The sequence below is a fragment of the Ostrinia furnacalis genome, unplaced genomic scaffold (assembly GCF_004193835.3).
Source record: "Ostrinia furnacalis isolate ACB-3 unplaced genomic scaffold, ASM419383v2 OfSCF7604, whole genome shotgun sequence".
Taxonomy (NCBI): domain Eukaryota; kingdom Metazoa; phylum Arthropoda; class Insecta; order Lepidoptera; family Crambidae; genus Ostrinia; species Ostrinia furnacalis.
Window position 1 is genome coordinate 17,318 of NW_021137843.1, and position 72,089 is coordinate 89,406.

Genomic DNA, 72,089 nt, shown 5'->3' on the forward strand with positions numbered 1-72,089 from the left:
GTAGTTTATTGCATTAAGTTGGTTCATACAATTAGTTATACGCCTGTATTCACAAACGATGCTTGCTTAAGTGAAGTAGCAAATCGAACCCACAGCCTTGAATAGACCTCTGTGATTGATTCGTGTGTCACCCTGTGCGTACACGCGCACTGTGAGATCTCATAGTAATGTTTGTGAATACGGGCGATAGATACTTAGCTGGTGTCAACCACCTCACCAGGTTGAGTTCTAAGAATCTTTTTAAAAACCAAATGCGCAAATATGTAGGTAAAAGTAGGCGCACACCGTTGAATTTTCGTCGGCCGATAGTTTAGTCGGGCAGTTGATCAGTATGGGCATGTATGGGAGTGCGCACACTACGCCGATTCGATTTGGCCGATTCTTCATACAAATTAAAAGCGGGCACAACTATCGGCCAACTAAAAATCAACGGTGTGCGCCTACACTAAAGCATCGACTACAGACATTGTCTAGGTAATTAAATTAGACACAGACCTCCCTAGCAGTTGCGATTCAGCATGCAATACGCATAAAGCCCAACGACAACAATCCCACTGAATGACAATGCACTTGTATATACAAACAGTAGATTACCGTTGTGTATACCTATTATGTACATACTCATGGTCTATACATTTTTGATGTAAAAGCAACTCTATTACAAATACGTAAGATTCACAGTGACATACTGTGTCGTCTGTACCTAGAGTCATTACTAGCGCCACTGACTGGTAAATAGGAACGGTATAATAAGTACCTACTATAGTACCTAAGTATTTTTCTATACATTTCCATACCCATTATGGACAAAGCAGTTTTCTTTATTGCATTATGCAGATTTCTTACCCGTGTCTATTTTCTGAATAATAGAAAAGAAAGAAAATGTATTTCAAGAAATAACATTGTTTAATTTTGATTTTACCTCATATTTCTAACAACGCTAAAAAAAATATCGTAGATAATCATCATTATCATTTCAGCTACAGTCATTTCTACTGCTGAACAATACAATATCTTTTGCTTTTTTCTAACAATGATCTCCTTAATATGTTTGGAAAAAGCCGCTCGCGCAAATGGAAAGCCGCAGGCCGAAACTAAAAGTTCATATTTATTAGACCAAATAAAATTCGCGCTCTATACTTAAATTCGCACTAATAAATAATAGCAGTTAATGCATTAACCAGCCAATCGGCCATAACTTGCGCAACATTCATTAATTTAGTACACAAACTATCACTTATTCAAACCATCTATTCCGAGCCGGTACCCTTGAGCTAAAAACGTACCTCGATATACTATTTAGTGTTTGCTTGGTGTATTTGCGGATGCATAACTTGGAAGTCGATGACTTGTACTGTTTTGTCTACAGTAACTTTATACGTAACAGTTGTAGTGTTTAGTGATCTTTATTTGTCTGGCTCTACAGAATGATTTTGCTATACATTAATTCTTGATGATCTGCCGTCGGACTGTTGTTATTTTGTGCTATTTTGTGGTGAACCTACTCATAACAAGCATACTACGAAGGGTTAACGGGACTTTAAATAATTTGGAAATACAAAAGTGACTTGTACTTCTCTCTTTCTTTAGTCATTCCTTTGCTGCTGAAGATCGTGAATCTTCCTCTCTTACTGGTAAAGTAGCAAGAGAGAGGGTATTGAAAAAAGTTTGTTTGAAGTTTTTTCGAACTTAATCAAGAAATCATTGGCACAGCATGTATTGTCCAGAAGTAGACGTGGCTGAAATTATAATGATGATTTTTTCAGTTCACTCTACGACTAATGTGGCGTTATTAAAAATAATAGTAAGTAAAACCTTTATATTGCAGATTGTCAACAAAATTTTCTTTCTCGATGTACATTTTCTTTCTTTTCACGAACATTTAAAGCAAAAGAAGATAAAATATACCTACAACCAGAGAGAGACCATATTTTGTATAAAACCTCCATAAATTACTCTTATTATGTAACGTACTGCAGTCGATCGGGAACCGTTCGCGAAATTGTTTTCTAAAATTAAAACTAGAGTCGTTGATAAGCAGTTGATCACATCGAATCAATTCCTAATCACCATAAATCCTTCACGGTAAGGCAGCCGCATTAGACACTAGTTACGTCTCGCTAACTCATCAATCTATCTATCAGAAATAATTGCAAAACAGCCGTTCAGCGCTCCAACTATAATTTATGTGCAGACCTATCACCATCATCTCAGACTTGTCTTTGAACTGTCATTTACTCTTTACAGTCAAGTTGCGCAAACTAAAAGCGATTGAAAGAGATCGTGTAAATTACTCGTGAAATACTCGAGGTGAATTTTACTCACAATAATGAGCATGATTGCAATTTATCCCCAGTTAATGTCAGCGCAAATGTTAAAAGATAAAGGTTTAAGGTATACGGCATAAAATTCCGCACGAGCTAGGGCTGCTATTATTTAACACCTACACGTATCCGCGATTTCTTGCAGTTCGCTTATCTCGCGAGCTTTCGACTTGGCTGTAGTCCAAATTAAGCAGCCAATTTTCATTTAATGAAAGTCAAGCATAAACTATCTAATGTACTACCAAATACTTTAGGAATATTATTGAGTTCACATATTTTCAATTCGCTCTTAATTCCCTCTATTTTATCTTGTCTTCTTTGCTTTAGTGACTAAAGTTTAGTCTCTATATAATGTTGTGTTCGTTACATTTAATTGTCTTAATAATGGACTTACAATAAATATACGAGTAAAATACTGAAAGGTGTACCCTATTTTTAGCAAGTAGCACGTGCATCTTTTCGGCCCAGTTCGTACCTGTTGCAAATTCTTCGTACTCGTATCAAATTCGATTGCCTTAACGCGAGTCTCAAGTTCGAGGCCATTCGTCGTAAACGACTTCTGTACTTTTATGGAAGGCTATATCACCTACTGCTATTAGCCAGTCCGTAAAAGGAGGCAATCAATTATGCTATGACATTTAATGTTATAGGTCATCTGGTGCTTTTGTAGGAATTCTACACATTTGAAAGACGTTTCGAGGGAAATGAATAATGGAATTTACTGGCATGACTACTGTCACAAGATGCGCTAAAACGGGCTAAGGCCCTAGTATCGACACAATTAGTTATCTTACAGCCCAACGGTAAAAGAGTCGGACTGGCCGATTCGAGATCCGGGGAACATGGGTTCGAACCCGCTGCCTCTCGATTATTAGGGTGAACCTACTCGTATCGCAAGCATTTAACTCAACACGAGGGTTTAACACGACTATTAGTAATTTCATTGGTTCGTTCGTTCGTTTCAGCTGAAAAACGTCCACTGCTGGACAATGGCCTCCCCCAAAGATTTCCACAAAGACCGGTCCTGCGCCGCTTGCATCCAGGCGCCGCCCGCGACCTTCACCAGATCGTCGATTAGTAATTTGTGCAACATAATAACGAAAATTACTTTTTTTTAAATTTGCAGTGAAATTAAAATCTAATCTTGAAGAATGTGGTGTAAGCGACCAGCTCTTTCAACCGTTTGTAATACAAGAACTTTGACTGCCCTTTTCAAGAATGCTTCCCTCTCAGAAACAAACACTCGTATTCTCTGGAACCATCCGATGCCTATTGTGACGATTCGCAAAAAATTAACATCAGCAAGTAATATTAATAAATCGTTAGACAATGCCACCTGTAAATGGTCACGTAGCTCAAAATACTCGAATTTGCATAGCGGTAGGCCGCGATTAGATCATATTACCAGATGTTTGTGATTCATCAAGTACTAGCTTTTGCCCGTGGAGGAGGTAGAAAATATCGTAAAATAGATTGATTTGATTTAGCGTGTTTACAAATTGAGTAGCCGTTGCGTAAAAGCTCTCTCAAATCAAATCAAAATCGTTTGCCAAAAACAAAATCAAAAGCTCTCTCTCTCTCAACATGGTGTGCCTGTATCTTTATTTATCTGTAATCTATTTTGTATTAAGATACTGAATAAATTTATTTCAATTTCTTTTTATCAACAAGTCTGTGTCAAACTTCAGGAACCATCAAAATCATCAGTTTTGTTATTTTGTCAAGCATGATTTCTACCAATGCGGAAAGGGTGTTTAAACCAATCAGATTTTGGGAAGTCGGTTAATACAGTTTTGCACCGGTATCCGAACCAAGAAGAAATAGAGACAAATCTAATTAATTAAACCACTGGACCACGGCGTTTCGAGTATAAAAAAAACATCATGTAACAGTTAAATGATACCTATCGTTATGGATTCTTGGCCCACATTCGTAAATCAGAAGTTTGATTGAACTATAGTAGCTCAACAAGACGTAATAGACATAATCAGGTCGTGATTGGAAATGATATGCAGACGAGCTACTGGGTACAGTTACACATTATGTTTATAGGAGTGACTAGTGTTCTTTTTGTTTTGTTGCATAAACGCAACGTCAAGCCTTACTTTTGTAACAAAACTTCATAATGATGTGACATATCGGACTACTTAACGTACCTATACATTTTTGAGTTATATTTTAGTACATATTACGGATTTCTTAGGCTGGGTTGCGTCATCTTACTTTAACTTTAACAAGTATCAAAAATGTGTCAAACTCTATACAAAAACCAGAGGTTATCGTCATAGTTACCGTTAAAGTTAGGTGGTGCAACTCAGCCTTAGACTCATTGTATTTTTTATTTACAAATCAGGTGAAGTTTCCTACACCAGACTGGAATTAAAAACCGGCCAAGTGCGAGTCGGACTCGCGCACCGAGGGTTCCGTACAAACCTGCAAGGTTTACAAAGTTCGTTCATTACGACAATCGAGTCATAACTATGGTATTTTTATTGCAAAATGAAATTCATAACATTACAATGGGTAAAGTAACTACTTAAAAGGAGAATGCCCAAAAGTGGTATCGCTCGAAATCTAATTGTACATTGAGGGTACCACACCGTAAATTCCTTTCTTCATTTGTAATGATTTGCGAAAGTAGTAAGAAATTGTAAAACCTCCGGAATAAAATCCGATTTTAATAAAAAGTATTGTAACAATGAGCTGCAATCTATAACACCTATCACCGAGCAACGACACTACGTAGTTCGCACGGTTGTCAATAGATGGCGCTGTTCGTAGTTAGCTCGCAGTATCATTTTATTTTTTCCTGTCCTTAAGTACCTAGTCAGGGCTTGCAAAATGCAAAATGGTATAAATAACATTGGTATGCACGCAAGATTATTTTGTGTTTATATCTGATCCTTATCAAATAACGCTAGCTTTGGCGTAGCTAGGGTTTTTTTTTAGGCAGGGTAACTATCTACAAATATAAAACAAGTATTCTAAGGTAAAACCTGTAGCTATGCCAATGGACGAATTGATGATTGATGAATTCATTTCACTTAAACCAAAATTACGTCAAAGTCCGGAGTTTTATAAAAAAAAAATATGCGGTATGATTATTTTTTATTTATTTATTTTTCCTATATTTGCATTATAGGTAGGTACCTACCTCAGCGTTTTGAATTTTTCCGTTGATTTAGAATTTCTCGCAGTTTAGAGGCAATTAAATTTAAGAAGTGTTTGATATGAATTTCAACTTTAATATCTCTACGCGTTCATGTGAAAAAGGGTAGGTAGCCATGTCATGTAAGCAAAAATAATATTTTAAATTTTATATAACTTCAAATTTATCATTTTCGCAATTTTTCCTTTATCTGTACTATATAACGTTGCTTCGTGCCGAATTTCAAGATTCTGAGTTCACAGGAAGTACCTTGTAGGTTTTGATTCCCTAGCGTGTGACGGAAATTCGTCTAAGGTGTCGGTATAAACTGCTGTATCTTTTGATCGCGTTAACTTAGAAGTTTGATTTTTTTACTTCTTAAAGGGACAATAGATCTAGGTATTTGGTATAAATTTCAATTTGATACCTTTATTCGTTCGTGAGAAATAAGGTAGTAAGTTTCATTTTATTAAAATATTTTTATTATATTATATAACTAAAAAAATGTAATTTTCGCAATTTTTCCTATATTTGCATTATATGACAATGCTTTATGCCAAATTTCAAGATTCTGAGTTTACGGGAAGTATCCTGTAGGTTTTGATTCCTTTGCGAGTGTCGAAAATTTGTTGAAAATATCGACATAATCGGCTGTATCTTTTGATTGGCTTGGCTTAGAAGTTTGATATTTTCACAGCTTAAAGGGACAATAGACCTGAGTATTTCATGTGAATTTCAGCTTGATACGTTCACGCGTTCTTGAGATAAAGGGTCTTGACAGACGGACGGACGGACAACAAAGTGATCCTATAAGGGTTCCGTTTTTTCCTTTTGAGGTACGGAACCCTAAAAATCAGTAATTTGGCATTCTGGTTGCAAAACCAGGTTTGAAATCTCTCTAGGTTGTCTGGTAGAGATCGCTTCATAGCGATAAGACCGCCAAAAATTGTGCCGTCAGTTGTATTTCTTTTCTTTTTTTTGTTTTGATTCGTGGACTATTGTTGTCCTAGTTGTTGTATTGTTGTTGTTGGACTAGTGTTAAATATCTATGTTTGACATAGGTGACCTACTACAGAATACAGCTTGATATGTGCCAGTTTTCATTTATTCTTCGCACGAATGAATATTAATAGGTAAATGAAAAACAAAGACAATTTATTGAGTTTCAATCGTTTCCACGAGTTCAACGATTCAATACTAGGTCAAGAAAAGTGCGCAGGCACATCAGAATAACATATTTGTTGCAAAACCGTACCTATCTATACTACTTCTATACTAATATTATAAATACGAAAGTAACTCTGTATGTCTGTCTCGCTTTCACGCTTAAATCACTGAACCTTTTTTTTATGAAATTTAGTATAGAGATAGTTTGAGTCCCGGGAAAGGACATAGGATAGTTTTTATCCCGGTTTTGGAAACAGGGACGCGCGCGATAATGATTTTCTGTGACAGACAAAATTCCACGCGGGCGAAGCCGCGGGCGGAAAGCTAGTTACCAATCCATAGGTAAGGTGCCATGTGTACCTTGATGTGCCGTCGCCAGTACAATTATTATTAAACATCGGAATCTATTGTAAAGACAATAATAAACATTTTGATATTACAATAGTAAAAGTAACAACTGACCCGGTATTGAACTTAGGGTAGTAAGTATGTAAGGTGTATTCTATTCTAGCATTAAATTAATAAATAATGTTAGAGTTAACGAACTTATGACGTCATAAATTCCTATGGCTATACACAATCAATGGTTTTTGCATTTTGATAGTCATGTCAAAAATATGTAAATTGATTGGTGGTATCAACTATACCCAATCCTGAATAAGTTTTGCATTTATTAATTACACTCTACTTGTACTTGTAAATACTACCACAGAGTACTTACTGCACATATTTTTTTTTCATCTTGAGTCTAGATTCTAGACAACTACACAAACTTGTGTAGTAGTTTCACAGTGTGAACAGTGATTCAATCTCTACTTACAAAGAGTTCTAGTACGAAAAAAATATGATTCATATTAAAATTTCCCCGAATTCACCGATCATCCGAAAAAAAACGGCTGAAATTCCTCACATTCACATCTAAATCATAACAAAAGTAGCACTGAAACAATCACTAACACCAATCGACCAAAACAATTCAACAATTAACTGTTTTAACAATGTCAATGACCCTATATAAACATTTGACGATCGCACTGACGTTTGCGAATATGCGCGCGCGCGACCGCCGCCGGCCGGTAGCGAGAGGACACTGCGCAGCAACTCTGTGTTGCCAGGCTTAGACTAGTTCTTCCTGGGATTATTAAACTTTAGAGCTGCTACTGATTTTCTTATGATATTTTTCATGTATTTAAATTAAATTCACTTACTTTTAGAGAGGACTTTAGCTACATTAATCAACTTTAGAACTGCTACTGATTTTTTGGGGTTTTTTTTTGGAGAGGGTATTTACGTTGGTGCCTAGCCTGTGTAAAAACTCTACTTAAAGAAATTGTAAAAGTTATGGGTCATCCCAGACTTTTTCTCATGTAAAATACTATTTTAAAATTGTGGTTGCAGAAAAGTATATAGGGTACCTACATAAACTGGAATAGTTTTTTGCACAATGATAGCAATATTTAATTTTGTGTGCAATTTCTTAACCACATACGAATAATCACCAGAATCGTCTATTAAAAAAGTGGTAAAATGTTGAATTATGGAATATCTAATCTAATCGAATGTCATGTCACTGTAATAGAAAAAATCAGACCCATTTTTAGTAATTATCTTCACAATTATCTTCAAATTATATAGCGCATGTTACCCCAAATTCAGGGAGAATTTACCCACGTGTGGAATATTGCGCCCGCGCCTGCAGGATTTGGTTTTATTGGGCCGCGTGCGAGGATACTAATTATTTCGCATGTCGCAGAGGTGCATGAACTTTGCCCGGGTTCGGAACCCGGCTGGGACGCATTTCGTCTTTTTTTATGTTACTAATAATAACAAATCCCATTATTTACGTCTTGGGTTCAAAAAACATATTATTATGCAAGTACTAATATTGTGGGTATACTCACCTACAACTGCATCATCTGAACATAATTATGTCAAAATTAGTATACCTTAATGAAACGCCTCATAAAAAATTGCCGCTCTGAATTATTATGGACTATGCATTACATTTATTGCAGTTCCAGTCTAGAAGAACAATAATTTGAGGTGAACCTTAATACACCAAAGAATAAGATTTTTTCAGGGGAGAGACAACAATAGGTTTGTTTATTTAAGTACCCTTTACGCTTTTTAAACTCTAAGTATCTACGCTCAGCACATTTTATCATCATAATATTATTTTACTCTTCACGAACCTCTCTAATTTACCACAAGCAAATGGAGGATTTATCCTACACTCCTCACCTGACTAGCCGGTAAGAGACCTGGTAAGAAGGAGTCTGGACTGGGCTGAAAGACGTAGCGTGGGCAGGCCTCCTACTAGGTTGACCGATGATCTGGTAAAGGTCGCGGGAAGAACCTGGATGCGCAGGCAGCGCAGGACCGTTCATTGTGGAAAACCTTGGGGGAGGCCTTTATCCAGCAGTGGACTTCATTTGGCTGAAACGAACGAACTCTTTTTAGACTATAACCTCATATTTTTACTCTTCACGAACCTTTTTAATTTACCGCAAGAAATTGGAGGATTTGACCTACACTCCCCACACTGGCCAGAAGGATTGGGGAGTTCTGATGCATATTATTCCAGTCGCCTTTTACGACATCGACTGGAAGATTATGAGCAGTCTTATTCTGCTCTGCAAACGCATAGCAATCATACTTTAGTATCATTTCATAATACCGACGGTTTGAAGCATAATACAGTCGTAAACTCTTAGTAACATTATCTCAAGTCTTTTAGTATTTAGTAAGTAATTAATTATACAGCTTTATAGTCGCGGTTAATGTCCAATATGTATTCATAGCCTGTTCGTTAGCCCCCGAGGTGTCCTGTTCAGTATAATACAGTATACAATATATTTAGACTCTTATGGACATTAGCATAAGGCACTATTTCATCAACTACACTGTCTGTAGACTGTTCAACTGATATATTTTTCAGTATCATCGGCTGAAACACATAAGGCAATTTAATCGGATATTTTCTGGCTAGTTTCATAGAAATTAGTCAGTTAATACTCAATCAACTCAACAGATGTAAAAGACAAAAATCTTCTAATCTAAACCTCTATGCATCAAGGTCAACCTTTCTGATATTTATGTACTTATTTAAGTATGCATCCATAGTCACAGTACGTCATAGGATCAGCTCAGGAAAATGTAAGCTCAAGAAAAACTAATTACCTACATATTGTATCCAAAATTCTGAAATAGCAGGTACAGCTAGTCCAAATAAATAGTTTAGCTTACCTATACCTACTCGTACGCTATGATAACATAAAGCACCCGTTTACATTAAAATAGCAATAAAAACAAGCAATTGCTTCGCAAACCAATCCGTCTATTTGCACTAAAATGCAACAAACCGACTACAAAACCGTCATAGTGATGACTATTTTGTATTATTATGAAATACTGCCAACATAACCACACAAACGGCCGCTATAAAATACAGGTAGCGCATAAAAACCAAACAATAAATTTAACTGCGAAGTAAAAAACATAGAGGCGTATAAATTTTACTTTCGCCGGAATGTTGGCGACTATTCTGTGTAATGACCGACTTGGTAGCGACCTTTTTGCGACACGACTTGCTATGAGATATAGCAAATACTGCCACAGAGATGCGACAAATTTATCAAATAAAAAAAAACGAAATAACTGTTTAATGTGTGGCAGGTGACTGACCACATCTGACAAAAACTGATAGAAGAGTTATCTAATAGACCACGTATCTGAAAATGTAGTATAGGATGTTCCCTGCTCAATTGAATGAACTGATGACCTTAAGATAATAGTGGCAGCCTAGTAGATAGACGGAAAAAGTTGCCAAAAAGATTGTGGCGTTTGACGTAAGCGACCATCAGTGCAGTGCCTGGAATGATTCGATGTAGAGTCAAATAGGTAAAGAATATATTTATCAAGTGACAATGAAGTTTATTTTACATTTTAACTAGAATATTCAGTGAATCATGCTTGAAATGATTTTTACACTAATCGCAGTTCACAAAATAAGGTGCACATTGGGCGACAATCACGGTGACTAGACGACTATTCTTGTCAATTTCATATATTAGCTTGTCGTCGCGGAGCCACGACGACTATAGGCGAGAATATACGTCTAATGTGCGCAGTAGCTTAAGTCGCATCTCTACGGCGCTGGCTCGCGTATCCCGGCGGTCACGATTGCGCGCTATAAAAGGGAACGTCCAGATAACTTTATTCCGCATAATGCCATCCCTTTGAAAAGGAAAGCCTGGCAACATTTTTGAGATTGCCCCTTTAAAGGCCCACTTTTTATTTGGAGAGGCTCAAAGGATGCCGCGTATGCTCCTATTTGGGCATTGATCAGGACAAAAAGATCCACAGAGTTCTGGGTACGGATTCAAAAGGAGGGGAGGTCTGACCATTTAAGAGAGGGCACGTCAACAAACATGATTGTCATTACTTTTGTAGTTTAATAACTTGGAATAATGATTATTGATAGTCATAGATTTTTAATAAGCCACTACGTGACTGTAGTGTTCTTTGAGATATCATAGTTATTTACTCTAAAGTTACCATTATAGATCCTGTTGGGCACCACAAAAGTAGAGCAAAAGAAGGTAGGTGAGATAAACAGAAATGTTTTTTACCGGACCAGTAGTTCCTGAGATTAGTGCGTTTAAAAAACAAACAAAAAGCACTCCAGCCTTATTGGCGATGCAAAGACTATCCGCTCGCTTCTAGTGGCGAAATTTAGAAGCTGTCTAAGAACGACACTGTGTTTGTTTATTTGTTGAGGTTATGTTTAGATTATTCAGATGGATCACGATTATATACGGAAACCTGTTGCTAATAAAAGCAGAAATACGAAATATTGTTGCGTTCCTCAATGTAGTACTTACGGAGATACGGGAATAAGTTTTCAAGACAAAATTAAAGTATAGATTAGAATCGATTCATTTCATATCACTTTGCATTACACACCATGTTTTGTCACTATTTGTAAGCCAGAGGTATTATTTCCAAGTCAGATCTAAAACTGGCTTTGATACGTGGGCGACCGTACCTAGACTGGTGTAATTAAACACGGTTCAGATATCACAGAGATGGCGCCACCAGTCATATCTAGTCATCAGAACCCATAAATAGACTGATCAACATGCTAAAAGATTTCTTCACTGCAGGTATACACTTCTTATACAACTCATAGAAGTACATAGGTACTGATGTTACGAGTAGGTAAATGTACTATTATTACTACTAGTAATTTGTTCCTTGTTTGGGGCAGAAAAGTTGTCGAGTGGCAACCACGGACCGGACGACGTAGCGTGGGCAGGCCTCCTACTAGTTGGACCGACGATCTGGCGAAGGTCGCTGAAGAACGGGATGCGGGCAGGACGTTATGGAAAACCTTGGGGGAGACCTTTGTCCAGCAGTGGACGTCATTTGGCTGAAACGAACGAACGATTTTGTTCTTAGTGAGAAACGAAAGGGGTCATAATTTACCGAAGCACCAAATGTGATCGATAGATCCATTATAAACGAAAAAATAGTGACCAACCAACTATCTCTGAATGAAATAAAGCAAAAAGTCGATCTATTTACTACTACTGTCTAGCTCTACTTGCTTCTATCGACCGATTCGATAGTAAATCAATGTAGAAAAATACACTCATTGATATATCTTTCAAAATATTTCAATGAGTCACTACGAATAAGAATAATATTCACCCCATAATAAACTGACCGCTTTGGTATGTGAAGGTATGGAATGTGTGATTCATTGTAAAATGTTTTAAATCAATAAATAATTCCTATGAGAATATTATAAGCATAATAATTTTTATTGATCGAAGTGCACTCTACACATGAAAGAAGATTTCAACTTAGATTAAAATTTAATAGGGTGATGATAGTTATACGAAAAATACCAAATTTCAGTTTCATTTATATATGTTACAGGAAATGTATGAAATCCGTCATTGTATACAATTCCTAGGAATTGTGTATACCTAAGTCCTAAAATCACCCGGAAATGTGTGATGTAAATTATATTAGACACATTTCCTAGGAAAATTACACATTTCCTAAACAGCAATCGGAAATGTAATTAAGATATTTTTTTTTACACAAAATTATTTTTATTACGCCACTTTTTGTTCTCCAAAACTGAAATGGCGCTACCGCGCCGCGGCAGCTGTGTATGTGTAAGGTCGCAAGTCTAACCTAACCTAACCGAGACTTTGTTATCCAGCTACAGGAGTACTAAAACCTTCATGTCAATAATAGTTTAATAAAAGAGATGTTAAAATTAGGGATTTCCAATACTTCAGCGTAATATGCGTGATGCCGAAAGAAAGGTATAATAGTGCGAAAACAACTGTCAGGCTAAACAATAATAATTGTGAGTTAAAAGTACCTATCGGCCAATGTGGTTGGGCTAAATGAAATTTTAGGCGTACAGAGGGACACCCGATCACGCGACCGCGCTTGTGCCGCTTAGTTTTATACATTTCCTAATACAATATTGGAATTCTATAAAATTCCTAGGAAAAGTATACATTTCCTAGGATATGTGCGTATTAAAAAATCTCTGAAGCAATATTTTATACATTTCCTAAATAGCTTCGGAATTGTATACATTTCCTAGGAATAGTATACAATTCCTAGAATTCATACATTTCCTGTAACATATACATGCATATTTTACTTCAGACTATGTCTATTGTCATGTTATTTCATAGAAAAGATGACCTCATAGTTTGTCTGCGACATACATCTGCATTCTTTTGAAGGCCAAACAGACGCCTACCTGTTATGCTAATGTGTTACATATTCATTATGCCATAACGCCGACCGTCTATGTTTACCTGTTTCCACATAAATTATTAATTTGAAAAACCTTAAAGGTATGCAAAAAGTTCAATTGAGAGAATAAAATATTATGTTTTATCTCACGTCGTCGTAAGAACGTGTGTTTTTTCGTGTCATCATTTATTTTTAACTGATTTATAAAAAGAAGGAGGTTCTCAATCCGACTGTTCTTTTTTTTGGGTAAACATGTGAGGTACGTATACCTACGTATAATCTACAAATACATAAATGTTGAGAACAACCAGACCAATACAAAAAGAAAAATTTGTATTATGTGAAGATCGAGCCCACGACTTCTGGCGCAGTAAATTAAATACGCGAACCACTAAGCCATAACTTCATAAGGGCGCCAATTATACTTCGTACCTCTTCCGAAGATGATTACCAATTTACATGCAGCAGTACGTAGTATGGTGCCGTCCTTATCACACTCTTTAAAGCTACAAAAAGAAAAAAACTTCTATCTCGCTCGCTCCCTCCCGGGCTCGGTGCGGCGTGGTGCGGCCGAGCTACGGTACTGGACGCCATTACGTGATTTTGTGTCGTCCGAGTCGCACGAGTTCGTTCGTAATATTCATAATGGGTGGAAAGAAACGATCGCGAGACGAGGACTACGACGTTATAAAAAAGAAAATTAGGAAATTAGAGAAGCAATTAAAACGGAAATCACGCCATCGGAGAATATCTTCAAGTTCAGAAAGCAGCGATGAAATACCCAGTTCACTCCATTCTGACAACGGCTTAGAAATAAATTGCGGTAAGTAACAGTGCATACTACATACTTATATGTATATCGTTACGCGCCAGTGCACAGCGACAGGCTGGCGCCGGCATGTCGCTCAGGTCTATGTATATGACTATGCGCGCTTCCTATTTATTTACTGCTAAATGCTTTAAATAAATTGTAGTTAAGCCGGCTTATTTTTTCTTCATCATCTATTATGCTACTACGCAACTTTACAAGTTTTATAAGTGAATGTGTACTTCATGTAAATCATGCTGAGTACCTACTTATTTATATTATTTTTTTCTGCGTTACTCCCTGTAAATCGGGTCGAGTTTTGTACTTTTACTCCACGTATATCGTGTTGAGGAATTATATAGCTCCGCGTATATCGCGTATGAGCGCTTATATGTATCCTATATGGATTTACATTTTAACACGTTTAATATGCTATTGGCTATTTTATCCTATACGGATAAATGTTTTATTGAAACGTAACCGTTTTTCCAGATGAAACACAAGTTGAAAATGATTCTCAACCAGAATGTTCTGCTATCATTGATGAATGTCCGGAACTACATGAAGATATTCTAAATATACTAGGCCCTGATACGACCACAGAGAAGCCTTTTGGTGATAATTTACACAAAGATGTTGCTTCGAGATGGCAACATATTTTATTAAATGGCTTATCAAAGGAAAATAGATCTGATTTATTAAAAACATATCTACCTCCGGAAAATTGTCCGAACATGAGGGCTCCTAAATTAAATTTAGAAATTAAGGCAGCCTTAACAGAAATAAATAACAAAAAGGATGCTTATAGCCAAACTAAACAAAATCAGTTAGCCAGTTGTTTGTCAGCCCTGGGCAAAGCTTTAAATTTGACTTTATTTAAAAGTAAGGAAGATACCACTTCACAGGAAATAATTAAGTCACTAAGTGATGCTGGCCGTCTACTGTGTGACTATCACTTCAAGGAATCTCAATCTAGACGATACGCTGTTATCAATTCATTGAACAAGGATACAAGAGACACTATTAAAAATACCAAAATAGACGATTTTTTATTCGGCTCCGATCTTGCCGATCATTTGAAATCTTCCAAGGCGATTTCAAAGTCTGGAATGGAACTCAGGCCGACAACCACAGATAATCGACCAAAGCCCAAGCCAGGTACTTCTGGTCAAGCATCTGCAGTGCGTCGTGGAACTTTAAACGCGAGGGGGGCGCCGCAAGCACCAGCCGCCGAGCCGCGAGCGAACCCCGTACCACAGAGGCGACCGGCAGCTCCGTTACGCGACCGACGCAACTACAGCACGAGGCCCACGCAGCGTCATCGGGGGAGGAGGACCTGACTTCGCATCCAGAGGTACCTATTCCTGTTGCTGGCCGTTTACAATATTTTTACCAACAATGGACTGACATCACAAACGATCCTACCATTTTATCATGGGTTAAGGGTTATAAAATTCCATTTATAGATAATCCGGTGCAATATGAGATACCCAAGAATAAGTGTTGTTCCGGAATGGAAGCTGAAATAATTGATGAATGTGTTTCGAATTTATTACAATCCCAATTTATTTCACCTTGCAATTCATGTGAAGGTCAATATATTTCACCAATTTTCACAGTTCCAAAACCGAATGGTAAACATAGGTTTATATTAAATCTAAAGGGTTTAAATAAACACATAGACGTTCAGCACTTCAAAATGGAAGATTANGCGACCGACGCAACTACAGCACGAGGCCCACGCAGCGTCATCGGGGGAGGAGGACCTGACTTCGCATCCAGAGGTACCTATTCCTGTTGCTGGCCGTTTACAATATTTTTACCAACAATGGACTGACATCACAAACGATCCTACCATTTTATCATGGGTTAAGGGTTATAAAATTCCATTTATAGATAATCCGGTGCAATATGAGATACCCAAGAATAAGTGTTGTTCCGAAATGGAAGCTGAAATAATTGATGAATGTATTTCGAATTTATTACAATCCCAATTTATTTCACCTTGCAATTCATGTGAAGGTATATATTTCACCTATATACCTTCATAGGTAATATATTTCACCAATTTTCACAGTTCCAAAACCGAATGGTAAACATAGGTTTATATTAAATCTAAAGGGTTTAAATAAACACATAGACGATCAGCACTTCAAAATGGAAGATTACCGTACGGTTTTGAAACTCATTGAACACAATGATTACATGGCCACAATAGATATTCAAGACGCATACTTTTTAGTTAATATAGATATTGAGGATCGCAAAAAATTAAGATTCCAATGGCGTTCAAATATTTATGAATTTAACGTCCTTCCCTTTGGTCTATGTACTGCACCATTCGTTTTCACGAAACTATTGAAACCAATATTATGTAATCTACGTTCAGCTGGCTATGTATCTGTAAATTATCTAGATGACTTTTGCTGTATCGGTTCATCATTTGAACAATGTGTTAATAACGTAAACGCCACCATATCACTTTTAGAATCCCTAGGATTCTTAATAAACTCGGACAAAAGTCAAACTATACCTAGTAGGTCATGCAAATTTTTGGGATTTATTTTCGATACTTGTGATATGACATTATCTCTAACCGGCGATAAAAAATTGCGTATAAAACAAAAAGCAAATATGTTCATCAAAACAAATAAATGCACAATTAGACAATTTGCTGAATTTATTGGACTTTTAACTTCAGCCTGCCCAGCAGTTCGCTATGGGTGGGTTTATACAAAATTATTTGAAAGGGAAAAATATTTAGCACTGGGTGACTCTGATAACTATAATAAAAGAATGCATATTAAGAGGTATTTACAACACGATTTTCTGTGGTGGAAGTCCAATATTGAAAAAAGTTTCAACCCTATTCAAAAAGACAATTACGATGTAGTCATTTATAGTGATGCATCTAGCACTGGGTGGGGTGCAGCCTGTAATGGTGAAACGGCTGGCGGTAACTGGAATATATCCGAGTTAAAAAATCATATCAATTATCTGGAACTGCAAGCAGCTTTTTATGCTTTAAAAACATTTGCTACACATTTACATGATTGTAACATACTTCTCCGAGTAGACAATAGTACAGCCTTAGCTTACATCAACCGAATGGGTGGTGTAAGATTCACACACCTCAATGATTTATCTCGAAAAATTTGGCAGTGGTGTGAACACCGCAAATTACTTATACATGCATCTTATATAAGATCAGCCGCTAACATTGAAGCGGACCGGGCATCTAGGCAATTGAATATTGACACCGAATGGGAACTTGCCGATTATGCATTCAAACAAATAGTTAACTCATTAGGTAGTCCGGAGTTTGACCTTTTTGCAAGTGTACAAAATCATAAGTGTGAAAGATATTCTTCATGGAAACTTGACCCGCAGTCCGAGATAATTGATGCATTTACTTTTAGTTGGCATAATTTAAATTTTTACGCATTTCCCCCCTTTTGCTTGGTAACTAAAGTTCTCCAAAAAATTAAATCAGATAAAGCTGAAGGCATTATCGTTGTACCTTTTTGGCCATCACAGCCGTGGTACCCAATGTATCAAAAAATGGTGATTTCTCGTGAGATTATATTTCAGCCAAACAAGTCATTGCTCCACTCTCCTTTCAGGGAAGCTCATCCACTCCACTCGGACCTTTCCCTGGTGGCGTCGAAATTATCCGGCAGACATTGATGAGACGAGGTGCTCCATCAACTTCATTAAATTTACTAATGGCTTCTTTCGCTGAAAACACTCTAAATCAATACAATTCATCTCTTAAAAAATGGTGGTATTTTTGTCAGGATAATCATTATAATTATTGTGAAGCTAGCGTGTCACAGGTGATTCAATTTTTTACGGAAAGTTTTGAGACGGGCGCTAGTTATAGCACACTAAATACGATGAGATCAGCTTTGTCATTATTACTCGATCCATCAGTAACATCAAACATTATGATTACTAGACTTTTGAAGGGTGTTTTTCGCCTAAAACCACCCACACCTAAGTATGATGTTACATGGGACCCAATCATTGTACTTAATTATTTAAGTGATTTTTATCCTTATGATAATATTTGTCTTCGTGATTTGTCAGCAAAAACTGTTACTTTACTTGCTATAGCATCTGCTCAGCGAATGCAAACATTAAGCCTTATTAAAATAACAAATATTGTAATTGAAAGCGATTGTGTAATAATTAAAATAACTGATTTAATAAAAACATCCCGACCTGGAGCCTATCAACCACTTATTAGGCTGCCCTTCATTATAGAAAATCCAAAAATTTGTCCGGCTTTAGCTTTAACGTCTTATATGAATAAAACTTTAAATATTCGAAACTGTGAATCAGGGAGTTTGTTCATCAGCTTCAGAAAACCTCACAATAAGGTGGGACCACAAACACTTGCTCACTGGGTAAAGAGTACCTTGCAAAAAAGCGGCATAGATACAAATATATTTGGCGCTCATAGCACGCGGCACGCAGCCACATCGGCCGCGCGCCGCGCTGGAGTCAGCCTGCAAGTGGTTCGTAGGGCTGCAGGCTGGAGTGATTCTTCCAATGTATTCCTTAAATATTACAACCGAGATGTGAATGTATGCGCTACCAATAATGAATTTGCTAATTCTGTTTTCAATCATACCTAATTATAGCCAAATTATGAAGTTTCACAGAAAAATACTTTTTGTTGTCTGTTGATTTTTCCTTTGTGAAAATGAGATAATATAATAAGTATTGGGCAAAGTTAGTTTTTCTTTCATCATTAAAACCCATATTTGCCTAATCAAATTTTTTGAAACTTTAAACATCTGCATGTAAATTGGTAATCATCTTCGGAAGAGGTACGAAGTATAATTAAGAATTAAACGAACTTACCTTGTGAAGTTCGATTCTTATTATACGAGTACCACGAACGAAGATGATTACCTACTCCCACCCAACCCAGGCTTTCGCCTTAACCCTACTGATAATCACAAAAAATTTGATTCCAGTCAACTCTAAAATTAATGGCGTCCAGTACCGTAGCTCGGCCGCACCGAGCGCGCCCGGGAGGGAGCGAGCGAGATAGAAGTTTTTTCTTTTAGTAGCTTTAAAGAGTGTGATAAGGACGGCACCATACTACGTACTGCTGCATGTAAATTGGTAATCATCTTCGTTCGTGGTACTCGTATAATAAGAATCGAACTTCACAAGGTAAGTTCGTTTAATTCTTAATTACACTCCGGGCTCCAATTCCAATTGACTCCTTTTTTTAAAAGTTCGTGTAGTGGGTGTAAAATAATACTCAATTTCGGAATAAATTTACCGTAATAATTTAAAAGGCCCAGGAAACTTCTTAATTGAGTGGTATCACCAGGTACAGGTACGTTACTAATTGCCTCCACCNGTTCAAACAAATAGTTAACTCATTAGGTATTCCGGAGACCTTTTTGCAAGTGTACAAAATCATGAGTGTGAAAGATATTCTTCATGGAAACTTGACCCGCAGTCCGAGATAATTGATGCATTTACTTTTAGTTGGCGTAATTTAAATTTTTACGCATTTCCCCCCTTTTGCTTTTTAATTTTTTGGAGAACTTTAGTTACCAATAACTAAAGTTCTCCAAAAAATTAAATCAGATAAAGCTGAAGGCATTATCGTTGTACCTTTTTGGCCATCACAGCCGTGGTACCCAATGTATCAAAAAATGGTGATTTCTCGTGAGATTATATTTCAGCCAAACAAGTCATTGCTCCACTCTCCTTTCAGGGAAGCTCATCCACTCCACTCGGACCTTTCCCTGGTGGCGTCGAAATTATCCGGCAGACATTGATGAGACGAGGTGCTCCATCAACTTCATTAAATTTACTAATGGCTTCTTTAGCTGAAAACACTCTAAATCAATACAATTCATCTCTTAAAAAATGGTGGTATTTTTGTCAGGATAATCATTATAATTATTGTGAAGCTAGCGTGTCACAGGTGATTCAATTTTTCACGGAAAGTTTTGAGATGGGCGCTAGTTACAGCACACTAAATACGATGAGATCAGCTTTGTCATTATTACTCGATCCATCAGTAACATCAAACATTATGATTACTAGACTTTTGAAGGGTGTTTTTCGCCTAAAACCACCCACACCTAAGTATGATGTTACATGGGACCCAATCATTGTACTTAATTATTTAAGTGATTTTTATCCTTATGATAATATTTGTCTTCGTGATTTGTCAGCAAAAACTGTTACTTTACTTGCTATAGCATCTGCTCAGCGAATGCAAACATTAAGCCTTATTAAAATAACAAATATTGTAATTGAAAGCGATTGTGTAATAATTAAAATAACTGATTTAATAAAAACATCCCGACCTGGAGCCTATCAACCACTTATTAGGCTGCCCTTCATTATAGAAAATCCAAAAATTTGTCCGGCTTTAGCTTTAACGTCTTATATGAATAAAACTTTAAATATTCGAAACTGTGAATCAGGGAGTTTGTTCATCAGCTTCAGAAAACCTCACAATAAGGTGGGACCACAAACACTTGCTCACTGGGTAAAGAGTACCTTGCAAAAAAGCGGCATAGATACAAATATATTTGGCGCTCATAGCACGCGGCACGCAGCCACATCGGCCGCGCGCCGCGCTGGAGTCAGCCTGCAAGTGGTTCGTAGGGCTGCAGGCTGGAGTGATTCTTCCAATGTATTCCTTAAATATTACAACCGAGATGTGAATGTATGCGCTACCAATAATGAATTTGCTAATTCTGTGTTCAATCATACCTAATTATAGCCAAATTATGAAGTTTCACAGAAAAATACTTTTTGTTGTCTGTTGATTTTTCCTTTGTGAAAATGAGATAATATAATAAGTATTGGGCAAAGTTAGTTTTTCTTTCATCATTAAAACCCATATTTGCCTAATCAAATTTTTTGAAACTCTAAACATCTGCATGTAAATTGGTAATCATCTTCGGAAGAGGTACGAAGTATAATTAAGAATTAAACGAACTTACCTTGTGAAGTTCGATTCTTATTATACGAGTACCACGAACGAAGATGATTACCTACTCCCACCCAACCCAGGCTTTCGCCTTAACCCTACTGATAATCACAAAAAATTTGATTCCAGTCAACTCTAAAATTAATGGCGTCCAGTACCGTAGCTCGACCGCACCGAGCCCGGGAGGGAGCGAGCGAGATAGAAGTTTTTTTCTTTTAGTAGCTTTAAAGAGTGTGATAAGGACGGCACCATACTACGTACTGCTGCATGTAAATTGGTAATCATCTTCGTTCGTGGTACTCGTATAATAAGAATCGAACTTCACAAGGTAAGTTCGTTTAATTCTTAATAATTAAAAACATACAAAAGAAATTAAAAATCAATAGCGTGAATAACAAAACGATACAGAAAATGTGAACGTAGTAAACAAAATACAAGTAGCAACAACTCCCGAAATCGCTCAGTCATCGCACTGTTTGTTTTACATTATTTTCAATACTCAATAAAGCACATGCAGTGTCGACATCAAAGGGTTAATCGAGGTCTGATCACAATGAACAGCAGGTCTACTCCGAAACAGCGTTTACGTGCTTTCGGCTCTATCTGTTCTCGTCGCTCATACCGGCTTCTCGTTTGTGTAAGAGGGATAAAAACATTCGAAATTTTGTAAAACGATTTTGGGGTCCGCAGATCCGCAGATCCGCAGGACAATTTATCAGCCAACCGGCCATGCGTGCAGCCCTCCCAATTGAAACAATAGCCCTTTCAGTAGCTGTCCGGAACTGCTGTTGCGCTGCGACGCCGCGACGTACGCAAGGGTGTATAACGTTGGGAGATTGGTGGAAAACAATGTGGATTCAAATTCATCACAATACCTACATGGAAGATCCGTCGGATGTCAGCAACTTTAGTTTGTTTACGGATCTCCTCATTCCTGATTCGATCTTGTAAAGAAACACCGAGAACGCTCTCCATACGCTCTGCAACTTTGAGCTTCTTTAAAGGTTCATAAAGGTCTGTCTATTACGTGCAAGCGATAAGGATGGGTAGCTTGGGGTCATTAGACAAAATTCTACGTGTTTGCAGTCCAGGCTTTAGCAAGAAGGCGCTGGACGCAGGCTGTTACTAACCGGTTAATCTGGAAATCATTGGAGGCGCATTGGATATTCAGCAGTGTACTGTGGCTGAAATGATGATGATAACATGGACGTAATAACATTCAAACAAATATTTTTGCAATGATCTGTATTCCGAGCATTTTTATGCAATCAAAGTAACTAAGTAATGTACCTATGTACAGACGACAACAAAAACATAAGCGTCTCACGTAGTGGTAATAGGTGCGGTTTTTCAACAATCTGATGTGCTGTCGACTGTACATCTCACAGCAGACCAATAAAGCCGACAATTCGACGTTAGTGAACTAACGGCAAAACATGCCAAACAAACGAAAACTCTGCCACGTGTGTTTAGACGATACGATTTTAGGTGAAATATAGGCTATAATAAACTATTTCTCTATCGACAAGAAAACTGAAGCCATTGCGCAAAATATCACGGGGATTTATATCAACCTACCACTACTAAGGTTGAGGGCACAAGTACGCGCGGCAGGTCGCCCATGCGCTCGACTGATCAGATCAAAACCGCACTCAATGGTCCACTCCACGAGTGCACAAGAAAGGCTGCAGTGCGGGAGGAATGGCGACGGATTGTGAGACTTGCTACTGGACCTGGTGTGACAACAACGACCACTCTGGCAAGAGTATAGCGACGAAGAAGTGACCACTATTATGGGCTCTAGCTAGACATTCTAGATTTAACATCGACAATTTACTTACATTCAACATTGCCACTAACTTAATCATCTCAGCTTCAGTCTTAACACGTGTACAGAATACCAAATTTTTGCCCTCCATAGCAAGTGGACAGATTCGCAACTGGACAGATTCTCAACTGGACAGATTCGCAGGTGGACGGATTAGCAACTGGACAGAGTACAGTCGTGAACAATGAAATATAGTTAATACATTGAAAGAATTTATTTAAACAAAATAAAACTAAACGAATTTAAGTAAAAAAAAAATAACTTGAATATCGGGACAAAGGATGATGGGCAAAAATGTATGGAAAGTGGTACCCGCTCCAATAGCCATAATCAATATATATTTTAAAAGGCCTTTAGATGTAGGAAAATGTCTGCTATGGGGCCAGTTCTAATTCACGTTTTGAAAGCAGTAATTCCACTAAGTATTATATTGAAAGTATAACACAATCATCCATGTATACGAGTATGTATTATGACTACAATCTATTAATATAACTAAAAGAAGCATTGAAAAGGAAAGGATTATACCTACGATGAACTACCCTAACTATTAGCCCTTTATTCGCTTTCATCATCATCATCATGATCATTTTAGCCATAGGACGTCCATTTGAATATAGGCCTCCCCCAATGATTTCCACAATGGCCGGTTGGTGGCGGCCTGCATCCAGCGCCTTCCCGCTACCTTTATGAGGTCGTCGGTCCATCTTGTAGGTGGACTTATTGGGTCTTGTGGGTTTATTCGCTTTAGCAACCCATAATAAAACCCTTAAGAAGAAATAAAACTTTAACCCCTTTATTAATAAAAGTTACACCCTAGTTGAACNCTTTAAAATCTCCACAGATACGAATATCCCCATTCTCCTTAATAACTGGTACTATAGGCGTCCCGTAGTCTGAGTGATCCACTCGGTAGATGGTTCCCTCGGCCTCGAGTCGCTCGAGCTCGCGCTCAACGCGCGCGCGCAGCGCGATGGGCACCGGTCGCGCTCGTACGTAAACCGGTTCTTTATCAGTCAATTGCAATTGGAGTAACTTCTTACATTTCCCTAATTTGTCAGTAAACACTTCTGGAAATTCTGCTGCGAGCTTACTCACACATGGATCTTCAATGATTTCATTGAAATTTAACTGTTTAATATTTAAAGCTTTGATCCAATCCCTGCCTAAGAGCGGACGCCCTCCGTTTTTTATTACATAACAATGTAAATTACTAGCGACTACTTCGCCCAGCTTAAGAGCGTTTACGCGAAGCGCGGCGTTTCAAGGGGCATCATTGGAAATGATTCGCGCGCGGCGTTTTCTAATAGTTTTCAAATGTTTATAGCAAAACAATAACAATGAATTAAATATAGTTTCAAAGTAAATATTTTAAAGAAGATGTTGTTTTATTATATGAAGCAATTTTTATGTTGAATAAAGGAAGAATATTGGTGAAAAAATCACTTCGATTTTTGGGTATTTCACGTTCTTTTAATTTGTGATTTCTTATTGTAAAATGCTTAAATCTAAAAATTTTCTCAGATAACTATTTGCCCAAGGATCTATGCTATAGGATATAAATGTTTTTTAAATCGTTTTCACAGTATTTTTATAAAAATTTCAGCTTGTAAACTGACGCTAAAGTGGAAATTTACAAAACCTGTGTGGACTTATCTTGATAGAATTCTTAAATACTAAACTAATCGCAATATTTTCTCAATTAACTATTTAGACGACGAAATTGCCTAACTATTTATGCCTATAACATATTTGTAGTATTACTGGTTAATGATTGTAACGAGTTGAAAAAGTACTGTTTTTGCGCCAAACGGCGTAAACGCTCTTAATTCTCACTGATGAGGATCGCGACCACAGATAGTGTTCCTCCACAGACTGCGGTCATAAGCTGTGTGGACCGCACGATGCAAACTCCCGCCCACCGTCTTCCTCACCGCGTCCGACCATCTCGTCGGTGCCCTGCCCCTAGCACGTCCCCCTTCATACTGTATGATACTTAGGTTACACAAAAAGTATCTTTATCTTCGAACGCAACCAGATCTGAGGCTGGTGGCCATAGTAAATGTTGTTCGTCTTGGTAAGACCTTTCAAATGACACTACAAACATAACTATTGGAGCCGGGTACCATTCTGCAAAAAAGTATGTATATCTTCGTACACAACCAGATCTGAGGCTGGTGGTCATAGTAAAAGTTGTTCATCTTGGTAAGACCTTTCAAACGATACTAGACACATATCTATTGGAGCCGGGTACCATTTTGCCCATTGTCCTTTATTTCTGAGATAACGATCTAAGGCGCTCTAAGCACGTCATAACTGAAATTTTGTCATTAACGCAATCCGATAATATATTTTGTATAGTTCCAAAATACTGGACTGTCCTGTCGATGACATTGACAGTGGGGCGCCACCGTCAATACCGGATCGCTGGTTCAGATTTTTGCCATGTTGGAAACCATATAGTTGAACGATGGTAGCGCCCCCCTGTCATTGAGTTTGGTGGGACAGTTCAGCGTGGGTCATCTATATCTGCATTAATCAGAATTTGCTTTGACCGACGTTTTGTTTCTTCATAGTAATAAGAACTTCTACTTATTTTAGTATCAACGAATGTTACCCTAGCCTAAAGGGAATAAAATTAAGGGATGAAAGTTTGTGTGGAAATTCGTCACTTTTGAAGCTAGAACGATGAAACTTTTTTCTATTTTTTTCGATACCAAGTCAGGGTCTGATAATGGGATCCTAGGGAAATCTCGGCAAACCCTAAAACTTAATGGGCACATATTACGTTTTTCCTATATTTTTTTTTCTTAAATTATTCAAGCATCTGAAATTCATCATTTCATGTTGAGCTGATGATGGAAGGTAAAACGTTTACGAGTTGGAGGATAATTCTTTTACTATTACAGGTACGAATAGACCGACATTTGTAATTTTTCAGGTTATTAAGGTTGGCTGATGATGGCAGGTCATGTTAGGTTGTCAATTTACTAACCTGTAATTTGTATGGGAAGATGTTTTTTACACCTAACATGGGATAAATATAGCGTGGCGCAGCACGGTGTAGGTGGGGAAATTCGTATGCCTGATTGTTCTTACTCTAAAGGTTCGACCAAACCAACGCGCCATCGCCATCGCCATCGCGGGCTGAACGCGTTGGTTTGATCGAACCTTTACTTAACCTTTACCTAAGCATGCGAATATTGATTTTTACCACTACAAATTTATTAAATTAAAATATTTGCTTACACGATTTATTGTTAACTTAACTAAATAAGGTTTTTCGTGACAAATATTTTAAGTTGTTATGTTATTAACCGATTGTTTTCGTTTTCTTTAAATACAAAGCTTATTTGTGAAATAATTAGACTAAATTATTAAAAGTGCCTACCTATCCAAAGTCATTATTCCACGCGGACGAAGTCGCGGGCACAGCTAGTATTACATAAACGACTGTACAGGAGGTTGTCGTTATGTTATGGACTGTACATGTCCTGTCCAGTTGCTAATCCGTCCACCTGAGAATCTGTCCAGTTGAGAATCTGTCCAGTTGCGAATCTGTCCACTTGCTATGGAGGGAATTTTTGTACGTTCCTAAGTCTTGGCGACAATTTGTTTCAAAGTTTAAACGATCGTCTGCATCTACATTCTATGCCATAAAATCGTTCCATGTAAATCCCCTTTAGGTATACAACGCGTACACAATTAATTATTACTTACATGGAGCGGGAAGTAATATAGCGTTTTCGCGTTATCGGAACAAAACAAATAATCGGGGTTGAGCACACAACTTTGGACACAGAACGATGTATGGGACTTGTTTTGGGGCGATTAGAAAATAAGTTACACAGTTTCTTAATCATTCGTGCTGTAAACATAGTATTAAGGTATGTTGTACTATGGTTTGACTTATGGAAACACTGCAATCAGATTTAATTTGATAAATTGTAATGCTTATAGATAGATCCATTAATATCATACAGTTGATGATTTTTAATCTAAATTACTTCTGATTTCACGTATCTTTAATTTATCTCAGTTTCATAATTATGAGGTTCACTGCTGGACAAAAGCCTCCCCCCAAGGAATTGGAACTGAAACTGGAAGCCACGATAGCCGAACGGTGAAGGGGTCGGACTAGCCGACTCGTGATCCGGGGAACGCGGGTTCGGTCCCCGCCACCGCTCAACTATTGTGGTGAGCTCACTCGTGATACAAGCATATTTACAGTCTAATTTTTTAGAAATCAGCAGAAATGTCATCAAAAATGGCCAACTGACATAAAAATATTTTTAGTCTGTGAACTAGTGATGCGACAAAACCTCTCGTTAATCGCGAAGTGAAATTATTGTAGTACTTGCGTATCATCGCCGGGTGATCGTCAAAATACTAAAAATATGCAACAAAGTCGCAACATTGAATGTGAACTGATTATGAAAGTTTCGAGAACAGGAAACAAACTGTATGCACAGATGTTATCAAAAAACACACTGGACAGTAAAACAATCAATGATATCCGTAAAGTTATTAAACTTCAAATAGTTGCAAAATTCTTTTATTTTATTTAATTATGTAGGAAAATAAGCAATGGAACAATACGTACCTAAGCATAATTGCATAAAAAAGTTAAATAATTTCGTTTAAATAAAACCGACTAAAAATTAAACTGACTCCGAAAAAGTATACACTAAAAGTCGAAAAATAATTTTACGTTATCTCCAATATTGTCGAAGTTATCGCTGGAAAACTAAACAAAGTATCGTAAATTTTTTATTTAAAATTAATCAGTAATCGGAATAAGTGAATACTTAAAATAATATCGATTAAATTTACAGATTATTGTCTATGACTCACAGGTTACAGCACTGATGTGGCAGAGACAAGTCATAGACAATATGGAGATAACACATGATTTTAAACGTCAAGTCAATTTGACAAGTCTCACAAATTTTCATCTTCCACGTATTTTGCTAAAATATTTGTTTCAAAGATTGATTTCAAACTTGTTTAAACGTGAAAATAAAGTTGGTTTCATGGGCTTGTTAAATAATGTGTATGATATTATGAACACCTAAGTGATTATGGTGTAATTGTGTATGAAAGTGTTTGTTTACATCTCTGCTGGATTCTAAAAAATCAAGGTATAGCTTAGTACGAGGGGCTAACGGGACTATTAGTAGTTTGTGTAATAACAATTACCTACTAATAATAATCTTTATTTAGCATCCAGGTGCTTCCCGCAACCAGATCATCGGTCCACCTAGTAGTAGTCACGTAATATATTTCAAATAGGTTCAAAAATAGTAGACCTTTGAAATGCCTAACCATGAAATAACCTTCATAATGGAGCTTTCTAAGCTCCAAGTTTGTGTTTTTTAAAACCTGGTCCCCATTTGCAGCACTACAAAAACCTTAACGCATACATTCTTCAAACAAACTGCGAAGTAAAACAAAGCAAATAGCAGTGATTCCTGCCTTCTGTGTGATTAATATCCACGACAATCGTCTCGGACACGTGACGGACGCGCACCGGAGGGACTACAGGGCTTTCACACACGAGTTGTAGAAGATAAGCTATAAAATTAATGCTTTTTACTCTCTATGTCAGTTCACAAAGATAATGTTTTGCTTTTTCGTCTGTTTTACAACTCAACATGTAATTTTGTATGCTGTCATCTTGTTCTGAATTAAGCACAACTTAAAAGGAAGAGCCTGAAAGGATAGTTGACTGATAACTACTACTGTTAATTAACATGCTTTTTATGAGCTCCCAAAACACCTATAAATATATTATGGTAATAAAGCCACTAACTATTACATTTTATAATGACAAAGAAACTTAACAAAATCTACATTGGACCGAACATTAATTGAGCATTTATTAGGGCTAGAATGAAGTTTTCCTGATATTTTTGTGTAAGTAAGCAGTAAATAAACCATTATTTTCAGTGTATATTACTTTGTATTGATTTCTATTTAAATTAATAATTTTGTAATAAGCAATTAACAACTCTTTTTCGTCAACTCGATTGACCATTTATTTTTATAGTGACACAACTGAAAAAACTAAATCTAAATTTGATCGTAAACTAATTAAGTATTTAGGGCTCTATTCTGCTTGCCTTAGAATTGATTTATTGGTACTCAATCATTTTAAAAAGTTTATTTATATACAAACTAGTTGGCAACCTTGTGATGTTTCAGTATGAATAAAGCATAAGGCAGGTCGAGCGCCCCACCGGCCCTCGCTTCAGTTTTCTCACTGTGTATTGCATAGGCAGGACTCTGAAAACTTTCTTCTGTTCGCTTGCCTAATTTGTACATACAGTTGTAACAAATCTAACTAATAGAGAAAAACTTCACCCCTTGTAAAGAGTTTTACAGTTACAATCTACCTCGTAAAGAACTAATTTAAAAAATATTGTTTACTCCAGACATTGTTTGGTTAAACGCGCTATTTCCAGGAACTACTGGTCCGATTTGAAAAATGATTTTTGTATTAGATACACCACTTATTGAGGAAGACTTTAGGCAATATAAAATGCACAGCCAATGGGGGCGGAGCAGTAAAGAAAAATGTTGCAAAAACGGGAAATATTATTCAAACTATTTTTTTTTTTTTTTTTATCCACAACGAGGAAGCTCTTGGCCTGTATCTCACCTGATGGTAAGTGATGATCAGGCCGAAGGTGGAAGCGAGCTTCACCCGGAATCCTCAACCACGGAGGAACTGGCTATCTTACCTCTAACTGCCGGAACACAACAATGCTGTTAACATTGTTGTTATGGCGACAGACTTAGGTAAGATGGTGGTAGCTAGCCAGGCGGACTTAGAACAAGCCCTACCACCAACCAAACCGAACAGAAAAATCTGCCCCCACTGGGAATCGAACCCGGGACCTCTGCGTCTGAAGCAGGTGGTCTTACCACTAGACCACAGAGGCGGTTACGCGGTTACGGTTATTTTCACGCGTACGAAGTCGCTAATTAAACAGCTACTCGTAGTTAAAACATTTTACGTCCTGCTTTACCTCCGCATGATAATATGCCATTTACACCCTTTTGAGCTGCGAAACCATTTCCATCGGAGGTACGCGATTAATTTGCATTTACACGAATATGCTCGTAGCCACTTACCACGATCTCATTGTTCACTACATCATGGCGCATTAAAGTTATGTTGAATTAATTATGCGTCCGCATTAAGGATCCAATTAGTGTGTGATGTTGGGGGATTCGGAATGTAGATTTGGGAGGGATTCTGTAACATAAAGTAAATTTTGTAACGCGTTAGGTAATACCATGTCACAGTTGGCGGGTTACTCAATTTTTATACGATACGAAAAATTGAGTGCATGGACAATGGACATGCGCTAATGATAGTTCTCTTTGTGTCATTTTGCTGTAGGAAAATCATTAAAAGTAGGTCACTAATTTAATTCCTCGACTGTAAAAGCTTTGCTTATTTTAAGACTAGATGGGATTATAGAAATTTCAAGGATATTCATAATTTTTTTACTTATTTATTGAATTTTCTTAAGGTTCAGCCAAACCAACGCGATCACACGCGATCAGCCGGCGTGCAGCGATGGCGATCAGACTTAAATGCATTAATTTGGCCGAACCTTTAGAATCAGTTTACTAACTTAAAATCACTCTTATTCCCTAATAAATAAAATGTAGGCATAATAACGTAGTCACCTACGCATTACCACCCTTAGAGCTACAATCGTCTTCACACTCTGCTAATTAAATTCGCCAATGATTCAAATTATAAGCTTCTGTTTTCAAAGACGAACAACACATTCCAAACCCAACTCCTTCGATTTACCCGGCAAAATTCCAGGTCCCTGATCCACTGGCTCACTCAAATAGTTTCACGAGGGTGGACGACCTTAAAGTAGTAGGTTTTCCAAGTATTTAAGTTATTTAGGGACGTCCGTTGTAAATCTTAATCGGTGGGAAGTTTGGACCAATGACTCGTAAATACTGTCCGCAAATAAATCACGAGTAGGGATGTGGGTGTTCGTATCGATAAATCGAGAGAGGTGGACCGACGACCTCATAAAGGTAGCGGGAAGGCGCTGGATGCAGGCCGCCACCAACCGGCCACTGTGGAAATCATTGGGGGATGATGAAATCGAAAAATCAAATCCAGTTTGTACTCGTAGATATTCCAATCTGTAGTTGTTTACATATTCCAATATGTAAAAAAATCTTTTCGAAACAAAAACAAATAACAAAACGCCATAAAATAAATTCCCTGCCCAAGCCAATTGCTAAACTTAGCTTTAAAGTTTTTGTTTTTATTTGTGTTGGTCCCATACATTTTTATTCTTATTTGAGTACCAGAATCAACCCCTTTTGTGGCGTATAAGATTTTAAGGCGCACTAGATATAAAAAGTTTAAAATTTTATAAAAAAAACTCGTACGATGGCTTGAAGTGCTGATATTTTTCGATAATCTTAAAATACACATTCTTCTGAATGAATACTTAGTTACTCTCAGAATTTTATAATTTGATCAAATTTTTTTAGCTTTTCCCATCTAAAGGAATAGCATTTTTATTAGTACATATCGACAATAACTTCCCATGCCTTGCAATGTTCGACTAGTGGCTATATTTTATTGGAACTTAAAATGGCTTTAAAAGCATTTTAGTTGTTGCCCTTAGCCATAATAAATTTTTAATTTCTTTAACCTTTAAATACCTATCTACACTTCAATCAAAGTAGCTTTTGCCCACGGCTTTGTCCGCGTGAAATTTAGCTTGTCACATATCGTTATAAATTAAAGGCTTTATGTCAATCTGATGTTTACTTTAACCTATAATACTGTAAAGTTTCATCAAAATCCGTTCAGTAGTTTTTGCGTGAAAGAGTAACAAACATACATACAACTTTTGCATTTGTGATATTAGTAGGAAGTAAGATTTTGCAGTTTTTTGGCGTCTCTACAGGGTATTAGGTAAATGGGTATATGAGCCGACGCGTCTTTCCGTTCTATACATGGCCAGAACGCACCCATAGGAAACTGCTCGTGTATATTTTGGAGTGTCTCTTTGTAAGTCGGTCACTACAAACTATACACGAATTTTGCGTACTGATCGTGTATAGTTTGTATCGTGGATGGATTCCGTCTTCGCTCCAAACTATACTACACCACTTACAGTTGACTAGAGTGTGTTTAGTTTATTTCATTTAATAAAATATGGAATTATATTTAAAATTATTACATTTATTAGATATTATGCTCGTGCTTTGTCCTCGAGATTAGAAATAAGAACTACCTATGTAGATCACGTAAGGTGATGCTATTTTTAAATTCATTAATTATTATATAAAATATTATTATTTTACTGAATCTACATATTATTATAATAAATCTAGATTTATAACACTAATGTAAGTGGTTTCTGAAATTAAATTGATTAGGTAGATTTCAAATTAAATACCAATTATTTATTAGTGAGAGTGAATGAAGAAAGTTAAACGTGCATTATTAAGTAAAATTGTCGACCGTTCGGTGTAGTGGTTCGAAACTGATAACTGTTCCGGAGGTAGCGGGNGAATGGAAAGACGCTGAGCCGACACTAGCCCATGTTAACATGCACATATAAATGGTATGGTGAAGTCAGAAATTTGATATCATTTTTATTTTTTTTAATTTCATCCAAAATAAATTTTATAAAATCCGATTTGTATGAAATAATCAAAATGAAGATATCAAACTGACTTCACCATACCATTTATATGCCCATGTTATCATGGGCTAGTGTCGGTTCATATACGTATTTACCTAACACCCTGTATATTCTGTCATGTCTCTTGTCAAACACATTACCAAAATACACTCTTTTATACATTCTCAGGCTTTCCACGTTCTAATTTAAGTTAAGCAAAATGATTTTCATCTGCAAAACATAAGCACAATGGAAACTCAAGGGATCGTGTACGGTACGAGTGAAGTTTCTAACTTTTCAATTAATTAAAGCAACAAGAACGACATGACTCGGGCTTTTGGCACAGCCCGAGGAAAGCAGACAGGCAAAGTGACTAACGCCCGTATTCACAAACGATGCTTGCTTGAATGAAGCAGAAAATCGAATGCACAATTAACCGCCTCTGTGGTCTAGTGGTAAGACCACCTGCTTCAGACGCAGAGGTCCCGGGTTCGATTCCCAGTGGGGGCAGATTTTTCTGTTCAGTTTGGTTGGTGGTAGGGCTTGTTCTAAGTCCGTCTGGCTAGCTACCACCTTACCTAAGTCTATCGCCATAACAACAATGTTAACAGCATTGTTGTTGTGATTGTTGTGTTCCGGCAGTTAGAGGTAAGATAACAGAGAAAGGTGGTTGAGGATTCCGGGTGAAGCTCGCTTTCACCTTCGGCCTGATCGTCACTTACCATCAGGTGAGATACAGGCCACGAGCTTCCTCGTTGTGGATAAAAAAAAAACAACCTTGAATAGCGCTCTGTGATTGGTTCATGTGGCACCCTGTACGTCCACGCGCATTGTGATAAATAGTTAATGTTTGTGAATACGGGCATAAAATAGTGATGGCTTAGGCTGGGTTGCACTTGCACCATCTTACTTTAACTTTGACAATAGTCAAAAATCTGTCAAACTCCATACAAAAACCACCGGCGGTCGATAAAGTTACGGTAAAAGTTAAGTGGTGCAGTAGCCTTAAAGTATATTAGTATACGAGGGGTGTTCAGAAAGTATTGAGAATGGGATAATATTTCTAGCCATCACAAAAATCTGAAAAAAAATTGGGCAGGTAGTTTTATTATTCACTAGAAACTGGTAAAAAATTAATTTAAGTTCACCATTGCGTTTAAGAATTGGACATTCATCTGACCACGACCAGTTTGATGATTTTTTTGACTCTTCAAATAGGCCTAAAAAGGATACTGCCTCGACATTTCATCAAATATAAGGTCCCTGAACTACTTTTTAAATCGGAAAAAGAGCTATTAACGTAGCTGATCATATTCTCTAGATCAGACATCTAGAGAATATGATGGGTTTTTGAGCATTTTGAAACACAATTTTCTGACAAAGGCTGTGAACGGGTGCGTTGGCCACAGAAAACAATGTCTTTCTGACTGGTTGGCCACAGAAAACAATGGTTTCCGACTGCGCTCAGGTGAATGTAATTCTTAAACATAATGGTGAACTTAAATGAATTTTTCACCAGTTTCTAGTGAAGAATTAAGCTACCTGCCTAATTTTTTTCCGATTTTTGTGATGGCTAGACATATCCGATTCTCATTACTTTTTGAAGACCCCTCGTACTTACGAGCAAAAGTATGGAATCACCCCGTTGTGTTTTGTTCCCAGCAAACTTAAGAACTAATAAATTACTATGATACATTATAATGTATACTATAGTATCAATTTAAAGTTTTTAATATTACACGCCTTTAAATGGTATGGTGTGGGTTGAAGCAGAAATAAATTAAATGAAGTGTTTATTTAAATTATCTTATCACAAAGTTTTTTGAGATACGCATAAAATAAAATATTTTTAAGTCTCTGTTAATATTTTTATTGGGGGCATCAAACATACAGACTTTCTGTTTTATTTGGGCTATGTGTTTGTTAAACAAGTCGAGTCGAGATGAATATTGTTCTTGTATTGTGCCCTCGCGTTGTCTCGAGTTTGCATTTGACGGAAAATTGAATGGGACCTTGTAACTAAGAACTGATATACTTAATATAATATTATATAATATTTTAACCTTTACAAGTATACGGATATATTATAGAACTCATAAAAACTCATAAAACTCATTTGTTTCTGTAAATAGGCTTAAAAAAGCACTTTTACACGTCCCAGTATTAACCCTACCACTGCTTCAGGACAATAAATGAGCCTAAAGGCACTGGGTCTCTATCAGAAGGAACTCTAGGGGTGGCATCTCCATAGGCGTGGATTAACGGGCAAGGAGATAATATCTTGGATGGTCGACAATCACTTTTCCTACAATTTAACGTTCCACCAAACTCAACACGCTCTCCTAGATAACCTCGCAGCCGCCTGCTCACACTTGACATGACACAACTGAATGACAGTTATCTTTTTCTGCGCATCAGTCGGGTGTTACGTTTAGGAATCACAAACCTTCCGCNAAAGATAGGAAGTTGATCATTTTTTTCAAAAATCTGCAATTAATAGGGAATCTGTCAAAAAAAGAAATCTGAGAAAAGTCGACCCAAAAAAAAAGATAAAAAAATTTAAAGCCTACTGGGTCATACAATTTGAAAAAATCACAAAATTAACGATAACTTCTAAACTATGAAAAATCGTAGAACATACATGGGGGTGAAATCGATAGGTCTAGTCCTCACCTATCACCTGCCTTCGGCTTGACACCTTACAAGAAACACCCTGTATATAGGTAAATAAATCGGAAAGTGTTAATAAACTGCAGAGTAAACAAAACAAAGAGTTCCTCAACATTATTTATGACGAGTCATGGGTATAGTAATAGTCTCACAGTACTATGATCCATTTTAATTATTTAACATCTTATTTAAGTAACACGACTGTTAAGTACTTAGCACCATAGTAGTTTTGTATTGCTATACTTATTAGGTAGTAAGATAGACATTCTCTGCGGTTGAGGATTCCGGATAAAGCTGTGACGCGCCCCAGGACGCATCGACAGCCCTAGCACCGAGCGCGGAGATTTTGACAACCCTACGGCTGCGCGGCCGCACGCCGCACGGACCGAGCTAATATAAGAGACGGCGGCGACCGCGGGCGCCTAGCATTCGCTCGGGAGCCATTGCAACAACCAGACGTTCGCGCGCGCGTCTATTGTTCCCTCGGTTGCATTGCACAGAGTCCCTAGCGAATTGCTACCCTCACTGTTCCCACTAACTTGGCTTGACTCGATGCCTCGTTTGCCTCCGCGGAGCCATAAAGCTTCGTGTTGCTGTTGAAACGTTCTATCGTTGATAGCTGCCTATTCACGTCCTTACCGAGTGGTGCATGTGATGCTCATCCCGAACCTGCGGTAGCAATCCTGCTGCCACCCTTCCTGAACTTCACACCCCCTCGCCCCGTAGGTCCAACGCCTTTCCCCTGTGGTCGCGCTNTTAATTATTAAAATGCCCATAGGCGCTTTCTAATTAATTAAAATAAAGTTACTTGTGGTTAAAGCCTGATCATTGGCCACAATTGAAGTGTTAGCTGTACGCTACTTAATTAAGACTAATTACTGAATCACTACCATTGATTAAACTGCTGTTCTTATAATTAATAAAAATAGCTATATCTTGATATCTCTGCCTTATTAATTCATCCTGTCCGACTCACTTCCTACAAATACAATGCTTGTTTTATAATTAATATTAAGTGTGACATAACTGTCGTAGTTACCCGAGTGAATTCTTTCGTATAATTGATAATTATTATTAAGGGTAAGTAATTAAAGGCAAGTATAATTAGCTGTTATATTAGCCATAATGTAAGTGGGAAAGTTAATAGTAGGGAATTTAGTGCAATGATTTGTATGGAGACCCCCTCCACTTTGGTATAGAAGGCTCATTTTTGCAACAGTGTTTCTTTGGGTGCTCCTGAGTAGATTTCCGTCGGTAGACATCGGGAGCCCCCCCTGTGGTAGCAGGGGGAGGGGGGGAAAGTTTCCTTCCGCCGCGCTTCACTTTAAGGCCCATATCTTCAAAACTATGGGTATTAGGGCAAGTGTGGTATCATTTTCGGATAATTAAAGGATGGCGAATTCATTTCTAGAACAAACTTTATGCCTTTTCATACAAAAAAAAATAAATATTGAGTAAAATTCACAAAAATCAAAAAGTATTTTTTTAAATAAACGTGCGTCGTTTACTTTTAAACCACTGGAGATAATCTAATAAAAAACATATGACCTGAAAGCTACATTTATCAGGATTATAAAAATATAGCATTGTATGGTACTTTTTATCCATGAATTCATACTATTTGGTTCATAAGCAAGCAAGAATTATTATTTTAGAATTTATTTAGAGTTGCTGGCACATCAATCTACCATGATTTGTATTTTTTCGTCAATTGATTTTGAACTCTATGTGTGAGACATAAGGTTGAAAATAATTTAAATACATTTTAATATTGAAAATATCATAAGAAGAAAGCACTAAATAAAGAACTTTAATTTGTCTAAACGTCTTAATGATTATTATTATTTTAATTAACACTTTTATTTGTACATACTATTGTACCAGTGATTTAACGGAAAGGTAAGTGTGAGGAAANTAATAGATCACCTAAATAAATATGGCGAGGATTGAAATCAACACCCTGTATAAAAAGTACTTTGTGCTCTTTGTCAAGAACCACATCAAGAACCCTGTCGTGGCTAAACGCAATCCGCGAGAGCCATAAAGAAGAAAAAAAAAAAAAAAACTAGCGTATTAATTTAAAGCTGAAGAATTTGTATGGTTGAACGCACTAATCTCAGGAATTACTGGTCCGATTTGAAAAAATATTTTTATGTTGGATAGCCCATTTACCGAGGAAGGCTTTGAGAAACATACCGCCTAAGCATACCGCACGCTTTAAGAAACATTTTGACGTTTTCTTAAAGCGTGCGGTATGAGTGCTCCTATTTATTGACCATAACATTTTTATCTCAGGTTTAACAAATTTTTAAACTTCATCGCAATGTTTTAACATATTTTAAGTAAAACTTCCTCGATTTTTGTTAAGATTGAAGCAAGGATCACTCAATCCACATGCACATCATCACCCTACAGCCAATAGGGGCGGAGCAATAAAGAAAAATGTTGCAAAAACGGGAAATACATTCAAACTATTTTCACTCGTAGGGGTACAGTACAGCTAGTTTTTTATAAAGAAAAAAACTGTTCCGGGCTACTAGGTCGCGGTTACGATCCTACAATACAAAACATTTTATTTTGTATGCATGAACAAATCTGTTTGTATTGATCCGGGGAGGGTTTCCTAGTGTACTCAATGATAGAAATAGGTTATCCAGTTGACAGCACACTGAAAAACATGTTTTATTGAAAAATATCTCCCTTATCAACTACAAAAGATCCAGGATTTTAAACTTTCTCCCATGGACCGTTTTTTACAAGATCCCGTTTAAATCGTCGAACATCCCATTTGCAGTTTCCCGCAAAAAACCGATTCGTTTGAATGTGGAATTCGAATTTCAAACACACACATTATGGATGGGTTGCAATTGCAACATCTTACTTTAATTTTGACAAACGTCAAAAATCTGTCAAAATCAATAAAAAAAAAACACCGGTTAGCCTTACCGTCAAAGTTAGGTGCCATCCATTTTAGCCTAAGTATTTGTGAGTTCACACGACTGGTACTATTCGACATTGCTGCACATAATGTCATGTATCTCCAATAATGTGTAAATGTTCATATATTGGCTAACACACGTGGATATGTGGTTTATGCGAAAATAAGTATAGGTTAGAGCCACATTTCCTCTTCGATATTGCACAATACCTGCATTGTCACCTGTCACTGATGATGATAATTATGAGCATACCCGTATTCACAAACATTACTATGAGGTCTCACAGTGTGCGTGAACGCACAGGGTGACATACGAACCATCAACAATCTTACACCCGTATTCACAAACGATGCTTGCTTATGTGAAGCAGCAAATCGAACGCACAGCGATGAATAGAGCTCTGTGATTGGTTCGTGTGTCACCATGTGCGTCCACGCGCACTGTGAGACATCATAGTAATGTTTGTAAATACGGGCGACAGAGCTCTATTCAGCGCTGTGCGTTCGATTTGCTTCTTCACTCAAGCAAGCATCGTTTGTGAATACAGGCGATAGTGCACATCAAGCTTTCCTACAGCAATCCAGTTTTGCTCTGCATTACTGGACACCGCTAAACGGATGGCCGTGGAGACAAACCCTAGTATAATAACTAAGCTGTGTAATTTCCTTTTAGAGGCTTAATTACTACAAAAACGCAGTTTATTAAACTCGACTTTCTAGAATGTGAAAATTATTTAATGCCCGGTATGGAATGAGATCTAATCGACTAATAGTACTGGCTGGCTACTGCAATTATATCTCAACGTTCATAGTCAGTGGTAACTAGTAAAATGGAAATGAATGAAGTTTATTTTATACATTTCTTTACGACTAGCGTAAAATACCTACCTAGTAGGTACTGAGTTACACTACCGTACTTTAACAGTAATTATAATCATAAGCGGTGTTATTGTATGGCATTTACCGGACTTTTAACGTTTGTAAGTAAGATGGTGCAACCCTGCCTAAAGTTTTTCTTTTTATTTTAATTTTAATCAATGGCATCAACAATTTTGCGCGGGAAACTAGAGAAAATCTGTGACCTTGCTTCGTAAAAAATAATCGGTATCGGTAATCTTAGAAAACGACATCTATTGTGCAGAGAAATGAACTAAAATTATATTGACAGTAACGACATCTATATTTTTGTGTGAGAAAGTCTATTAATGCTTTGGTTTCATACTACTGCTACACAATACAGGTAAACCGACAGTCATTGGACAAAACAACCCTTGAATTTTCTTAAAATGAATATTCCTTCAAATACAATGAATATTCCTTCAAAAAACGCCCTTTTATCTCCATCAGTCGGAATATCTCAGTTGTTGAAATAGAAATGCTATTTTTAATTCAGTAAATAACTGTCCAATAACTTTCTTAAGTGTCCAATGACTGGCAGTTTACCCCATTTAAAATTCTCTTTGTATTTTGTGCTCCTGACCGTTAACTATGTTTTACAATAATAATAAAATTTAAACCGAAATTGACACGAGTAACTTATAATAACACTTCGATATTATTATAAGCTATTGAATTTGATACATTGTTCGTTGCTTACACCATTTTCAATAGGTATGGCCTGAAAACGCGAGGCTCAATAATATTATTTTTGGGAGCAAAAGACAAAACCTTAGAAGCATATTTTGATTTATTTATTTATTTTCCATATAAATACACACAGTAAACATAAATATTTTCTGCCAAACTGTGACACAGTTTGTCGGCAGCAGTTCTCACAATACTGTTATTACATAGCCTCTAAATAACATTATATGTATAGGTACAGACGACGGCACGCCAAGTAAAACACTTAAGGTAAACGGCTACTAGTTCGTGATAGTACGTAAGTTCGTAAGTTTTTTTTCTAGCTCAAATAATAAGCAAATGGAATATTATTTATAAAAATTCTTTATTACTACAAAAACTCTATTATTTAAGCTATCTAAAAAACCAAGTACCAACATTGTGGCGCCAAAAATGAGAGCAATACGAAGCTTCAAACTCTCAGAGAGCCAAAAACAGCCGTGCGGCGTGAAAATGTTGCTCTCACCGTAAGATTAGCGCTCCAACTTCTTAAGCTTATAAAAAGGCGAAGAAACATGGGATAGATAATAGTTAAATGACACAATTTGACAATAATCCATGAATTTTACTTGGGGAATTTGGAATAATCAGTATCACGAAACAAGGAACCGTAATTATTGTTACTTTTTCCCAAGTTCGTGATATATAAATGTATAGTGTTAGGTACTTGTATGACACATAACATCAAAGAAATCGACATATTTTTTAGTTTTTAACACTTACCTTCCTAAGTAATAAATTAATTAATTTTTATTATGAGTCATTGGCGTATATGCGGTTATTTTCAGGGGGGGGGGACTACCCTCACTTGAAGCAGCTCCAGAGGTGGGGGGTTAGTCGGACTAACTTAGTCCCCCCACATTTTTTAAATTTAGACTTAAATAAATAAATAAATAAATTATTTTTAAAAAAATGAAGATATCAAATTTCTGACTTCACCATATCATTTATGTGCCCACGTTAACATGGGCTAGTGTCGGCTCATATACCCATTTACCTAACACCCTGTATATCGTTAGAAATAAAAAATCTAAATTTAATGGGTAAGAAAGGGAGGGGGGGGGGGGCGAAGGCCCCCTACATTTCTGATGGTTATATAAATATTTTCACATATTGTTAGAATAATAAATCAAAACTTTATACGAAGGTACGTACCTACCTAGCTAGACAGACTCACATTATTTCTCATGAATGTTTCAGGTGAGTAATGTAATATCGTCAATTTCACAGAATTCTTTTATTCTAAATTTATAATATCGTTTTTAAATTTATTAAACCCTTAATCATTATTAAAATATCCTAACTCGATGCGTAAAACTTTATCCCGAAATAGGGGACATGAGTTCACGAACTTGGAAACAGAGCAAAATTTTATCACGAAACAGGATCCAAACAAGAGGTCCGCAGAACAATTAATATTAAAAAAAGTTCAAACTATATAACTATAATTTATGTATTAAGTTACTGTCAAAAGACCAAAGTTTAGCAAACAAAAGCTTTCATACTGATACCATGCTTGGTTATTTTTAAATAAAATGTTAAAGTCGTAAGAGCCTTAATATACCGAAGTAGGGGGCACTTACCTTAGGTTTAATTGCACCACCCCACCCCAATCGCGACCACAACAACCGGTGCCTTCTATATCAAACAAGTTATAAGTGTTTATTCCATTTAAAACATTGAATACATTGTGTCCGAAATAAGTACAATAAGTAATAAATAAGCATGCAAAATACAATAAATCAGAATCTACACCATGTAAAAGAAATGTTTCTTATTAAACTTATTTTCTTTTAGGTTAACTTATTTTCTTTTTTGTGGTTGTCCTATGTTCTTCTGATTATTTTCGTTGCGGTCTAATGACAGTTTAACTTTCCTCCGGGACAAACTTGACCTTCACTGGTTGGGTTTTTATTGGCGGTCAAGCTGTAGATCCTGGCTACACAGGAGTTGCAGCGGTGGGAACGAGAGATGGGAATAGTCCTGTGACACTTCTATATTTTTTTCTTTCACCATTTCAGCTTTTGTCTGTATCACAAAAGATAGGTAGAAGCCCAAATAATAAATTCGGTCGATTTAATTTGAAAGAACGTTTCTGCTGGCTGATACAGCTTTGTTCGGCATCTTTTTGATGCCTTGACATGTATTTAAAACCATTTGTATGTATTTTCTTACAAGATTTTTTGTCGAGAGAATTTTCCACACTGGATACGTTCTGCGGTCTGCGGTCAGGGTCAAAGTGAATGAACGAACGTATGAACAACATTGTCTCTAAATACATATTTATTGATGCGATCAACCGACCAAAGAACGCAAACCGCAGACCGTTGCCCTGAACTACAATGTTGTTCACATAATAATATGATATACATATTTTTCGTTTCAGCCAAATGACGTCCACTGCTGGACAAAGGCCTCCCCCAAGGTTTTTCACAATGAACGGTCCTGCGCTGCCCTACATATACATACATAATAATATGAGAGATGCAGGTTATGGCATGAGAGAGCTGATCTTCCCTGCCCTTTTGTCCCTATGTCTGAGAGTCCTCCACCTGGACATGAGCTCCCCTGGCTTACCTGGAAGTCTTTAAATAGACTTCGGACGCAGGTTGGCCGTAGTAAGGACAATCTGGTCAGATGGGGATTCTTGGATGGCTCAAACTTGGAGTGCAAGTGTGGTTTTGTTCCCCAGTCGTCCAGTCGACGAAGCACATGATGTTGTGCTCTGCGTGCCCTAACAACTGCACGCAGGAAGATTTAATGAAGGCTACTGACAACGCCATTCTTGTGGCGGAGTTTTGGACTGACGCTGTGTAGGTTTGTTGTCGACACGACAAGAAGAAGAAGAATATGATGCGGACTGCGTTTACTTCGACCGCAGATCAATAAGGCAAATTCTAAAGGAATAGCCCATATTTTAATATGGTAGGTTCCAGCGGGAGATTATGTTTTGTAATGTAATTTTATTTCAATATTTCTGCAGATCTATTTGACTCTTTACGAATATTATGACTTTCTCGCACAAAATGACGCCATAATATCTTTTTCACGTAATTTGGCGCGAAAAAGAATCAAATGTCAAATTGTAAAATCGATTAAAATCTCTCTAAAGTCAATCGATTGACCGTGTTCCGGCGTAATGCGGAAAGTCAATGCCATGATCACATCTACGCCATTACGAGAAAGTGCAATAACCTTAGCCACAACCTTAGCGGAGAACTTTAGTGTCTTAACCCATTTAGCCCTACCGTACCCTATGTGGTACGGTATCTTTTTGAAAATATTTCGAAGTACCAAACTGTTGTTAATTTGTAAAAAATATGATTGTGATGGTAAGCTGAAAGTGATTATTTTACATAAAAATATTTTAAAATATGTTTTAACAAGTGGTTTCGGAAATATTTATGAAATTCCTCGACAGAAAACCAAAAAAATATTTACAGTGTATTTAAGAAGGTATAATTTGTTATTACTCATGGTAAATTATGTTATTTATCAATTTTATTTTAAAAATAGACTACAATAGATATCATGACTACAAAAAAAATATTATTCAGATTATTTTTATACGGTTTATTCCAGTCTAATAGGTGTACCGTATAAGGTACAGTAGGTCTATGCATGAGCAAATCATGCGAAAAAATATAATTAATATTTATTATTTTTATTGGTTTTAGACTATTGATGCTTCACTATATTGCCACAACTCATGAAAAATTTGTTAATTTTAACAAACATAAAGCAGTCTTGGTATTTTGCTACTGCTGTCTTATCAGATGACCGCTAATGATGATCAGATTGACGAAGATTTAGGCGATAAAGATAGTGTCAATGTAAATTATAACCCTCAGATTTTTCTTCGATGGATTTGCTAAATTTCCATCATCGTGTTGCTAAATGCGATTATGGATAGCACTAAACGTAACAAATCAGAAGAAGCCAGGTCTTTTTCAGCTATCCTCACTAACTTAGGAGAAGGTAGGAAAAAAGAACCAAATGTGGTTAGTATCACAGAAAACGTCTTACAAGATATGCCAAGTGTGATACTAGTGATCATGTGATTTTATTTTTATTTTATATCATACAAAAATAAATAAAAATCTTCTTTGAACAACGACTATGTTTTGCTTGCTTATAGACCTACTGTACCCTATATGGTACGGGCTCTCCACGGCCCCCTATTTATGGATTATTTTTTAAAATATTTTTTTCATGATTTTTAGGCTTCCCTTTGTAAATTTTTGCTGAAAAAACGATATTTATTTACAAAAATAATTATCGGTCTAAATGGGTTAAGTTAACTAGCTTTCCGCCCGCGGCTTCGCCCGCGTGGAATTTTGTCTGTCACAGAAAAACTTTATCGCGCACTGTGTTTCGAGAACCGGGATAAAACTATCTCTATGCCAAATTTCATCAAAATCGGTTCAGTGGTTTAGGCGTGAAAGCAAGACAGACAGACAGACAGAGTTACTTTCGCATTTATAATATTAGTAGATAGTATTAGCTAATAGCAAGGGGCGTAGTGTGAGTACATCAAACGCCTTCACTAGAGAGCGCGTTAAAAAAACGTATAAAAATTTTACTTCTTGAAAGTTTCCGCTAGGGGCGCTGTACAATCCGTCATACATTTTATATCATTTCTTTACTGTCTAGTGTCGACGGTGATGTTAACTTACACTCAACCCTCGGACCTATTTGATATCAAAGCCCTCTTATGTATTTTTAAAAAAAGTCCCCGGAAACTACTAACTTTTTTTAAAGAATGTTAGTAATTTGTTTACACAAATTACCTACTAATAATAATATTTTTATACTAAATCTCGCGGCCATATTATTATAAATTACCTACCTAGATATTTATCTGTTGGTATGAAATTTTAGTAATTAAAAGTACTTGACCGTAATTCGAGGCTTATAAATTGAGATAGGCATATCCGTTTCCCGTAGTCTTTACCAATTTTAGTACTCTTTTTACACTATAGAGGGCGTGTTTCCGGTCTCACTAGGCAGTGGCGCCACCTATCTAAAGTTTCGTTAGTTTTAACCGCGCCATTTTTACTCATTGGCGTTCTTGTTCCCGTAGCAGAAAGTTGTTCGCTAAAAAGCGTACAAACGTTTCTAAAAAATTGTGAGTTACCTAGTGCATTACCTACGGAAAAATAAAGTGTTAAAATTATAAGTGTTGGAACATCTAACAGGAAAAAATGTAAGTACCTACAAAGTAACATTTTTGCAAGGATTATTCGTTTTGAATGTTTATTGGTATATATTTCAAATTACTACGTACGAATATTCACCCTCATAGTGAATTATAAAATGTGTATTTAGAAGTGAATATTTAGTGTGTTATTTCTTAAGAAGTTAACCTTTTTCTTATAAAATAATTTACTACCCTCAAAGTGAAATAATTTTCTTACGTAAATTATTCTTATCTAATTACAAAATAGTGTTTAAAATTTTACGTTAAATGAACGAAATAATTATTAACAAATTATTTTAACGGATTTTCCGTTCGACTTTTTCAAAATACAACCTTATAGCAATTTTTCTGCCTGAATTCCTTGGATGGTTTGTAACATAAAGCAAATTTCAGAATGAGTGATGCAAAGTCTCCACTGGTTGAAGAGGAACCGAGGCCTGGGCCAAGTGGTGTGCGTCGGAAGCGGGCTCGCAGCAGTAGCACCGATACTACCAGCACCTCCAGTAGCTCCAGCTCGAGTTCTTCCTCATCGGGAAAACGTAAGCGATCTCGGCGACACCGCCATAAGAAAAATAAAACCCGTCATTCGAAATGGCGTCAGATAACAAAAGATATTAGTGAGTTGCGCAATTTGATTTCAAAGCCTCCTACTCAACATAATTGTGATTTAGATGATCAAGTGTCAATTTATTCGCGGGTCAGTGGGGATCTCTATGAGGATGAAGTGGGCAGTAATGAACTTAATACGATTGTTGATGGTCCGGAACCACACTTTATTTTCGATTTAGAAACTAAACTAAAGGAACCTTCTGTTCCCAAGGCCCCCGATAATTATGTTAAAATGTTAGCCGATGTTCAACGTTTCGGTAATTCAACTTGGTCTGAAGTTAGGTATGCGGACACACAAAAACTTTACAACCATACCCCGGGTTTCGTGGAACTCGAAACTAATGGTGAAATACGATCTTACGATTCCCTTACTCATTTGTCCAAAGCCGATAAGGCTTATGCCGCAATAACTTTTTGTGCCCTCAAACAAAAAGAATGTTTACAAGAGAATATTCGGAGCTTACTAACTTGGGCTAAATCCGATTCAGGTAATTTAAATAACCTAAATGCCAAAATCGAAGATTTATTTCTAAAAGGGGATTTTCATAAAATCTCAAGCGACCTGATACAATTAGTATGCGGCCATAGATCTGAGACTATAGAAATTAAAAGAGATGCGATTCTAAAACATGTTAAGGATCCTGTGGTTAAAGTATCTCTCAATAAGATCCCTCCTTCGAATACACACATTTTTGAGGCTGATGCCTTTGCGTCCGCATTAGAAAAAGCCGGGGGGGTACGTAAGGCCTTTTGGCCACTTAAATCTGATTCCTCACAAAGGGGAATTAATAAAAATCAACGCCATCCCTCGAGGGGAACAGGCGTCAAGAAATTTACGGGACCATCGAGTGGTCCTCAAATTCCTTGTTGTGTTTCTGGCACCTCTTGTCAATCACACAATACAGTACCAACCTCGAGGGTTGCGTACAACAATATGAATCAACACAACTGCCACAACACCATGGCTTACGAAAATGTAAGGGGTTCATTTCAATACCGAGGCTCGAGGTCTCGTGGTTCACAAAGAGGAGGAAGAGGACGAGCATCTTCTCATGCCTCTAGAGGTCAATTCAAACGTAATGATCAATGACTCGAGGTCATTCCAAGCCGGGCAATTAGTCCACTTTTACAAAAAATGGATGGAAATGGGCGCTTCCGAAATAATAATAAAATTAATACAAGGTTATCGCATACCGTTCATTTCGAAGCCTCCTCTGTCCATGCCAAATGCAAACAACTTGTTTCACACTCAAGTATCGGAAGAAATGACAATAATTGTCGAAAAAATGAAAGCTCAAGGCATTCTAAATCCAGTACATGTTGTGACACCCAGTTTCGTATCACACCTGTTTCTAATACCCAAACCAGACGGATCGCATCGTCCGATTTTCAATTTAAAGAAACTCAACGAATATGTAAAAGCAGAGCCATTTCGACTCATAAACATGTACCGGATTCCAGAGTTCCTCCAGCCAAGCGACTGGCTTTGCAAAATAGACCTGAGCCAAGCATATTTTCACCTGAAGGTCACGGAAACGCATCGGCGCTTTCTGAGGCTAATTTACAACGGTCAACTACTAGAAATGACCTGCCTACCGTTCGGCTTGAGTACGGCTCCAAAGACCTTCTCCATACTCACCAACTGGATAGCCCAGACGTTGCGTCAAAAGGGAGTACGAATATTAGTCTATCTAGACGACTTCCTTATCGCTCATCAAAGTCCTGTTATGCTTCAGAAACATGTAAAAATAACCCTAGCACTTCTAAAGACTCTCGGTTGGTGTGTCAACTTCGAGAAGTCAATAACAACTCCTCAAAAGAGCATAACTTACCTAGGCGTATTGTGGAGAACTTGGGACAACCTCAAGTCGTTGCCAATAGAAAAGATCATCACAATCATAGAAAAGGTTCGTCAAATTCTAAATCAGGGACATGTAGTACTGAGCGAAATACAAAGTCTCGTAGGACTTTTAAACTTTGCCAGCTTTGCAGTGCCACGAGGCCGACTTCATCATCGTCATCTCCTGAGATTCATGAATGCCTTAATAAAACAACCAAAGGTCAGATTTGCATTACCCCTAGAAGTCCAAACCGAGTTAAAGTGGTGGATTCAAAATTGCCACAACTCGTCATTACTACATTTCCCTCCCCCGTCGCATTTCCTCACGACGGACGCGTCGGATCTCGCGTGGGGTGCACAACTGGACAATGTACCCCTGACAGGCTCTTGGTTACCCGAGGAACAAAATCTCCATTGCAACATGAAAGAGATGTTGGCTATATTACACGTCATTCGGCTATATGCGCACAAGTTGAGTCACAGTTCTCTCTTAATACAATGCGACAACAGAACGGTAGTAGCTCACCTTCGAAAAGAGGGGGGGACGAAATCGTTACCACTGATGGACTTAACTCAAGAGTTATTGACATTACTGGACCAACACCAAATATTTTTTACTATCCACTACATTCCCGGGCGATACAACAACCATGCCGATCACCTATCGAGACACCGACGTCCACCAGAATGGCACCTGTTGCCAAAATGTCTAGAAAGAATATTCACAAAAATGGAGACCCCTGTGATAGACCTGTTTGCGTCGGAGAGAGCTCACGTAGTATGCAATTATGTATCACTAGACCAGACAGACCCCAAAGCACTGTGCTACGACGCGTTCAGCATGTTGTGGAATTATCCTCTAGCGTGGATATTCCCTCCGCCATTCCTAGTGCCCAAAGTTCTGGCACATCTGAACCAATCGACAGGTGTGTTCCTAATAGTTGTGCCTCGGTGGCAGAAGGTATTTTGGAGGGCAGACCTCAAAGCAAGAGCCCTTGCAGCTCCGGTTGTTCTGAAGAACCTGTCAATGAACCTAGTGGACACATCAACAGGCCTTCCTCCTCCGAATATAGAGGACCTGACACTCGAAGTCTGGAAATGTGGGGGTGGACCGACGAAATAACGGACTGGAATGATAGTCAGGTATCCCTACTAAAACATTCTTGGAGACAATCTACTCTCAAAACATATAAAGTAGCATGGGAGCGCTGGTTAGGATGGGCAAGATCGAATAAGGTAAACCCTAAAAAACCCACAGGCTCTCAACTTGCACAGTTTTTAGCTGATCTTCATTTAATTCATGGCTTGTCATATAATACCATACTGCTGCATAAATCGGTGGTATCCACCTTGTGTAACGCGGATATGTCCAGTCAGTTAAGTTCCCACGTCCTGGTCAAGCATATTCTTAAATCAATATCTCTAAAGAATCCAAAAGTAGTAAAATCAAATATTTGGGATGTTGATATTTTAGCTCAATACTTGTCCAATTGTTCGATAGACAAAAACAACGCTTACCAGACTTCACGACACACAGCTATTCTCTTGCTATTATGTTCAGGGCGGCGGATTCATGACTTAACGTTGCTTAGAGTTGATTCTGATCATTTTATAAAATCAGATAATTATGTTATATTTCGGCCAGAATTTGGATCCAAAACGGATAATATGGACTATAGGCAATCCGGTTGGAAATTAATGACAAATAATGACAACGTTAATCTTAACCCACTTTTCTGGATTGAGAACACTATATCACTGTTGCAACCTAGACAGGAAACAGCTAAGAAATTTAATTTGTTTATGACTGTTATGGGTCCTGCTAAACCAGCATCTCGAACTGTTATAGCAGGTTGGATAAAACATTTATTTAAAGAAGCAAATATTCAGTTTTCCCCTGGTAGTGTGCGGTCAGCGGTGGCCTCACAAAATTTGTTAAGTTATCCTCTAGATGAAATTTTAGCGCGCGGGAATTGGAGGTCCGCTAATACCTTTCAAAAGTATTATAGGCGCGAAGTTATTCCTAATAGGAACCCAACAAATACACAAGTATCTCGTTCGTTTATTTCATCCTATTGATTAAATTAGAACATGATCGATATACAATTATACAATAATAATTAATAATTAAAGTGCAATTGCTAACATGATTTACACTCGGATTAGAATCTTATATTATGTTTGTATAAATTATACATTATGTTAATAAATAAATGTAAACAGAATATTAATTGTTTTATTATAAAATCTTAGGTCACATTGGCGTATAATTCAGGTGTTTCCATGTCTCACCAGGCGATAACAGACACTTCTCAATTTACAAGCCTCGAATTACGGTCAAGTACTTTTAATAGCAGCGTTTTACCTGAAATAAAACGTATATTAAAATACTTACCTAATTCGAGGCTTAGTTTTTAACTCTGCCTGGTGCATTTATTCGAAGCCAATGAGTAAAAATGGCGCGGTTAAAACTAACGAAACTTTAGATAGGTGGCGCCACTGCCTAGTAAGACCGGAAACACGCCCTCTATAGTGTAAAAAGAGTACTAAAATTGGTAAAGACTACGGGAAACGGATATGCCTATCTCAATTTATAAGCCTCGAATTAGGTAAGTATTTTAATATACGTTTTATTTCAGGTAAAACGTTGCTATTAACTTATTGTGAGTTTAGAAAACTGTAGGCATAGGAATGTAAGGTACTTGATACAAATAAGGCCTACCTANTAATAAGTAGCAAAGAAAAATCCTACTGCATTCATTTGCACAGTGGTCGGCCGTTTCAAGGTTATTAGTTTTCACTGTTAAGTTGCGAGTGAAAACTGCTGGAGTTTATCGACCTTCAATTTTCTTCTGTTACCGACCATGACAACCTTGGGTAATGGAGATTGAGACATCAGCATTTTTTTTTTGTAAGGTTTATGCCTACTTATTTATACTTTTTTCGTTGGAAAATTGCCAGAACGGACATTAGATGTTAGATTTTGGCAGTTGCTTTTCATTTACGCAGTTTACCTAAAATATGGTTACTTACAGAGTTTCCGAAAGATATTCTCCTAGTTTATACAGTCTACTTGGACAAATCTTCGGTTTTTTTTACTGATTTATTTTTAATACTGGTTTTATTTTTTATTTAGTCTGAGTTTATTATACGTACCTACCTACCATTTGAGTTTATTATAAATACATGTGTTTTAAAAAAGACGTGGAACATTTTACAAATGATACGGAACTCCTATTTCAATAGGCTGAAAGTTCAAAAGAAAGAAAGAGAAAAAAAATGTATACAATAAAAATAAAAACAACAAATTTTAAACTTTTTTTTGCTGCATGGTACTTATTTTGATTCATGAAAAGAAATCACCACCGCGACTACAGCTGGCGTTGTACTTCAATACGTCACCAGGCAAAAATAAACCTACATGACCCCGCTAAAATCTTTCCAAAAAGAAAAAAACACCGAAACAAGCAAAATAATCACGTCATAATGTTTAAAAAAGTGATTCCCCGCCAAAAAATAACGTAAAAAAACTGCACAGACAAAAACGTGACGCTCGTGCAGAGGAAATGCAAGGTCAATGACCTTGGAAGGGACATTTTGCTTCATCACACATAAATAAAACTTGCGTTGTACAGTTATGGCCATAATGTAATAAGGGTAACTTTTTTTTTATTATTTTTTCGATATTGTCACTGAGGGCCACCCACCACGAGTCAGTGCCTCAAATTCTTTTTTTTTCTCGCCAGTGAAATGAGTGAATTTAGCTCATGTTATAAAACGTCGGGACACTTTAAACTGATTTTATTGGTACTAAAAAGTATTAAAATAAAATATCCCAAAACCCAACCTGAGAATGGACGGTACCTACCCAATTTTTTTAATTATTAGTTTTTTTTTTCTTCTTTATGGCTCTCGCGGATTGCGTTTAGCCTCCTCAACAGGGTTTTTGACTTTTGCGGACATTGACAGGGTGGGATTAGGTTGGGTTAAAAGAAAGAAACGAATTATTATAAATTATGGAAGGAAACGGAACAAAGGGATTGTTTGGTAGGATCAGTAAAACTCAGTCAAAAACTCAGTAAAACTCATTTATTTCTGTAAGTAGGCTTTAAAAAAGCACTTTTACACGTCCCAGTATTAACCCTACCAGTGCTTCAGGACAATAAATGGGCCAGTGCTGAGAAGAAGCAGCACAAGAAACTCAGACACTATTGTCAGCCTCTTTTTCAAAGGTTTACAGGTTTTCAAAATACATAGTTATAAATATTTATGCGAGCTAGGCAGTTAAACATCCCAAACATTTTTATCTTTTAAATAATCATCGACTTTAAAGTAGCCCTTTTTCATTAAGGTACTTTTAATATGTGCTTTGAATTTATGAATGGGTAGTTCTACAACAGTTTGTGGTAATTTATTAAATAATTTAATACATTTCCCTATAAATGAATTCCCAATCTTATGCAGTCTGAAATTTGGAACGGCAAGTTTATTTTTGTTTCTTGTATTAAAGTTATGCAAATCGCTCTTTTTCGTGAATTATTAGTTACCTAACTAGCAGTTTATGGAATTAGATTGAATCTCATTTATAGTCTACTAGCTTTTCCCCTTGGCGTGAAGTCACAGATTGACATAAATTATAGCCTATGTTATTCTGGGTTATAAACAATAATACTGTACCTAAAGTTTCATCAAAAGCCGTTCAGTAGTTTTTGTGTAAAAGAGTAGCAAACATCCAGACATCCAAACTTTCGTATTTATAATATTAGTAGGATGGTAGTTCAACCAATAAAAGGCCTCAATCCACACCAAACTGAAAACAAAAACCAGAATGATATTTTTTTATGTCTTCAGACACAAAAAAGAGTCCACTAACACTATTATTAAAGTTTATTTGTTTATTTCATTGGTTCAAAAACATAATTTTGGTGTTGGACAGTCAATTTATCGCAGAGCTCAGAGGGCTATACTGTATAAAACCACGCTGCGACCAATAGGAGCGAAGCATCAATGAAAAATGTTGCAAAAACGGGAAAAAATATTCAAACCATTCTACACTGTTCACTGGCTGTGCCTAGTACACAGGATTATCGTCAATTGCCACAGGCTATAAATACAAAATCGATGCGAAGGGTTGTTCTCTACGTAGTACATACATAACGCGTTTACGCGTGCTGCCGTCGCTCCGGAACAAACAACATGTGACTCCCACACGCTATTAGTTAGTTTTGTTTGAATAGTGAGAAATGCTTTAGAGTTTACACCAGGGTTTACTTGGAGAGGACAAAAGATTTTACTGGTTGATAGGTTCTAGGTTTTAATTTGATTAGTCCAAACAAATAGCCAAATATTTTGATTTCATCGGCGACTAATAGTTTTTACAACAAAGAATTGCTTAAAATAAAAAATATTATTTAATATCTTGTTAGTTATTTTGACAATCTACTTATACCTAATTAACTATTAATTATTATACTTAGACAATTTAGGTTTTTATTTTATTTTAACGGCTAGGGCTAGGTACTATTATTTTGAACATGAAAAAGTACTTTAAAATATCTTGATACTTTGTATTTTCACAAATTCGTTAGGTCTCCCCAAAACCATACGTAATAAAAGCGTGTTTGTTTTTTATAGAACTCGCTCTTTATCTTTATGGAATTTGTATTATTATTATAACACTTTCATCTGTGATTGTACTACCGCAACCAGTTTTTATACTGGAAACCACACAGTAGTAAGGCTCAGTATATTCGTTCTCAACTGACAGCTTAAATTGGCGCCACTAGCAAGTGACAGATGTTTACTCTACAGTACCGCCAACTGGTGAGACTTAAAATATTTTTTATCAACTGTCAAAATGCGATTCCCAAAAAAAGTATACACCTCAATAATATCAACATTATCAACTAACTTTGTCACACAACTTTCTATGGTACTAGTTGGGAGGTTTATCAATGTTTGAACTAGCGAGTTCGTGGGTGCAATTCCCACCTTAGACATCGATTTTATTCAATTCAACCATCCCATCACACTTTCTTAGCACTGGAAAAAAATTGCCGTTGGACACACCGCAGACGACAGTCAAGTTTGTCGGCCGATAGTTTGGTCGGCTTGCAATAAAATGAATTAAAAAAAATACCTAATCGGTGCAATGTGCGCAATTTCATACATGTTCATACTCATTAACAGCCCGACCAAACTATCGGCCGTCAAAAGACTGTTATCTGCAGGGTGTCTATACCTAACATAGTCCTACTGACCTTATGCGCTTTGTGACTTGCATAACATAAATGCTCACCATTATGTGGAATTTTATCTTAAGCTGAACCAAGTTGAAGTGTCACTGGACATAACAAGGGCTTAGAAAGTAAAATATTATGTAATTTAACTAAATAAATATTCTGGCAGCAGGTTAACTCGCTTTTGACTTATCTCCGAGTTATCGCATAAAAACATTATTTTCAGATGCAATAAATTATTCAATCGTCTTTAAATCTACATCATCATCATCATCATTTCAGGCACAGGACGTCCACTGCTGAATATAGGCCTCCCCCAATGACTTCCACATCGCCCGGTTGGTAGCGGCCTGCATCCAGCGCTTCTGCTACCTTATGAGATTGTCGGTTCCCAAAAATAGAAAGGTGAAATTATTTTCGCAATATATTTTTCTATTTACGAGTATAATAAATAGAGTAAGTACTTATACAAACGCTAGAAATTTTGAACTTCTCTATCGCCCGTATTCACAAACGATACATGCTTTTAAGTGAAGCAGCAAATCGAACGCACAGCGTTGAATAGAACTCTGTGATTGGTTCGTGTGTGACCCTGTGCGTCCACGCGCACTGTGAGATCTCATAGTAATGTTTGTGAATACGGGCATAATGTAACCAGAGAAAAAATAACCAACCAAAAAAATCTCAGTGACAAATGACGCAATACGTCTGCTTCAAACAAAAAACACGTTTTAATTTACATTTCCATAGAAAACGTAAATACAAGTAAATACATATTAACTACGGTTCACGGTGTTCACTCAATTTAAATTTTTAATGAGAGCAATTTGAACTGTCATGTCTATGCTTCGTTAAGAATAATTAAGCACTCTTGTCTACATTTTAATCTTGAAAATGTACTGTTTTGTCTGTTCAAATATTCCTGAGAAAAATTACGATGTTAAATGTTAAGCCTTTTTGACAGACAGGCCAAAAGAATTCTAAGTAGCTAGAAATTCCGAATAAATTTCAAAATTATAACCTAAGTACTCCAGGAAAGTGCAATAAAACATTTTGCTAGCACCGACTCCAACCAAATAGGTACCAACATGGTATAATTTTGTTTTTTTTAATCGTTTTTATTTTATTTTTATTTTATTGTCAGTAAAAACATAAAGTTGGAATACTTTAGGACGGCTTCTCTCTCTAGAAAGCGATTGTTTCTAATCCAAGGAATGTAGAGAAGATGGCATCTTTGGCAGCTCTTACATGTTACATGACAATGTGTTTACTACCTACATAGCAATTACCTACACAACACCATGTAAGTAAGTATTAAACATGTTAGGCACTTTCCTTTTTAGGGTTCCGTAGCCAAATGGCAAAAAACGGAACCCTTATAGATTCGTCATGTCCGTCCGTCCGTCTGTCCGTCCGTATGTCACAGCCATAGTTTTCCGAAACTATAAGAGCTATACTTTTGAAACTTGGTAAGTAGATGTATTCTGTGAACCGTATTAAGATTTTGATGCAAAAATAAAAAAATAATAATAAATATTGGGGGCTCCCCATACTTAGAACTGCAGAAACTCAAAAATTTTTTTTCATCAGACACATACGTGTGGGGTATCTATGGATAGGTCTTCAAAAATGATATCGAGGTTTCTAAAATACTTTTTTTCTAAACCGAATAGTTTGCGTGACAGACGCATCCAAAGTGGAAAAAAGTTGGTCCCCCCCCTCTAACTTCTAAAATAAGAAAATGAAAAATCTAAAAAAAACATATGATGTACATTACTATAAAAACTACCAACGAATTTGTTTTGAACGAGATCTAGTGAGTAGTTTTTTTTTAATACCTCGTAAATCGTAAACCGCTTATTACCGCGTAATCTTTCATACAAATAACTTAAATAAAAAAAAAAATCATAAATCAATGGTACGGAACCCTTTCTTTCATACGAGATCTTTGTGGACCGACCAAAGCCTGAAGAGCCTGGATGCGAGCAGCGCAGGACCGGTCGTTATAGAAATCCTTGGGGGAGGCCTTTGTCCAGCTGTGGACGTCATTTGGCTGAAACGAACGATACAAGATCCTGTAAAAAACGGGATGTCCCCGTCGCCAGTATTACCGAGCAAAATCGCGGGCATATACAAGTAACTTTAATTGCTTTCCTCGCTATCAACAATTTTCATCTTAAGGCGATTACATGGCCGAACGACCTTGAGCATTAGAGCGAGACAACGCGCCTCCCGCCGCGCGCCCGCGCTTCTGCCCGATATCAAAGAGCGCTCAGAATACAGATGCGAAGCGCTGCCAATTCTAACATAACTGCCTACGGGAATGTTGACTCGATTTTAATTTACGCAGATCGAAAAACATTGCGATGCTTATTTTGTTTCAAAACAGAATTTAAAAAAATAAAAATAATAATAATTCTCGTCAGCATAATCTTCAAACTAAAACAAAATTAAATTATTGAAATAATAATGATTATACTTCAATTAGTACCATAACAATGAAAAATAAACTTATTTCCTCTTGTAAAGTTTGCTCAAAGGGACAGCTCAGTTTGAAAGTTAGGCTGACGATATTCGTGTCTAAGTGAGCTTCTAAACAGTTTTTAAATGTGTGTACGAGTACCTACCTAAATGTAAATGTCTGTCTGTGCAGGTATTCAAAATATTGGTCAACATTGAATAAAATATTTTTGATCATTGAATACAATTTTTGACTTTACTTTCTCTGTTATTATTTTTTGGTAAAATCGAGGAATTTTTTGATACATACATTTGGCTATTATAATCCTGATAGTTATGATGAAATATAAGATTTTCGTGTAGCGTTCTATTTCAACTAAAATAGATAAACACGGATTGAGCGACATTTTTATATGAGTTACATGTCAAGTACGAATACGATTACTGTGTGTCGAGGTAACGCCACTATAGTGTAACAATGACAATAAGAGGGTAAGTTTAAAATATTTAAGCCCACCCGAACGGACGATTCCGCCAGCTGCCAGTATGCTTGTGATCACGGCAGCCGAAAAATCAAGCCGCATACAAAAAATCCTTTTTTTTCTATGCGGTTATTATTTTTGATTTGATTTTGAAACAAAACACATAAAAAAGCAATGAAAAGCAGTATATCAGAAAAGATGGCTGACTTTGGCGGCTCGTAATTAGCTACCCAATCATTGTCTGGATATAAAATGTTTTTATTAGAATAAAGAGATATTAGATGTTCACACCGAATAAAAAAATCGGTTGAAAACACGCGAGAAAAAAAGAAGCAGTTTTAGGTAAAATTTCGGAAAATAATAAATAAATCATAAATATCAATAAAAAAAGTAGCTCATTTAGGGTCAAATGGGCGAACTTGTATTCAAAATGACCTTACTTACGAAGTTTGTGTAACATTCTACCAAACTCCTGTATATTTTATATTATTATCAGGGATCGAAATAGGTGGTATCAATTTATTTACCTAACCTTATCCGCGACGAGACGATTGAGCTAGATGAATCGAAAATTCCCTAGGAATAATTCCGATATTTTGTGGGGCCAATGAGATAAAAAAAACTCATATCTACAAACCAATGGACCAACGAGGTACCTTATAAATTACCAAAATCAAAATCAAAATTATCTTTATTTGTTTAGACTAATTAAATTAGTACTTGCAAATCGTCAAATGCTCTTAAGGAGCCTATACAATAGGGGTCATCCATAAAGTACGTCACACGTAAAGAGGGGGGGAGGGGGTTGACAAAGTGTGACATGGTGTGACAAGGGGTGGGAGGGGTCCTAAGTTTTGTGACATCACATTTCAATTGTTTCAAATATTTGATATAATGTTGATTTCATTAAAAAAAAGTACTTAATTTAAATTAAAATAAAACTAATTTCGGAACTGCTGTTAATTTAATAATTTTTCGATGTGAAATTGCAAAACATGTGACGTCACACTAAGGAGGGGGGGTCTCAGAAATGTGACCACCTGTGACATGGACGGAGGGGGGGTCAAAAAATCATGAAATTCGTGTGACGTACTTTATGGATGGCCCCATACCAATCGAAACGCAAAATGTACAAAAGTGATGTCAATCACATCACCCAATCACATTTCCAAGAAATTGACAGGCCCCTCTTTCCCACTGGGCACTTTGGGCACGTGCCCAGGGCCCCGCGACCGAGAGGGCCCCCAGTGTTACCAATTCTAAAAAATATTTATCTCTAAAGTTGTGTCAAAACCCCCTAAAATCGCCTTAATTATTGAGTTTTTGCCCTAAAAAATATTTACAGTAGACGCTTTATAAAGTTACGCTTTCGGGGGAAGCGTAACTTTAAATAACGGACATTCAGAGGCGTGATTATGAGATTTATAGCCAATAAATTATTAAATACATTAAATATTTCAAGTCAAGAAATAAATATTAATGTCTCTGTTGGCTACCATTTGTATATTTATCTTAAAAAAATAACAATAATAATATTATAAATTTAAAAATATGTATTTAAAGAGTCAAAAAATCCCTAAAAAATTTTAGACCCCTAAAAATCCAATCTCACTTATTTACCCCCTAAATCTGGGGGGAAAACCCCTAAGTTGGTGGCACTGGGGGCCCCTGTCTACTCAAAAGACCTTTCTCCAGATGATATGGGCCCCCCTTGATCTCTAAGTGCCCAGGGCCCCTAATAGGTTAAAGACGGCCCTGGAAATTGATAATAAATACGTTTTTGCTAATTACAGAATTTAAATAATCCTTTGTAGGTATTTTTGTTGTCTTGTGATTTCCTTTACCTAAGTGCGTTGTTTTATTATTACTAGATACCTACTAATACCTACATAAGAAAAAAAAATCTTATAAATTTATATAAATCTAGAATAAATAGATAAATAATCAGACAAAATAAATGTAGAAAAATAGATAATTAGCATCTTGTGTATCTATGTATTTAAATTATGTTAAAAATTATATAATGCCTATACTTATTTAAAATGACGTACTCAGATCACTAATTCAGCCGCCGAACTACTTTGAGTACCGAGTGTACCATCTGCGCTATAAATTCTTTATAAAAAAACAAAGGAGCGGAGCGGGCCGAAATGCGACACAGCCTCCCCGTGCGAACGCTAGTGAAAGACTGAGCTCCCGCTATCGCGCGGCCCGCGTGTGGAAATTACAGGGTATTTTGAATGCATGACACGTAATACATGATTATTGAAAAAAAACGAACAACAATTTTTTAGATCATAAAATTTTCTATCATTTGGTGAAAGAATCATTAAAATCGCTTCAGCCGTTTAGGAGTAGTAGGAAATTTCTTTGGTGAAATTAGAAGAAAGTTAAGATTTTTTTCTGTCAAAACTAATAGTTGTAACAAAAAAAACGAACAACAATTTTTTAGTTTAAGATATTATACATCTCACACATAATTTTTTTTCTTGTTTGGATCATCCATTTCGGAGGAGTAGGGATTCAAAGAGAGGTCTATTTTGCAGTTTCGCCTCACCTATCGCCTTAAACTCGCTGTAATGAGAATGCCGGCTGACCGCTCGTGCGTTAACGCGACATCTTTGATTTGAAGGCATCTCGAGCTGGATATTGGTATTTTATGTAGTTGGAATAAGAGCTAGATTGCAATAAAAATGTATAGTGTGATAAGCCAGTACAAACGACATACTTATCGAGCTAAATATTGACACTTTATTTACTTGTAATAGGAGCTATTTTGGAATAATGTTCAGTCCGATGTGCTTTAGACTTTATATTTTGCTGTCTGGACTCTTTTTAATTTGATTCAGTACATGGATTTATGATTTTTTTAGTGCCGAAGTACGTGTTTCTGAAACTTATAAATAAATTAAAAAATAAATGAAGCTATTACAAGTAAAATTAATTTAGGCTGCTGACTACCATTTATACTTTTATATTAATGTTACCTACTTTTCGAAGAGTTAGGTTTTCGAACAGATTTTCGATGAGTTAGGTTTTCGAAGAGTTCGGTTCGGACTTCGGAGTTAGGTTTTTAAGGAGTTCAGTTTGACTTCGGGATAGGGTTTTCGAAGAGTTGTGTTTTCGTTACGTTGATTTTCGAGGAGTTACATTTCAGAAGAGGATTTTCGAAGAGTAAGGTCTGTAATACCTACCAATATCTACGCGGGTGAAGCCGCAAAAAAACTATTTTTATTTATATTAAATGGAACCAACTCACCGCACAAATCGGAATCGATTTTTTACTTAGTCACTAATCAAGTTACAGAACCAGTAACTAAAGTAAAAGTAAATAATTCTTAAAGAGTAAAAGTTAAAGTTCGTTATTATTTAACTTCGTTAACACATAGTTACGTTTTCGCACTGTCACGATAGTAAATGACATTTCTTTAGTACAATCGAACGCACATCGGACATTTTTGTTGTAAGAACCAGCTTTTTGAGTAACCAGAACTGGCTGTACATACATTCTATATTTTGATAGCTATAGGTATTTGAATATGACTTTGATACTGTTTATTATATCTGTCACTTCACTTCTCTCTCTGAAAATACACGGTCTATCTCTCATCACTCTCTTCTTTTTCTTTAAATCTTAATTCTATCAGCACTCTGCACTTCTACTAGTGTTTCTAGTTCCTAGAGTTCCTAGATTTGTTGCAAAAAACACTGATTATTTACAGCTGTATAAGATGTGGTGATAAAAACTAGATATTTTGTCTAATCAGCTATTTTTAACTAAGTTAAACTTAAAGACAGACAGTTAAAGTTCAGAATTGAACGGGAACATCTATATTATTCCTGTTATTGCAGTTCGCAACTGACTGACATATTCCGAAAGTTTAACGAAAGTGTGTGACATTATGTCTTCAAATATACCATGTGATAGCTAAATTCACACTGGGTCTGAGAAACTAGTTACTTAATTTTATACATACTTATTATTTTGTTCTAAACTTTTTTAATATCGGATTCGGCCAACGACCCATACATGGAGGATTCACCCTATCAGTCTAATTATTCAGAGAATTAAATTAATAGACTTTTTATTTTCACAATGAAAATGTTTATTTTCTATTAAAAACTGAAAGTAAGGGTTCTGTTGCAAAATTAATATTATCTAATTAAAATCTCTCCATTAAAATGCCGTTCTATAAATTCACATAATTTTTGCCACAGTACAGTACAAACTACACAATTTTGCAACAAAATTCCTTAGGCATAGAATTAAAAAAAGAAATTCGCAAAAGCGCGGGAACTCGCGCCCAGCGGCCATTGTAATGTTCAAATTCAAATACAGAATCATAGATAGTAGACTAGTTTTTTTTCTGTTCATTTAGTACGCGAAGGTCGTATTGCCAAAGCTTTAGAAAATTGAAACGACTACAATGGAGTTAAAATGTGAAATAGCCATAATTTGTAACTTGGTTATTATTTTAGAAGGCCGTCATGGTCACTTTTATTTGTTCTTGTTGATATTTTAATTGAACTTGAGGTAAGAATGACATTGTTTTGCTTGGAGTTAGGCAAAACACAATTTAAACTTTTACAACTTGCTAAATTTTGTGCAGTTTCCACTTAAAAAACATTTTGTCAAATTGTAGTTTTCCTGTGAGAAAAACATGCGGTCGAATTAGGGACCTCCTATTTATAGTTAAAAAGAGATAAAGTGTTTTAAAACCTTATGATGGACTGTCTGTTACTTATTTATTAAAACGTAATTTTTCGCAAAAAAAAAAACATAAAAATAAGGTATTAAACCGCTTCTGAACATGAAACCAAAAATTGCAAAATGTAGGCGTATATTTTCAATAGCAAACTCTAAATAACTTTTAACGAACCAACTTTTGAATTATAAAGTACGGTGGAATTCTGTTTCAAAATTGTCAAGGATTAATGATGATGTCATGTTACATAATGATGTGATTTGCACTAATGGAATGATGAATCTTGTTTTAATAAATATTTTTATTAATTTATGTAGGTACATGATTAAGTCAAACTGAAATTAAAGTAAAATTAAGAAGTCGAAAATCATTTTGAAGAAATAATTATGATCAGATCTTTTTAAATTACAACTTGCTTGCCTGATCTCTTCAAGCAGTAAATTCCAAGCCTTCTTACTTACCTGAGTTCTTTTACGAATTTTTAATAATAAAAAAATCAAAACTATACCATGTACCATAAAAGGTAGAGGCAGCTCCAAAGCTAACTACTCGAAGGCGCGTCCAAGGCTCAAACCTTTTCCAAAAAGGTCGGAGTTCAAAATGTAAATCGCTGCCAACATTCCGCGCCCAATAAAAACGATAACTCACGCTTGCGTAATGCCAACGTAACGGCACTAACCGCGGGTGAAAGTCAATGAACGTGAAACGATTGTCATAATGTTAACTTTTTATCAAATAATGTTATTTGTAAAAGTTGGAAACTTATTTACAATTATTGTTATTGAAATTGTAACGAGAAATTGACACAATTTTGCCGTTTTATTTTATAAAAATTGCTATCTGATTTTTACTTTTTAAGTTTTGTAACGTTCCAAATCTTGGTAATTCCAAGTAGTTAATTGCCACTTTCAATGTGAATTTATGTAAGTTATTAAACGTAATTTTAATAACGTATTCAGCTGTTTTTGGACTGAATTTACCAAGATTACATTGTTTGTTATATGTTAAAGTAATAACATTTGAATTATTAATAATGTACATTAATTAATTTAAGCTATTGGATTTTATAGCGGCAATTTTAAAAGTAATATTAAATAAAGTAAATTAGTAATTTTAATAGTAAGTAAAAAATATTTTATTAATAATGTCCAAATTAAACATTATTAATAAAATATTTTAATGATGCCAATAAATTAAATTTCAGCCCGTATTTACTTCAATTTTAGCCAAAGGAAGCCCTATATCACGATCTTCGTGCAATCTGTTTGTACACCAACACGTGTTATTGCATAATAGCACTAAATACAACTGATATAAGATGCTTTATTCCTAAACTTGATGTCGTGTGCTGTACTTCGAAGGAAATGTAGGAAATTGCTCGCTTCCTCATGCAATAATAGGCTTATAACATAATATTTTAACGCTACAGAAACAAGGTTCAAAATGCAACGGAATTGCTCAATGCAGCCATATTGACTTAAGGACGGTCTTTGACGTGTTTTTCCTTATGACTTTCTAATAAATCTTGTCTCAAAGAGAGCTTTTGGTCTGTGACAGGCTTTACGCGCAGTTCTTTGACTCTAACTATACATTTATGTATAAACTATCCTAGATTTACTGGGCCCTAAACTATATCTGATTCTACAAAATATCATCTAAAGCCAAATGCATTTAATAAAATAAGGATGTCATTGCTTTCTTGGAACAGCTTCATCATCATCATTTCAGCAGATAGAACGTCCCCTGCTAAACATAGGCCTCCCCTAATGATTTCCACATTGCCCGGTTGGTAGCGACCTGCGGAACAGCTTCATTTGGAACAAAAAGGAATTCTTTCAGACCACCTTTTACTTTTAAAAATATGTTAGAAAAATATCTTCAACAGACATCACAAACAGTATGCGGTTACTAAGAGCTTATTTACAATTATCCTTATCTATAATAACCTTATAAAAACTATTAAGTAAATAACATTTGACTTTACTTTCAGTTGAAGCCCTTTGCCGACCTTGCGCTCGTGTTGTGAAACGAAGTTCAAAACTTTAAAGTATTATCTTCAATATAGTCAAGTTTGTGAATGGTAGAGTTCAAATAATACATATTTGTCAATGAGTATCACTTAATTAGAAGAACATAGGAGTTCGAAGTTAAGGTTCTTCTTATCAAGTATGACTATGAACGTAGGTATCATATTAAATTCATCCTTGAGTAGAAGTACTAAAGTCGCTGACATAGCTCGACGGATTAGCAAGCTGAAGTGGCAATGGGCAGGGCACATAGTACGCAGAACTGACGGCCGATGGGGCAGCAAGGTTCTGGAGTGGAGGCCGCGTACCGGAAAACGCAGCGTGTGACGTTCACCCACAAGATGGACCAACCACATCATAAAGGTAGGAGGAAGGTGCTGGACGCAGGCCGCTACCAATCGATCAACATGGAAAACATTGGGGGAGGCCTATGTTCAGCAGTGGGCGTTCTGTGGCTGAAATGATGATTGAGTAGAAGATGAGACCGCTCAAGCTGGAAATCTCAATTCAGAAACCATGCCTGAACCATCGGAGTAAGTAGGTAAGTATGTATCTATTACATATCGTGTACAGTACTTACTATTCGTAATGCGTGAACCAGGGTGTTCTTCACATAATTACTGTGACATCTTCCCACGAGAATATCTTGCTATTGTTGTAGTACACTTACATATGACTTACATGTATTGTGTAATTGTGACGTCACAGAGAAATGACCTTTCACTAGTAATTGACACTTACACTGACAGGCACATTATTGTCAGATTATGCATGCTAGTGTCAAAATGAGAACGATTGTAGTGATTGTAGTCGCTCGCTATGGAAGTCATTCGTGAGATGAACTAATTTAGTTTAACCAAAAGCTAAGATATAAGTTTTCTTGACTTGAAACCCCCAAAGGGGTGAACCCTTTTAAGTTATCGTAGTTTCATAGATACTTTACACACTAGATTTGTTCTTCTTCTAGATACATGAGGTCTTGCATACAAAATAATCAAAATTGGTACAGTAGGAAAAGTACCTACTTACTTAGGTGTAGTTTAAGATTTCCCATTGACTTAGCTAGAATAATGAAAAATAACAAGCAAGGTCTCAGTCTGTTACACATTTTAAGGAAAAGATTCTAATAATCGTCATTCATTTGTAATGTCATCAAGTCATGTGCTTGTATCACACTATGTCATTACTTATTTAAGTCTGCCGCCAACATGGGACACCAAGTGTTTAAATTTAAAAAAAATAGGTTCTTGTTTCGATCTTTCGAATTTTATTTCTTTTTAATTTCGTTGCGGGTCCAATGACAGAAATATCTTCCTCCGGGACAAACTTGACGTTCACTGGTTGGGTTATTGGCGATCAAGCTGTAGATCCTGGCTACACAGGAGTTGCAGCGGTGGGAACGAGAGGTGGGGGTCAAACTTCATCATTAATTGGAAGACTGGAAAAATATTTCAATGAAGATATTAATTAAAAATGTCACACGAACCAACTCCGAGAAGCCATATTGACGAGTATGCTTAATTGATTCCCATCACGTTATTGTCCGTCGTGTAATTTACCGAGAACAGAGGAGTGACTACTAATGAAATCATTTATTTTTTGTTTTGTTGTTGTTTTAGGCAAAATAAAATTGCCTAAAAAATATTTTCTACCCTTTCGACGATCGCTCTACGAAGCCCTGGCTCCTAAACTCGGAAAACTCTATTTCAGGAGCCAAAATATTTATTTAGATCATTATTAAGCTAATAACTTCATACTGCTTAACTTATTACTTACTAGCTATTGCCCGCGGCTTCGCCCGCGCGTGGAATTTTGTCTATCACAGAAAAACTTTATTGCGCGCGTCCGTTTCAAAAGCCGGGATAAAAACTATCCTATATCCTTTCCTGGGACTAACCTATGCCAAATTTCATCAAAATCAGTTCAGTGGTTTAGGCGTGAAGGCGTAACAGACAGATAATTACTTTAGCATTTATAATAATTATTATATTAGTAGGGATAGCCACTTCTTCTCAGCACCAGCCCATATGTTGTCCCGAAGCGGTGGTAGGGCAAGCTATATTTGGGACGTGTATAAGTGCCATGAAAAGGGCCTACATATGAATGTATGAATCTCCCTCCACTAGAGACAAGAAATAAATGATCCTGGAATAAAACACATTTTCAAGTTTATATCTGTCATTTTTCCAACGCCTAGACACCCTAACAAACGAATGATGGACGTTTGGAATTACCATAATGTTGAACACACGTCCAGAAAACCTAATTTATTAGAGAAACGTGTGTTTTCATTTTTATGAAGTAGGTACGATAGGTTTACCAATTTTACGATGTTTTCTTCGTGTAATATTGCGACGAGAAAGTTTTGTTTTGCTGAAATTATTAGGCAGGTATGACCGTAAACATAGCCAGAGTGCATCTAGCGGCCGTAGCGTACGCGTGAATCCTGTTTTACCCCTTGAGTGGAGTTTCTTAAAATCCTTTCTTAGCGGATGCCTACGTTATAACATCTACCTGCCATGCCCGTTCAGCCCGAACCGTCTAGTGGTTTGGGCTGAGCGTTGATAGATCACTATGTCAGTCAGTCACCTTTGAGTTATATAATATGTATATTTAGATTATCCCTACATAATAATACATAAAAAAGAGTAGTTAGAAGAAGTGAGATTTATTTATAGGTGATCAAAGGAAACTAAAATAATAATTTAACTGGAGTCCACTTTGATCACCCAGGTCATCTTATCCATGGGAGATTAAAGGACACCAAACTGTCGCTTGGAGCCTACTTTGATCACCTGGGTGATCAAAGTGGAATAGACCCCTGGAAAGGGGTCTATGTACTGAATAAACTATTTTATTTTATTTTGCGTTTACGAAACGGTGCCGACTATTCCAAGGTTATAGGTCAGTCAAATAACGACTCAATTTACATCATTGACAACGTTACAAAATACCGATTTCGTCGTCTAGACATAGTGTAACGCATGGTACACCTATAAAAACAACGTTTTCATAAACAACGTTTTCATTAGTTATGCAAATAAATAAATACATTAATGGTGCGTGCTGTGATTACAAAGCTTTTATTCGAGCTGGTTGTTTAGAATAATAAAATCTTACTTAAGTCTGTCATCATAATCATAACAATGTTTTCAGCATTGTTGTGTTTCGGTAGTAAGATAGTTCTTCTGTCATTGAGGATTCTGGGTTGAGCTCGCTTCCGCCTTCAGCCTTAAGCTGAAGAGTTTGTTTGTTTTATATTGTAGGGTTAATATTGGGACGTGTAAAAGTGCTTTTTAAAAGCCTATTTGTGTTGAATAGCCTATTTATAAATAAATAAATAAATAAATAAATATCCTTGGACATTTTACACTACGCCGCTAGCCCCAAACTAAGCAAAGCTTGTACTATGGGTACTAGACAACGGATATAAACATACTTAAATACTTTTTTTTGTAAATACATACATATTATACATAGAAAACACCCAGTCCAATACAAACAAATATGTTCATGCACACAAATGTTTTTACTGTGCGGGAATCGAACCCGCAACCTCCGGAATTTATCGGAAGGCTTTAAGCTACTTGACCACTACAGCCAATAGGGGCGAAGCAGTACAGACAAATGTTGCCAAAACGGGAAATATTATTCCTATTTTCACGCGTACGAAGTCGCGGGCACAGCTAGTGGGTAATTATATGACTTTTATACCTTAGCAGATATTTTTGCACTCCACTACACCACGGTCAAGTGAAAGGAAGCGCACTCGTGACCCATGAATGAGTATTGAGCATGATTAATGATGCAAATTTCGCAATAAAATGGTCTCTGCAATTTTTTGTCACACGCTTCGTAAGCCACGTTCAATTAAGGTGGAATCAAAGACCTTTGACTAATGGGACTAATTCCACCACTGCAACTGTATAGTCAGGATCTACAGATAGGCCAACAGCTACCCAACCAGTGAAGGTTGAGTAGTCCCGGGGGATAGCTAACTGTCCTTGCGCTGCCCGCATCCAAATGCTTCCTGCGACCTTCACCAGATCACCGTATCATCAGGGTAAATACAAATGAGTAGGTCATCTTCATAGAAACGAACGGGCGCGGTTTGTATGTGAGCGCGCCAATATACGTATGCGGCGCGCACGCACACTGACAAAATTCGGCGCAACCACGACTGGCTCCCCGCTAATCCACGCTAAATTATGTCAGTGTGTTAGATGCCCTACTCATTTGTATTTACGCATCGAGTACGGGCCATCGTCTTTTCCGGTCCGGGCCGTCACTCGAGAACTTTTTCTGCCTGTTGTCTGTAAGTTTCTCGCTATGTAACACGAGAAAATTTTGTTAGCGAGAGAAAAATTCTTCTTATGGTTACAAAGACTTATTTTGTTTTATGTTTTTTTAATCAACCTCATTTTTTGACAAGCAATTTGATTTGACTGAGTGACTAGGCGAAGCCTCGGGTTGAATCTAGCCTACATAACACACTTTCAAATGCTAAATAAAAATAAATATTCCACAACTTCCTCATTAGTTCTCGATTCGATTCCTAGGTCGAGCGAAATCTAGAAATATTACGGCATTCGCATCACGCGAGCACAATGCGATCTAAATTCGTTAACGAAGAAAGTTCGTTGCGTAATCGAGCTTAGTTAAGCTTAGTTAACAAACGAACGTACAGTAACTTTAGTTAAGCGGACAGTAACCTTATGGCAGAGTTGCACCATCTTAATTTAATACCAAACGTCAGAAATCTGAAAAACTCCATAAAAAAGCACTGGTTATTGTTAAACTTACAGTTTTAAAGTAAGTTGGCGCATTAATTTTACCACTGACTAGCAGTTTTAGCGTCTTCAGCCCTCCTAGACAAAACGCACTTTTTGATCGAATCGAAAATCGAATCCGTCAAATTCCATACAAAAAAGGGGCTTTTCGACCACTTTTCGACTGGTTTGCGATTATAATGGCACTTTGTCTAGACCCACTGGTAGGGCCTAAAAGATAAGGAGACATGTAAAAAACACCTTAAGGACTACTTTTTTAATTATTTATTTTGACGTTCATAAGTGCCAAAATATTTGTGAAAACTCTTTTGGCAAATGTGAAGTATAATTGGGTAACTCTATGTGTTACAGAATGCTGTTTGTTTTCCTAACAATAAAATAAATAAATGTTGCCGGAAAGCAAAATATTGGACAAAACTAATCCATAGAAAAAGGTTCATGTTCTGTCAAAACGGATATCAATTAAATATTATTCATTTTCATTTTTCGTACTTACGCATGAAAATAAAATAGAAGATTAGCACGTTCAACTAAACAAACTGGTTTTATTACAAAAAAGTTAAATGCGCGATGAACACTGGTTTAAAATGTCATTTCCTTAAGGCGATAGGTNAACCAAAGAAAAGACAAAGAAAGAAGCCAGAAAGTTATGGTTGTGCAAATTTGCATACTACGTCTATGGGAGAAGATAGCATGACTTATGCTGAAGCTGTCAGTGGTCCTAGGAAGCAACAGTGGTTGCAGGCGATGGCGGAAGAGTTGCAGTCATTTGACGACAACCAAGTTTGGGAGATTGTCGATGCTCCAGATGGCGCTAGAGTAGTACAGTGCAAATGGTTGTTTAAAAAGAAAGCTGAAAATAACAGTAAATTATTCTTCTATAAGTAAAACGAGTCAGTTGCTGACTTACGACTGTCTTTTATTTTTCTTTTTTTTAATTACTATTACTATTTTGATATACATACTTTCCAACACCCCCACTATATCAAAATAGCAAATAATCTAAATATCTATTACACTATACATTTACAATCTCACAGTCTATACAAACACAAAACTAGAAAATAATAATTAAATTTACTTTTATCAAAACAATACCAAGTGTTTGCATAAACTCATTGCAACAACCTATCAATTCACATTACAAATTTTGCAAATATTATAGCCTCTCTCTACATGCTTCTGACAAAGCCATGTACTCTGCCTCACAGCTACTGAGAGTTTCTCTGCAGTTCTTTGCTTTTTACTTTAGAACATCTCAAACAATAACTTTTGTTTTTTAACAAATACTCTAAAATTCTCTTTGCATAATTCCAATGCAATCCTGAATAATTCACTGTTATATTCAGCTTTCTTTTTAAACAACCATTTGCACTGTACTACTCTAGCGCCATCTGGAGCATCGACAATCTCCCAAACTTGGTTGTCGTCAAATGANTTTTACTTATAATAGCGAGTATTTTTTCTAAGTTAATTTGAATACTTATTACAATTTATGTGTACTATAGTTTTATAATTTGTTTACGCTACATTAACTAAATTACTAATAAAGTAAATTATCCAATTTCCAACCTGTCAAGGTTATTAAATATAACTCTATTTAATAGAGTTTAAATTATGTCCGGACTAAATTAGCTAATTTTATAAACTGTAACAGACTCATACACATGCAAATGAAAGATTAAAAACTGGTAGCTATAGTATTAGATATTACTTGTAAGAGAAATCGAGAGAGAATGCCGTATCATGTCACAGAAGCTTTTTAATTGAAGATAAATAACATCGTTTATCCAACACAAAGAAGAATAATACCATTATGAGATTTCAATTAGTTTTCTGCGTTCGTACAATTCCAAATTAACATGTAAATTGTGGAGTGGTATTTGTAAACATCTCGGTAAACACAGCTCGATGCATAAATCAATTCCATTTGCCTCTCGCAGCTCACGATTTCTTGGTCATCTAGTAATTACTTAAGTATCTAGTAGAATGCTCATCACTTCAGCTTTGTCCGTAAATATTACCTTTACCTACATTGTACAAAATTATAAACTCTACACCATGTCTATTTTGAACAGATTACCTACATTGTAAATAAAAACTTCCTTTGTGTCATCCCATCTTGGAGAAGTAAAACTAACTTTAACTTTATTTACAAACAATGTCCCTGACTTGAAGTTTTTTTCTCTCCCTCTAAAATGTGTAAGCTTAATATAATATGCTACGATTGACTGTCAATGTGCTTTTTATCAGAACGAAGAAGCTCTTGGCCTGCATCTCACCTGATGGAAAGTGATGATCAGGCCTAAGGTGGAAGCGAGCTTCACCCGGAATCCTTGGCTGCTATTTCTTTTTCAATGTCTTCGACAATAATTTTATATCTTTCGTACGTAAACAATGTAAATAGTTATTTATCTAAAGTGCATATTGAAGTGATTCAAAGGGCAGTGCAGTGCACAAAAAGTGCAAGTTTAAGTGGGACGTCCGGCGCGGGCCCATTAAAAGTTGGCGCGAATCGATCGCAGGAACCGTCGCCCACGCATTGTCCAGTGTCGCCGCGGATTACCATTGGGGATTAAGTGGGACATGATCTTGAAGAAATACTTCTTAAAATAGCGCGGAAATAGATAAAAATGAAATTGTGACGTAAAAAGAAAATTTCTACAATTTGCAAACTCTTATTAAAAGGTGATGCCCAAAAGTTGAATCAGTGTTTTTCTTCACTAGGGGGGTGAAGGAGAACAACACCGATTCAACTTTTAGGCAGCACAAAAACAAAATTTGATCCACAGGAGGTTGTGCCTCTCAATGGAACACACATCATCCCATCAGTGGGACACGTCCCGAGAATATTTATGCAGACTTATAAAAACAATATAAGGTCAAAGTAGTTTTTTAAAGTACCTAAATCGTTATTAAGATAAGGCAAATGTAAGTACTCGTACTAAGTTGCCTTTTACCAATACGTTTCATGAGGTGCTCTACCTACCTATAATTAGCTGTATTTAGTAACCACTACACAATACGTTTAAATAAGTGTATTTAATGCATTAACTGTTGATAATTGGTATAATGCATTGCCCAATGAAGTAATAAAAAAGACTATAATAGCCTTACCGATTTCAAAATGGTCCGCAAAAAACCTCAATTTTATTGAGAGATGTTTAGGTAGATACTTTATAAAATATTTACAATAAGTATGTATTAGAACCAAATACCAAAGTGTAAACTAACAATATCATACTTGAACCAACTATAGATAAAACAAAACAATAATTTTGTTATAAATTAATAGGAATTATGCACATGCGCGTCAAAAAATCTTGGTCGTGAGGTTTGCTGCAACGACTATCTACTAAAAATAACTCAAGAAGAACATCTATCAAGACAATCTACAGACGATTCGAGACTATAATTGCTCGGAAAATCGTAGGTGAAAAACGATCTGGTAGCCTTGGAGTGCTCATTGCACAATATACTCGTAACACATTTATTACGAATTGCGTTTATAAAATAAAATGAAATTCTAGATTTTTGATATCAGACATTCATCAATATACCTACTTCCATTTAATACGGTCTGCTTCAGGCAGGTTTTGATAGGATGAAAATAGTACTAGGTATTGTATCTTGTCTGGTTTAATAACAATGTTTGCATGAACATTACAAAATGTGTTCACGAGAAAATTCTCGAGTATCTTTGTAACACAACACACTTCTATGCTCAGAACTTTTTACATTGAGCTTGTTGGTGTCGCACTACAGAGACTTAAATGCACAAT

General features: G+C 36.5%; 2 protein-coding genes across 2 annotated transcripts; both read left to right on the forward strand.

Moving 5' to 3' along the window:
• Positions 1-14,040: 14,040 nt before the first annotated feature.
• LOC114365611 (uncharacterized) lies at positions 14,041-15,920 on the forward strand. Its single transcript, XM_028322228.1, has 2 exons — positions 14,041-14,251; positions 14,729-15,920. The coding sequence occupies exons 1-2, from the start codon at positions 14,074-14,076 to the stop codon at positions 15,574-15,576; spliced, it is 1,026 nt and encodes a 341-aa protein (XP_028178029.1). The 5' UTR covers positions 14,041-14,073; the 3' UTR covers positions 15,577-15,920.
• Positions 15,921-15,955: 35 nt separating this feature from the next.
• On the forward strand, positions 15,956-18,964 carry LOC114365605 (uncharacterized). The gene is made up of 2 exons (XM_028322221.1): positions 15,956-16,020; positions 17,860-18,964. The coding sequence occupies exon 2, from the start codon at positions 17,923-17,925 to the stop codon at positions 18,874-18,876; it is 954 nt and encodes a 317-aa protein (XP_028178022.1). The 5' UTR covers positions 15,956-16,020; positions 17,860-17,922; the 3' UTR covers positions 18,877-18,964.
• Positions 18,965-72,089: the final 53,125 nt, after the last annotated feature.

Bases quoted from the DNA above. Each gene is read 5' to 3' on its own strand.
- LOC114365605 (XM_028322221.1), top strand. From the start codon at position 17,923: ATGAGACGAGGTGCTCCATCAACTTCATTAAATTTACTAATGGCTTCT.
- LOC114365611 (XM_028322228.1), top strand. From the start codon at position 14,074: ATGGGTGGAAAGAAACGATCGCGAGACGAGGACTACGACGTTATAAAA. The intron at 14,252-14,728 runs GTAAGTAACAGT...CCGTTTTTCCAG, and splicing joins CGGCTTAGAAATAAATTGCG to ATGAAACACAAGTTGAAAAT.